Raw genomic sequence first — 62211 nt, 5'->3', positions numbered from 1 at the left:
GACGCCGGCGACGAGGTTGAAACGACGGCGACCTTCGGCTTGACGACGGCGGCGGTGTTCCGGCGGTTGACAGCGACGGCGAAGGGGCGGACGAGAACGGCGGCGGCTTGACGACCACGACGGTGACCTCCCCGAGCAGCGACTACGACCGGAGCGACGGCGGCGCACGGCTGGAGCGACGGCGACGACGGCGGCGCGAAGCGGCACAGCGCTAGAGCTCTACCGGCGACGAGAGACTAAGGCGAGGGTGGCGGCAGGTAGAGGGGAGCTCGGGGGTCAATTTATACGGGTTGGGGAGCGGCGGCGAAGGCCCACGGCGACCGGCGACGGGAAGTAAAGTTTAGGGTTCGGAGGAGAGAGATCGATCCGAATCGAACTCAAATCCAACGATTTCCAAAGCGATTTAGACGATGTTTCCAAAAGGGAAAAGGTAGAGTGGATCACGGGGATCCTTTCCCCTCAACCAATTTCACCGGAGAAGGAAAGGGGCGGCCGAATTGGGAAGCGGCGGCAGCTAGGGTTTCGGCCGGCGGTTGTCCGGAGGTAGATGACGACTCTGACAGGTGGGCCCCACCTGTCAGCGGGCGGACGCACGCGCGCGCGCGAGCGGCGGCTCGGCTGCGGGCCGGCTTGGGCCGAGGAGAGAGAGAGAGAAGGTTTTGGGCCGACTTTCGGCCCAAAGCCAAAAGAGGACTTTTAAAAACTTTTTCAATTTAAATTATTCATGAAATGCAATTCCATTTATTAAAAATATTTCCTTAGCTCAAATAAATCCCAGAAAAATCTAGGAATTATAGAATTAAGCAAAGTATTTAATGAAATTTTATCTGGCCCCATTTTATATTGGAATTTATTAATTAAAATTAGATCTTCTCTTCTAGGCTTTTACAATAAATTCTAATAATTTCAATTAAACAACAATTTATATTTTTGGGATTTTTAGGGTGTGACAGCTAGCTTGCGCCTTGGCCTTGCAAGCCATTTTGTCAGGGTGGCAGTAGCGTTTCGAGAAGGATTTCCACGGTGCTTTATTTTCCAGACTGTTTCTGAATTATCTTGAAGTTTGGTGTGCCACGTGGACCAATACTCTAGCTAGTATTCGGCCAGCTTGAGAAAGATATAGTAGATTGGCCTTTTCTACCATGAAATCAATGTCATTGTCTTAACTGAAAGTTTAGTAATACTTATTGTATCTAAGCTCAGTTATAGGAAGTTAAATTAGGTCATTTATGATATATTAGGCCAGCTAAACTGTAGCTTTTCTTTTGCAGCTGCTGTTTTAAACTCCCCTTTTACATTTAGGTGTAACTGATGATTTTCTTGCTTTCCAGTGCTTATTATTCATGGCAGGCAGCTAGAGTTCAAGCTTCATTTCTAGCTGACATTTCGGCAAGTTCCAAATCGTTCAGGTAATCATTTAATCTCACTAGACACTAGCCCAATACTGTGGTTTTAAACAAAAATTCCAGTTCTCTGGGTTGAAATTTTTTTTGTCTCTACTTGGTTCAAACACGATTCTTCTGTGACATCCTGAAAATGTGTTATTTTCTAATCTTGCATCATGCCACTTCTTATGTTCTTAATAACTTCCTAAACCTAGGACAATATAATTAGAGGGACCTCCTAGAACTAACTCACACAGAACCTCACTGGTATTTAATCTCTTTTGTGTTTTTCATTTAAAAATATATTTGGTTAAGTTGAGGTATTTCTTGATGGAATTCTATTTTCGAATATTAAACCTTCTTTCGACTAAAATTCTTTTATTCAAATTTAGTTTGAAAACCCTTTCTATTTTTATGAATTATGGTCCAAGAAAATCCTCCAAACCAAATCTCTGTCATTCTGATTTTAATTGAAATTAATTTGTTAACCCATCCTTTGATCTTAAACCTATTCTTAGTTCTTGATCCAAATATCTAAATTCCTCCTTTTGATCTAGCCGCCAATTCAATTCCTGTGGCTTGATTTCCTTCTCGGCACAAGAATAATATTATTGCAAATATTGTGAATAATTGCTGTTGTGCTAAGAAAATAGATTTTATCCTTCTCATCCAAATGTCCTATTAGCCACAAAATATTTCTCTAAACCCATACCACCCATTTGTGGAGGTAAAATCCTATTTATTCTCTCTCTTTGTTTTCCTACCACCTTCCCGGAAATATATCTAAATTAGGAGCCCTATTATCCATAGTATTATTTCTATTTGAGTGCTTCCCAAATAATTTTCCCCAAATTCCACTCTACCTATTGCACTCAAATAATTTAGAAGACCCTTATCTTCAAGTCCATCTTCCCATATAAATTTCTTTCAAACTTAGCCACCTAAATCCCTTCTAAAATTTAGAAAACCAATTCTATTCAAACTGGGCCGAAACCCTTTCCTCCTCCAGCCTGTTATCACCGTGCCGGACCACGAGCAGTACCGACACATCCAGGGAGGTGCGGCAGACTTATCAAGGGAGACAGACACAGCTAGGGATGAAGCTGGGCCGGCTCGCAGGTCAACTCGCGTCAAGACCGTGAACTCTCGTTACCTTGGGTCTGAATGGGCTAAGTGAAGTCCTTACTTGTAATAGGGAAAAGAAAGCTGTAGAGAGAGAGAGAGAGAGAGAGATAAGAATAACTCTGTAATAATTGTGATGCTTTATCGATAAACTAGGCAGCGGCTTGGCGGCGACAGCGCTCGATCCTGTCGGATCGAGTCGACTATCTTGTTCTTGTTCTGAGATCCAGTGAGAGAAGAGAGGAATCCATCGAGAGTGTGGCCGTTAACTTCATCTGTTAACAATTTGGTATCAGATCCTCTCATCCTATCCCGTTCTCGACCTGGCAGTAAAATTCCGTAGGGAGGATTGGATTCAGTTTTTGAGCTGAGATCCGCGAAAAGGCAACTTGCCTCCCTCGGTTTGCTGGATTTGGAACAAGGGGTGAGTCGAATTGGTCACGCTGGAAAAGCCACGGTACCAGACGAAGCAGGCCTTGAAGATCATGGAGAATGAATCGAAGTTGGACCTGATTTCGAAGAAACTCACGGAGACGGATAAGAAGCTGGTGGATATGGAGAAAAATTCGCGTGCGGACATGACTACGCTCAAGTTCGCGATGAATTCGTGGAAGCCCGCTGTAGAGAAGAAGGTGAATGACCTTGCCGAGGTGGTGGAGAATCTTCAACACCAACTGAATCAGCTCCAGAACTCGAGCAAGGAGGAACCTGTGGCTGATTCGTCTGGCCTTTTAGGCGACCGCGATGCTTCGTTGTCCCGGGAGCAGGTGTTTGGGACGACGTCCCCTTCACCCCTCCCGGTCAATGGTACCAAACCCTTCTCCTCTGCTTCCCCTACTCCTTACTTCCATGATTCTACCATGCGAAATGTTGTCTGGTTGCACTCTCACTGCCAATGGTAGTCTAACTCCCATGCCATGCCCACAATTCGATGGTGATAACCCTCAGATGTGGAAAGAGAATTGTGAAGCCTATTTTGATACTTATGGAGTCTATTCCTCACATTGGGTTAGGATAGCTACCTTGAACTTTTGTGGAAATGCATCATTCTGGTTACAATCTGTTCGTTCTCAGTTGATAGGAGTAACCTGGAATGACCTTTGTGATAGGGTGTGTGCCAAGTTCACTAGAGATAGACATCAACATCTAATTAGGCAATACATCCATGTTAGACAGACTGGTAGTGTTACTGATTACGTTGAGAAGTTTGACAGTCTTATGCATCAAATGCTAGCATATGATTGTGAACTTAAGCCTGTCTACTTTGTGACCAAATTCGTAGAGGGTCTTAAGGATGCTATTCGTACTGTTATTATGGTTCAAAGGCCAAAGGATTTGGATACTGCGTGTTCTTTGGCTCTTTTACAGGAAGAAGCAATGGCTGGTTCGGGTAGATCAGATGTATTTCGTTCTGAAGCCTCTAGCAGCACCAGACTCAGTTACAAGAATGTTGCACCATTGCCTCTGTCAGTACCACCTATCAAGTCAGCTCTGATGGAAGAGAAGAAGAGCCCTGAGTCATCTCGACCCATTTCTAGAGATGACAGAGTTTCAGCTCTTAGATCCTATAGGAGGTCCAAGGGGCTTTGCTTCACTTGTGGAGAAAGATGGAGCAGAGATCACAAGTGTGCTCAAACTATTGAGTTGCATGTAATGGAAGAGTTATTGGAGGCACTTGATCCTAATGATGACCCAGATGGGGAGGATATTATTGCTGAAGCTGAAGGAAATCTGATGGCTATTTCTAATCAAGTAGTTGCTGGTGTTGAATCACCGAAATCGATCAGGGTTAGGGGCTGGATTCAGGGAGTTGAACTCTTAATGTTGGTGGACAGTGGTAGCACCCATTCCTTTTTGGATGAACAAGTAGCAATCAAGTTGGATGGTTTGCAAAATTTGCGGAATCCAGTTCATATCAAGGTGGCTGATGGTGGACAGTTACTATGCTCTCAAGAATTGCCCAACTGTACTTGGTGGATGCAAGGTTGCCATTTCAAAACTAACTTTAAGGTCCTTCAGCTAGGTGGTTATGATGCCATCTTAGGTATGGATTGGCTAGAAGAGTTTAGCCCATGCAAGTTGACTGGTCACAAAAATGGTTAGAAATTGCTTTGAATGACAAGGTGGTCAGGTTACAGGGAATCCAATCCCAACTGAATCAGTGTTCATCAATCTCCCCTATCCAAGTTCAAGGTTTGCTCAAGAATGGGTCAGTAATGCACTTAGTACGGCTGTAGGCCACTGATTCCCACCATAAATCTGAGATCCCAGCAGCAATACAGCAGGTCCTGGACCAATATCAGGAAGTTTTTTCCGAGCCTACTGGACTGCCACCAAAAAGAAATTGTGACCACAAGATTCCTCTATTGGAAGGTGCCCAGCCTGTAAATCTTCGACCTTACGGGCATACACCAGCTCTCAGTCAGGAGTGATACAACCTAGTAATAGTGCTTTCTCTTCTCCTGCACTCTTGGTTAAAAAGAAAGATGGTACATGGCGATTGTGTATAGACTACCGGCATCTCAATGCTATTACCATTAAGGGGAAGTACCCTCTTCCAGTATAGATGAACTCCTTGATGAATTATCTGGAGCAGTCTACTTCTCTAAGCTGGACCTTCGAGCAGGATACGATCAAATTAGACTTCAGCCAGGAGAGGAGCATAAGACAGCCTTTCAGACTCACTCTGGGCATTATGAATACGGGGTGATGTCCTTTGGCTTGACAGGAGCACCAGCCACTTTTCAGAAGGCAACGAATGACACAATGGCCTCAGTTTTGCATAAATTTGCCTTAGTCTTTTTTGATGATATCCTTATCTATAGTCAGAACTTGGAGCAACATGTACAACATTTGAAGGAGGTTCTTCAGCTATTATCAGCCCATCAATGGAAGGTCAAGCTCAGTAAATGCTCTTTTGCACAGAACCAGTTAGCTTACTTGGTCCACATTATTGGTCAGCATGGGGTATCTACTGATCCTACTAGAATTGAGGATGTGGTGAATTGGAAAACTCCTAATACACTCAAGAAGCTTAGGGGCTTCCTTGGTCTGGCTGGTTATTACAGGAAGTTTGTTAGGAACTTTGGCATCATATGTAAACCCTTGACACATCTGCTCAGGAAGGGAGTTCCTTTTGCTTGGTCTCAGGAAACAGGGACTTCTTTCCAAGCTTTGAAAACTGCTTTGGTAACTGCTCCAGTATTGGTCTTACCTGACTTCACTAAATCTTTTACTGTGGAAACTGATGCTAGTGATGCAGGAATTGGGGCAATGTTATCTCAGGAAGGGCATCCTGTTGCCTTTGTCAGTAAAGCTTTGGGCCTTAAGACCAGGGGGTTGTCCACTTATGAGAAGGAGTACTTGGCCATTCTTTTAGCTGTTGATCAATGGAGACCTTATCTTCAACACAATGAATTTTTGATCTTAACTGACCACCACAGCCTTATGCATATAACAGATCAGCGTTTGCACACTCCGTGGCAGCACAAGGCTTTTACTAAATTGCTGGGCCTTCACTACAGGGTTGTTTACAGGAAGGGTTCATCCAATGCAGCTGCTGATGCGTTGTCTCGTAAGCATGAAGATTCCACTGATCAATGTCTAGCCCTCTCTGAATGTACACCTGTTTGGTTTGCAGATGTGGTTCATGGTTACTTTCAGGATGAACAATCTAAACAGCTCTGGACTGAATTGTCTTTGAACCCTCATGCCAAGGAACACTACACATTATCACAAGGAGTGCTGAGATTCAAGGGTAGGATTTGGGTTGGAAATAATTCCCAGATGCAGCATCAGCTAATTACTGCCTTGCATTCCAGTCCCGTTGGTGGGCACTCAGGGTTCCCTATAACCTACCAACGGATTAAGGCTCTCTTTGCTTGGCCTGGCATGAAAAAGATGATACATCAATGGGTTCAGGACTGCACTATCTGTCAACAAGCCAAACCTGACCGTGCAAAATACCCTGGATTACTTCAGCCTCTTCCCATTCCAGATGGTGCTTGGCAAGTAGTAACTTTGGATTTCATTGAGGGCCTTCCCAAGTCCAAATCCTACAACTGCATACTAGTTGTGGTGGATAAGTTCTCTCGCTATGCTCACTTTGTTCCTTTATCTCATCCATTCTCAGCTCTGGATATTGCTATTGCTTACATGCAGAATGTGTACAAGTTACATGGTATGCCAAGGGCTCTGGTTTCCGATAGAGAGAAGATATTCACCAGTCGATTATGGGAATTTCTTTTCCAAAAGTCTGGTACTGAACTCCACCTAAGTACCGCTTACCACCCACAATCAGATGGGCAAACCGAGCGTGTCAATCAATGCTTGGAAATGTTTTTGCACTGTTTTACTCATGCTACCCCTTCTAAGTGGTCTCAATGGTTGCACTTAGCTGAATATTGGTATAACACCTGTTATCACTCGGCCTTGGATAAGTCACCATTTGAGGTTCTATATGGTCACTCACCTTCCCAACTGGGCAGTACTTTGGAATCTTGCACCATCCCAGATTTGAACATTTGGTTTCAGGAAAGAAGGCTTATGACTGAATTGCTGCAACAATATTTGCACAGGGTGCAGCAGCGAATGAAACTGCAGGCTGACAAAAACAGAACTTTCAGATAGTTCTCAGTGGGGGATTGGGTTTTCTTGAAGCTTCAACCCTATGTTCAGAGATCTATTTCCCACTGTGCTTGCCATAAGTTGTCATTCAAATATTATGGGCCCTTCTAGATTTTATCTAAAGTTGGCACTGTGGCTTATAAGCTTGCTTTACTAGCTGAAAGCGCTATTCATCCAGTGATACACGTCTCCCAATTGAAGATTGCTCATGGGTTGCAGCATTCAGTTGAACCGCAACTGCCTTCTTCCTTGGCATCTCTTGCCTTTCCTCTGCAGATATTGGATCATCATTAACTCAAAAAGGGTAACCGTATTATTCCTCAAGTCCTTGTTGTTTGGTCTGATTCATTTGCAGATTCTGCTACCTAGAAGGATAGCGATGACCTCAGGCGCCGTTTCCCTTTTGCACTGGCTTGGGGGCAAGCCAGTTTTCAAGGGGAGGGGCTTGTTAGCGCCGTGCCGAACCAGGAGCAGTACCGACACATCCAGGGAGGTGCGGCAAACTTATCAAGGGAGACAGACACAGCTATGGATGAAGCTGGGCCGGCTCGCAGGTCAACTCGCATCAAGACCGTGAACTCTCGTTACCTTGGGTCTGAATGGGCTAAGTGAAGTCCTTACTTGTAATAGGGGAAAGAAAGCTGTAGAGAGAGATATAAGAACTCTGTAATAACTGTGATGCTTTAACGATGAACTAGGCGGCGGCGGCGCTCTATCTTGTTCTTATTTTGAGATCCAGTGAGAGAAGAGAGGAATCCATCGAGAGTGTGGCCGTTAGCTTCGTCTGTTAACACAGCCCAAGCCGGCCCAGCCACCACAGCCGAGCCGCCCTTCCTCCTTCTACAGACGCACGTGTTACGAATTTTTTTCGTTTTTAGATTTTTTTTAATATTTACAGAAATAATCTATCGGCGAGAAAAATTGCAAAAATAGACCCTGCCGCCCCAATGGTGGGCGGCAAGCTGACGTGGCAAACGGGGGAGGAACGGGCGGTGACGGAGGGTGGGTTTTTTGCATGAAAGCCCTTGCCGCCCTCTGGTGGGGCGGCAAGGGTTCCGAATGCAAAAGAGCCGCAGGGGACCGGCCATTTTGCAGGCGGCCCCTTGCCGCCCTCTGGCCGGGCGGCAGGCCTCGCTGCCTATAAAAGGCCTGCCGCCCAGCCCCCAGCCCTCATTCCTCACCCCTCTCAATCCAGTGAAAAAAAAAGAAGAGAGGGGAGGAGAAGAGAAGAAGGGGCGAAGCCCTGCCGGATTCAGACGCCGATTTCAGGTAATATTCATAGTTCCTATATGTGACTATTGAGTTAAATAGTGTGTATTTTTTAAAAATTTGTTTGAATAAATGCATTATATTTTTAGGGTTTTAGTTGTACTAATCTAGAAGTGCGTATTGTAGATATCGGTAACTACCGTTGCATTGGCTTACACAAGAAGATATTACGTTGTAGATGTTTATTGCATGAAAGAGTAATATGATCTAGTTAATTCGTTGACAGATATGTCGAACAAACCAATATTCCAAGTTTACCATGGACCAGGAAACGTCCGTTACGGGCCAACTGGGGTAGATCTGTCAGATTTTATTGTATCAGAAAGGGGAATTGAGAGACCGGCTGAGAGGAGTGTACCTTCTATAAAAGGATGGTTAATGAGGGGCTTGAGAGTTGATCCACAGACAAGTGACATAACAATCAATGTTATAGTAAGTCGGGCAACTGAGGGTTTTTATTGGGAACTAATGCCAGTTCAAAACTCTCAAGTGTGGAGATGGTATGTGAAAAATGCAATGCAACGTGGGTGGCCTCTAGCTTTGGTTCCGTTTGTGCACCCGAAGGATCCAGGTGTGCAGATGAACATGGATGATGGCGAGGGACCAAGTGCTGAAGTAAATGAGACTTCTGTGGAGGAGGTCAACGCAGGAGTGGATGGGGGCATAGTAGCTCCAGTGGGCATTCAACCAGGTGGAGTGGCCGACGAGGGGGAGACTGTCGCAGCCATTGTGGATGAAATGGAGAGGGAGGATTCTGACAACGAGTGTGTAGAGGAAGGTGATTCGTCAGATGAGGAGACGGATATTAATCCAGCAGAATGGGCTAGTCAGGATTTTTCTGGGCTGATCGTCTCTGAAGAGGATAGTGTGAGATGGGAGTACAAAGAAAATGAGGTTATTCAGGGAGCGATTTATAGTAGAACAGAAGATATTAAAGAGGCGGTAAAACATTTTGCAGTGTCACTTCATAGAGTGTTTTGGGTTGCCAAGTCCAACCGGTCGCAATATGAAGTTCGGTGTGTTAAGGAAAAAGATGGTTGTCCCTGGAGAGTGCACGCGTATAAGGGGAAATGGAAGGATTATTGGACAGTGTCAGTCGTTACCAAGCATACATGTTTTCTACCTGGTGTTCAGAAATACCACAGGAACATTACATGTGCATTTGTTGCATCTGAGATGTATGCGCATGTCATCGATAATCTCACATATGAACCAAGGTCAATAATCCGACACATCGAGGAGACATACAAGTATACTATTAGCTATGCCAAGGCCTGGAGGGCCAAACAGAAAATAATAGAGATGAGATTTGGAACATACGAAGCCTCGTATGACAATTTGCCACGCCTGCTTGGTGTTATCGAGGAAAGAAACCCAGGGAGCTCTTACGAAGTGAAGAAATTCCCATCAATTGAACATCCTGGCAAGAGTGTGCTGCAAAGGGCATTCTTAGCTCTACATGCATGCAAGATGGCATTCGTGAACTGTCGTCCAGTTCTCTGCATTGATGGGACATTCTTGACAGGAAAGTATCGGGGCCAGATACTGATAGCAATAGGGGTAGATGGGAACAATCAGGTATTGCCCTTGTCATTTGCTTTTGTTGAGAGTGAGAATACCGATAGCTGGTACTGGTTCCTGAAATTGGTTAAAACAGAAGTTGTTGGTATGAGGCCAAATGTGTGCCTGATACATGATAGGCACGCTGGCATTCTGCGAGCGATAGAAGAGTTGCAGTTTGGGAGCATGGAACGAGGATACCCTGGTGTTTGGGACGATGTACAGAGTAGGTGGTGCATGCGTCATATGGGAGCTAATTTCTTCAAGCAATTCAAGAACAAGGAGCTCATGAACATGTTCAAGAGGCTGTGCAATCAGAACCAGGAGAAAAAATTCAATGAGCTTTGGAAGAGATTAGATGAGTTGACAGCCAAATGCAGTAATCAGCGTGCAGCGGCTCCATCGACTGCCGTTGATGACCCTCCTCAAGCTCTTGGACCTCTCCCAACGGATAGTCCAACTTTGGTTAGAAGAACTGGATTGGAGATTCGGAAATTTTCTCAGTGGATTCTGTATGAACCAAAAGAGAAATGGGCCAAGGCGTATGACACCGGTGGTGCTAGATATGGAATAATGACAACAAATTTGGCAGAAGTTTACAACTGGGTGATGCGCGGTGTCCGTGGACTGCCACTAGTTGGCATAGTGGAGTTCATTTTACATGGGACATGTAGGTATTTTAGGGATCGGTTCCAGGCAGTTCTTCCCTCTATGCCGAACAACAGCATTTTGTTTGGAACTTTCATGCAGAAAAAGCTAGAGGAGTTGCGTAAAAAGGCCATGAAACATCGAGCTCTAGTGCAAGGTACCCAACAACACAGGTTTGAGATACTATGTCAAGATAAGGCAGGCAGGGGTATCTACCGCAAGAGTGAAGCAGGAGTGTGTTCTCAAAGCCGACGGCACATGTCATTGCTCTTGTTCAAAGCCGAAGCTGCTCCACAGGCCATGCACCCATGTCATTGCTGCTGCAGCGGAGTGTGGCATACCAGATGCAGTATATGTGTCACAGTACTTTAGTAAGCAGGCAATATATCATACATGGAGCGGCGAGATTTACGGGTTCGGCATAGCTGTGGAGTTCATAGAGACTAACGATGAAGTACTCAATATTCCTGACCCATCGAAGCTCCGAGGCAAGGCTGGAAGGAGGAGGACTCGTCGCATCCGCAACGATATGGACGAGTCGGAGGCTGGCAGGGTGAAGCGTTGCAGCAAATGCGATGAACGTGGGCACACCTACAAGCATTGTCCTAAAGACAAGGAGAAACCAAGTGCGGCGGAGGCAGGACTATCAGGATCAGCAGCAGATGGAGCTCGCCCTACGGGTGAAGGCACTACCTTCACTCGACCACGTCCTAGGCGTCGTCGTGCCACGTCTGGCTACGTGGTGTAGTTCTTATGTTCTATGTTGGCCTGTGGGTTTGCTTGTAATTTGTTTCGAACTTATCGATGTGTTTATGTTTCGTCGTGTAATGTCAGACTTCGGCATGTCATGTCTTTAGGTCTCATGATGTAACGTCAGACTAAGGCACCTAGTGTCTTTAGGTATGCTGATGTATGTCGGACTTCGACACGTAATGTTATGTTATGTTATGTTATATTATCGAACTCTACATATATGTTAAATTGCACGTCATCGTTATGTACCATTAGTAACGTTTGCTTTATTTAAATAGCCTGTACTCTTGTTGTACGTAATTATTCTCATGTTTTACTATTTCATTAATTTGCGAGTCATCTTTTGTTTTACATTACTACTTTTTGAATTGTTCTAACACGAAACACTATATTTTTCAGAGATGGCACGTCAGGATACACCTCAGCTGTTGGACCCGGCGATAGATCACCGCCACCGGTCTCACCTTACTGCGGTGCAGGGGGCTTAGCTTGGGACGTTCCGGGCACGGACGTGCGGTGAGCTACTCACGGTTCACGACTCCTTTGTCGAGAGGTACGAACAGTATATTACTATAAATTAGTTGCGCTGTAATATTTTTTGTAATGACATATTAATTTCTTATTGCAGGCTGCGTGAGGCCGGCCTCCTACCGATGTGTCGGCTGGTGGCTGCCGCCGGCCACGCGGACCCGGCCAGACGATGGACCGTGGACAGGTCCCTCCTAGCAGCTTTGGTCGACCGATGGAGGCCAGAGACGCACACTTTTCACTTGCCGTGCGGTGAGGTAGCCCCTACCCTACAGGACGTATCGTACTTGTTGGGGCTACCGCTCGCGGGAGACGCTGTTAGGCCAGTGACCACGGCTGTGGACTGGCAGGACGATCTAACGGCACGTTTCGCACTAGTACAGCGTGCACCGCACCTCCCGCTCGAGCCGTTGGCACACCACCGCAACACTGGACCTACGAAGAGGTGGCTGCTTCAGTTCACCGTGAGTGTTTTTGTACCGAAATGACAAGCGTACTACATATTTATTCCACATGTTAAGGTTCCTAACATTTTAACTAACGCTTGCAGGTCAATCAGCTACAGGCGGAGGCCGACGAGTACTCCTACAGCCGCTGTTTGGAGGCGTACTTGCTCTGGCTTTTTGGCTGGGTGATGTTCTGTGGCGGTCACGGGCACACGGTCGACAAGGGACTCGTGCACTACACCAGGAGCATCGCCGACGCCGCGGTAGGCGAGGTGCCTCAGTGGAGCTGGGGTTCCGCGTTGTTGGCGGCTCTGTACCGTGGACTTTGTGAGGCTTACACGAAGACGGATCCCAGCGCAACCTTTGGTGGGTGCCCTCTCTTTCTTTCCATCTGGGCAGCTGAGAGGATTGCGATCGGCCGCCCGGAGGTGGACCAGCACGCGTACGAGGAGTCACTGTATGAGGAGCGACCAGAGGTCGACTACCCTACGATGGGTACTCTGTGGTGCCGTCGTCAGGTACGTTGCATCGATCTTCTCGCTTTGTTAAGTTAATTGCTCAGTTCATTATACATCAAATCGATCGTCTCGTATTGCAGCGCCGATGGGCTCACGTCCAGGTTAGGCGGTCGTATCCTGAGTTTGTTATGGAGTTCGACCGCCTTCTGCCGACTGACGTCGTGTGGGAGCCCTACAGTGCCGCGGCTACCCAGGCTCGTGCGCCGTTGGGTCGTGCACACTCTGCACCAGGGACCAGGCGTGCTGGATGACTACGGTTCCGATGGTCTTCGACATCTGCGTTGAGCCTCACGCCCCTTTCCGCGTGATGCGGCAGTTCGACTTCCGTCAGCCCTTTCCAGTACCGTTTCCGACGACCGTCCCAGCAGCTATTCACCGGTAAGATCGGTCACTACGCTTTCCGTTATTGCATTAAAATGTACCTGTTCACAATAACTTGTAACATCTCTCGATTCACACTAATATTACACATTAATTCGCAGGTACTCGCGGAAGGGTCAGCAGTCAGCTGGCGACTGGCCCGCCAAGTTGGCGACTTTTGTTGAGGACTGGTTGCTCGCAACCGAGGAGGTCGTGGAGCACGAGGGAGAGCCACACACTGAGGAGGCGTACCAGGCCTACCTACGCTGGTACAGCCACGCACCCATACTAGGGTCACCTTCGCTCCCTTGGAGCAGCAGCCCCACATTGCGAGCACTAGAGACCTCTACGCCAGGCACCGCGACCAGGACTTCGCTCGTTGTGTGAGTACCCTGCATCGCACCATTCCTTTATGTTTTCATGTCTTTCTCATCGTCAAATGTTACGAATATGTATGAACAAATTAACCATGCAAGTCGACGACATCAACCGGGTCGTCGTTGACGGTTCAACGACGATCCAACGTTTAGGCGCGGGGATTCCGGTACCCGTAGAGGAGCACCTGACGACGTACACGCGGATGGTGGAGTCGATGCGCTCGATTCTCCGAGTGCTCACCTGTCGTGCAGACGACGTTGCTCGGGCAGACGCAGCTGTACAGCGGCCACCCGTACCGACTGGTCCCCGTCCAGCTGCGCACGTCCCTAGGCCGACTCCCCCTCCGCACGGAGGTAAGTATTTTTAAGGATTTTTCTGTACATGCCTCGCACATATATGTGAGCCGTTTCACTTGCCGATTGATTCAGGGTTTCGTGCACCGTTCAGCACCCCACCTTCCTCGGCTAGGCCTTCTGGTGTGCCCCCCACAGGTACTTAAAAAACAACATTACTTCGACAATCAATTTACATGCATTTTATGTCTTAGCTTACAAGGTCCCGTTGTCGATGTGTAGGTTTCGCCCAGTTCGCTATGACGCAGGCCGCCTACTTCTCCCAGGCTGCAGGGTCAGCGTCTCAGCCAGCTGCGTCGACCTCGCACTCAGCGCAGTTCCAGCAGTACACCGGGACTTCGTCACAGGCAGCCGGCACATCGAGTCAGGGTCCACCACTGGACCATGCTGGGACCTCGTCGGACCGCTTGCTGTCTTCCACCGTGCTCTTCGACATCACTGACTTCGACTTCGCTTCAGGCTCGGCAGAGGACGTCATCGGCCCCTCACAGCTGGGAGGCGCACCGCCGGTGCAGACGCAGGACCAGGCGCAGGCCACTCCTCCGCCAAACACTCGTGCTACCCGTGCTGTGCCACCGGATCGTTTCACCTACTCCCAGGACCACGTGCGAGCACAGGCCCGGAGGACCAAGCGTGGTCGCGGCGCGGGGCAGGGCCAGTAGAGCAGTCTTCTCTTTGTTTATTCGCTTCACTTTCCAGTACTGTATGCTTGTGTAATGACTACGTTGTTGTTATATGTGCACGATATCTTTCGGCGCATGCACGATACCTTTCGGCGCATGCACGACTACTTTCTGCCGCACCGATGCAGCCTCCTTTATTCGCGTGCGATACGAGTATTTGCCCGCCATTTGCCGCATACGACCAATGTAACTTTCGGCGCCGATCAAGCATGCAACTTTCGGCGCCAATCAGGCGTACCCACCATGCCCCACCACGTTCACATGTCAAGGATATCACTCGATTTTTTGCGCATATATAAGTCGCCTTAACGAGTGAGGCCTCACAATCTTTCAGAACTCAGTCACATTCAGTACTCTCTTCCCCACTTCTTCATTACAAATCCTACCGGCTTTCGTCAATGGCTAGACGCCGGGGTGTTGAGGATCTAAACTGGCGCAGCGATCCTTGTGTATACCTACTACCACCTTGGTGCCAGCGTCCTCTCTGCCTATGCGGTGATCGATGCCAACTAATGGCTTCGAGGAATCCTGATATTCGAGGAAGGCGCTTTTTTAGGTGCCCTAACTATGACCGTGAGGTATTTTATTATCTGCAAATGCTTATTCATTCCGTATGGGCAATCGCTTTATTCTTCGTAACACTACTCTATTCGGCAGACCCGCACTACGGCTTGCGCATACATCGAGTGGGTCGATATAGAAAATCCCGTTCTCGACCTAACCACTTGTTTACAAGAAGGTCGCTGGTATTTCGCATCCGAAAGTACTGAGCAATACTTAAAGAGAAAAGCGGCTTTTGAACGACAATGTCGTGAACAACAGAGCGACTGGCGGGTGCTAACTACGGCACTCCCTCCATGGGAAGCCCGTCCAAGATGCAGGTGTGGTGATAGTTGTTAGGTTCTTCGTTCCATAAATCCTACAACATTGGGTCGAAGGTTCTTTGTTTGTCCAAATATTCTTGACGGCGATTTCATGGTAAGAATATTTTTATTACATGAATCCTTATTTTCTCACAACATTTACTAACTTTGCTCGCTTTACATCTATTCTTTCCTCCCAGGAATCACCAAGGAGATGTCAATACAGAGAATGGATAGACACCAGAAGGGTTCTAACTCCATCTAGCCGTGTTGTGCAGCTTGAACTACCAGAGCAATACAGGGTTACTAAAGCATGGTTTGAGAGAGGAGAGGGATCCTCACGTAGGGGTTAGCTATTATTGGACAACTTGGCATATTGAAATTTCTACTGTCATGCTTCCTTGTCCCATTACTACATCGTCGTTGTGTTCAACTATTGCACTACCTCCCTCCTAGTTCGAATATAATATCATCTATGTAACCGCAATGGAAATAGTTGTATCATGTTCAAATTGTACTACTATTTCTTCATGTTACATAATTCTCCTTGTTTAAGTCCATATAATGTTTCTACAACCGAGACTGCGATAGGCCTATATTAATTATCCGAGTACTAATACGTCGAATAAGGTACAAAATAATACCTCACTTAACATATGAAATTGCGCAACAACCAACTTCAATACATTTTTATAACAATATTAACAAGTTTTACCAACAAATACTTCTTTATTTATTATTAACATTACATAGAAAAATCTTTTGGCCGTACTTTTTACATCTGGGTCTATTGGGGCGGCAAGGGACCCAGATGCAAAAAGTACGGCCGCAAGCTCCTTATGGGCAGCCAAAATTGCAATTAGCCCCTTGCCGGGCCTAATCGCAATTTTGGCCGACGGCGCAATCGACCCACCGTCTGCCACGTCAGCTTGCCGCCCCAGTGGTGGGCGGCAGGGTCTATTTTTGCAATTTTTCTCGCCGATAGATTATTTCTGTAAATATTAAAAAAAAATCTAAAAACGAAAAAAATTCCACGTGTTACACACGCACACGCCGCCGCCGCCCACATTTTTGTGCGCCGTCGCCGCTTCCTTGCCGTCGCCGCCAAGTCGCGCCGCCACCGTCGCCGTGCCGTGTTCGTCAACTGCCGCCGCCCAACCATACAGCGGCCGCCACGAGTGAGCGCCGCCGTCGCCGACCAATCACGAGCGGAAGCCGGCGCCGTCCCCTTTTCCTGCACGAAGTCATCGCCGTGCCTTCCTCGTCCTCCTCCGGCGAACCGACCTTCGCGAACCGACATCCGCCGCCTATCAATAGCCGGTGCAGCCCTCGCTTTTCCCACACAACTGAGCTTCGAGCTCTTCTTCTCTCTCTCCTCCCTATGCCGGCCGTTGGCCGATCTCCCTCATCGGAGCATTGCCGGCCAAGTCCTCGCACCAATACCTTCGCCTCGACGAGGCAAACCCATTCCCATAGTTTCCCCTTCCTTTCCCCCTTCGAATCAAGCCATCACCGTCACCCCCATAACCGGCCGGAGCAAAGTTACTCCATCACCCGTTCCGGCCATCTCTCTTCCTTTCTCCACCGGAAACCACCCTCCCCGGACGCGCGACGCTCGGGAACACACTTTGCCGTCGACGTCGCCGCCTCCAAGCCACCAGAGCCCTGGCGCCCCTCCTCCCCCTCCTCGTTTGCTCAGCTGGAAGAGAAGAGGAAGACGACGGGAGGAAGAAGGAGAGAAAAGAAAAAGTAAAATAAAAGAAAAGCCTGACAGGTGGGCCCCTAATAAGTACCTTTTCATATTTTCTAGATTTAATTTAAATCCTATTCTTTAGAAGCCCGTATCTCCTAAACCGTAGATCCGATTCCAGTGAAACTTGGACCTATATTCATCTAAATTCAAAATCTACTTTTTGAAACCAAATTTGCTATTTTATAATTTTATTTGAATTTATTCAAATATTGTTTGAATTTATATTTGCCTTCTCACATATTTTCTTTTAACCCAAAATACCCTTTAGCCACTAAAAAGCCGCCGGTTGGAATTTTACGCCTTCCATGGGGATGTTCGTGCGGTCTACCGACCCTGATGTCGAACCGTTGACTGTAAAGCCCGGCAAAACCAAACCTAAGGTCGAAGTGCTGCTCCTGGCACCCCACGCCTCGATGCGTACAGCGGTCGGAGCTTCACTATACCCTCGACCTCCACAGCACACCGCACAGTTAGCTCTCGGGCTTTGTGTGATCCTAGCCGCTCCGCCGCCACTCACGGTTGTCGGAGTAACACTTCCGCCCCACTAAACCCTCACAAACCTCCTATCCCTCTAGCCGTTATTCTATCTCTTGACACCGGCTAGAGAAGATACCAAATCTAGTCGTTATACTGCCTAACTCTAGCAACGACAAGCAAACAACCAAACCCTAGCCGATGCCTTCTAATTAAATTCCAATCACCCTCCAAATTCCATACCCACCTATCTACCATACTATTAGCCATCTACTCTTTTAGAACCTATACATAAAATATAGAACCTAGCCGATATGTTGCCCTACTCCACAATCGGCTTAAATATAACCAAACCCTAGGTATTATACTACCCAAACCTACCACCAACCAATACTAGCCACATACTCACTTAATCAGTTATATTCCTTACTCCCCAAGCAACTAAAACCCACACATGAAATATAAACGACACTAGTAGCGTGATCCCCTCTCCACCTTAACCTCCAACCCTCTAGAACCTCCACATAGAATATTAGCCCAATAATCCCTATACCCTATAAAGGAGATAGATTATACCTTAAACCCTAGTCATCTTATACGTTTATCGTTTTCTTGTTATTTTATGGCTTTTATTGAATTTGGCTCTTCCTCTTCTTCAGTAGAGTTTATTTTATTTTGGATGGCAACCTGTGGTATTTCAAGGATCTGATAATCAGGTTGCCTACCTTGGATTTATTCGCGTTGGAGCAAGGCAAATTATTATTCCTCCCCTTCGAACATAATGATCCTATATTTTTATATTTCTATCTATGCATTAGTCATTCATGATTTTAAATACATAACCTGAACATAGCAAACCAGATATGCTAGTTTTGCTTAGCCCTGCCTAGTTAGACTGCATAAAAATATAATGAACTTAGATTGGGACAGTACGTAGGAATTGGTTGATTTCCGGGTGGCTAGTACTGTCGCAGTCGACATAAGATCACCAAGTACTTATGTCAAATGAACGAGTACGACCGCAATTCTAGAATGGGGACAGACCTTGCAAAGTAAGTTATCTAGCAAAGGTGGTACCTCTGTACAGTGATTCTTATTTAAGTCCTCGCGCAGGAGGCAAGCTTATGTCGAGAAGGGCAATATTGTAATATTTACCGAGGCGCAGGTAAATATTTATTTGAGATGAATCATGCATGAATTGTTTGTGAACCCTGATTGCGATGACATGGTGTCATACAATCAGATCTCTCTAAAGACCCCGGGAACGCCAGAACTCCTCTCGCTGCTGATAACGTGTCACACCCTAAAAATCCCAAATATATAAATTGTTGTTTAATTGGAATTATTAGAAATGAATTTTAAAAGCCTAGAAGAGAAGATCTAATTTTAAATAATAAATTCCAATATAAAAGTGGGCTAGATAAAATTTCATTAAATACTTTGCTTGATTCTATAGTTCCTAGATTTTTCTGGGATTTATTTGAGCCAAGGAAGTATTTTTAATAAATGGAATTGCATTTCATGAATAATTTAAATTGAAAAAGTTTTAAAACTCTTCCTTTTGGCTTTGGGCCGAAAGTCGGCCCAAAAGCTCTCTCTCTCTCCCCGGCCCAGTCAGCTCGCGCGAGCGCGCCCTCGGCCGCTGACAGGTGGGTCCCACTTGTCGGACCCGTCGTCCTCCTCGCGCCCGAACCCTAGCCGAGCCGCGCCGCCGCCGCCCTTCCAATTCGGCCGCGTCTTTCCTTCTCTGGTGAAATCCATATAGGGGAAATGATCCCCGAGATCTCCTCTACCTTTTCCCTTTTGGAATCTATCGCTAATTCGGTTTGGAAATCGTGGGATTTGAGCTCGATTCGGATTCTTCTTTTCTCCCGAACCCTAAAACTTTCCTTCTCGCCGCCGGCCGCCATGGGCCTTCGCCGTCGCCCCCTAGCCCCTATAAAAGGATCCCCGATGTCTCCTCTACCCGTTGCCACCTTCGCCTTCGCTCACCGACGTCTGTAGCGCTGCCTCTGCGTTCACCCGTGCGCCGCCGTCGCCGCAGTTCGTCCAGCCGTGCGCCGCCGTCGCTCCGGTCGTCGTCGTCGCTCGGGGAGGCCACCGTCGTGATCGTCAGGTCGTCGCCGTCCTCGTCCACCCCTCCGTCAACACCGAGGACCGCCGGAACATCGCCGTCGTTGTCGACCCGATCGTCGTCGCCGCTCATCCTCGTCACCGTCATCGTCCGGTCACCGTCCGCCGCCGTTTGTGCCTCGGTAAGGATCGCCGCGTCGCCCGCATCGTGTTGGTGCCCTCCGTTCGGGCTGCCGCGCCGTCGTTCGCCGGCGAGCATGCGCCGCCCGAGCCGTCGTCGGTGATGACGTCACCGCTGACGTCATCGTCGTCGTTTTCCCGTGAACCGCCGTAGATCGATTAGATCTCGGCCGTTCGTTTGGATAGGATTAGATCTCGGCCGCCCGATCCGTAGACCGCCGCCGTGCACCCGGTCCACCGTGAGCCGAGCCCGCTGACGCAATAATCTCTTTTTCCTTTTCAAAAATAATTCATTATTGCGTCATAATTCAATTAAAATCTATATAAATGATTTAATCTTTGAAAATTCATAACTAATTCATCTTAGCTCGGATTTAGTTGGTTCAAGTCTCTAAATTTTTATAAAATTGAGATTTGCATGTTAAAAATATCAACATTATAGTTCATGCTTGTTTATGTGCTGTTTTGGTGATTTTGCTCTTTTCTCTTTAGATTTCGACGTTCCCAGAGAGTCCGATTTTGCAGGAGAAGACTTTGAAGAGTTCCAAGGCCAGCAAGGCAAGTCACACAGATCCCAAACAACCCTTTCAGCATGTTGATCCTGTTTAAAGCTATTGTTTCTATTCAACTATTGCATTTATTTTCAAATGTCATTGGGTGGAAATAACCTATTGCTTTGTTATAGCCCTTTTGTTCTTGATTACCCTATTCCTTGATACCTTGGGTTTTTATAATTTAGCTAGTTGAGCTTTATATATTGGTTCAGCTAGATATTAGACATAATTGCTTAGCCATGCTTAGAAACATTAGGACACTATTGGGATAACTTATGATTCACTACTATTTAATGATGATTCACGATGGTTAATCATGATTGGTTAATTAATTAATTTGCCAACTAAAACCTGATAATGGTGGGTTGTGAGCATATGGTTTTGATGGTTGTGCTCATGACAATTAAGGACCGGTTCACGATTTTCGGTTGTGAAACATTTACCGTGCCAACCACAAGCCAGCGTGGGCAACAGCTTTACTTTATATATAGTATGGTTCATTGTAGAGCACCAGACTGTGAATGGCGGAGATAAGCCCACGGGGGTCGCTGGGGAGTCCATACCTTTGTTTATAAGGGGGTGATTATGATCCGGGAACGGTGCACTGCTTTGAATTGTATTATATAGAGGGTATTGTCACAATCTCTATTCGGGTACTTGTTAAGTATCGCGACGCAAGGTTGACATGATGTTGAGGTTGTGTCTTGTGAGTACAGTGGTACACCTCTAGCTAGAGTTAAACTATTCGAATAGCCGTGCCCGCGGTTATGGGCGGGTCTAACAATGTCTTTCGTGATTAGTTTCACATTTCTCACTATGTTAATTTATGCTGTAAATAACTTGTTTAGCTCCTGGTTTAGAATGGTATATTCCTGGTTTGGAGAAAGAACTGTGCAGCTGGGATTGGTTGTTCAGAATGGTTGGGCCTATGCAACAGGGTATGTTGTATAGTGTTGGATTAATATTGTTTAATTAATACTTTACTGTTTTAATAAATTCTGAAATATTTATTAAATGCTATTTATGTAAATGAGACTATACTATGCCATCCTTTGTTATCCTGTGCACTTGCATATTTGCTGCGTGGCTTGCTGAGGATGTCATATACTCACCTTACAATCATTCATCAGAGGAGGAATTCTACAGTGATGCTGATGGTGTGGAGGATTAGGCGTAGCCCTGGTCAAGCTGCCTGTGGAGTGGAGTTGTCTGCGCTGTTTCTTTTATTTTCCGTTGCTTAGAACTTTATTGATTGAGAGGAACTATCTACAAGAACTTTATTGATTGAGAGGAACTATCTACCTCTGTAATGACATTTTATTCGCTTATTAATTAGAGTAATAGATAGATAGATAAGTTGCTTGACTTTTTTTTAAGTTTGACCAGTTCATTGAAAAATATAGTATCATTTTCACCCCAAAACATACATATCATTAACATATATTAAGTGATAGTTTTAATAAAATGAAACTAATTTAATATTGTAGATGTTACTGTACTTTTCTATAGCTAAACATAAGCATAAATAATTTTGAATAGGATGAAAAGTAAAAATCGCTTATATACAAACCTGCCGAGATTTGCGGCTCCTGGAGATTTTTGAGCTGGCGTGGCCACCTGCGCGAGCCGACGCGTCATCGGCGCTGGGTCTGGTGGGATTTAACGAGCGCAGGGTAGGCTGCTGGCCATTTTGCAAAGACACCCTTGATTTATCTGATAATTTGCTATACGTCCCTGGGCCTTAGTTCTAATGCTTTGCGTTCTTACTAGGAGGACCTCTAAAGAAAAGAATATTCTATATGAAGAAGCGAAAAATCGAAAAATCGAACTGCAGTCTAAAAACTAGAAGAGTAGGGGCTTTTTTGCAAAACAAAAACAACCCTAACTCCCTTCCCCAAACCCTAGCCGCCACCGTTCCTCCGCCTCCTCTCCTCCTCTCGCTCCGCTCTCTCCCTGCCCAAGCGACGGCCGTCGCCGCGTGCCGCTCCCCTCATCCTCTTCTTCCCACAGGTGACGACCTCCCCCGCGCGCTCTCTGCTGCCGTGCCCGCCACCGCCCGACACGCGGGCCGCTGCCGTCGCCATCCTCTCGCTCCCGCCGCCGCATCCGCCAACAAGGAGGCCGGGACCGCCGGATCCGGTGACTCCGGCCTCCTCGCCGGCAGATCCGGCCGTTGTGAGGGGAGGGGAAGCCGGCAGCTGCCCTCTACGCCCGGCACCGCCCCTCTCTTCCTCTCCATCCTCTTCGTTTCTGGATCGGCGGACGCCTGCGATTAGGCGGCCTAGGGCTCATGGTCAACAGGGACACACCGCTGTATAGAAGTCCAGCTGCTCCGAAAGATTATCTTCACCCGCAGCCCCCTGTTGTTGCCTTGAGCTACTTGGTCAGTTGAGTGCCTTCTTCTTTAATGTTTGTTTCTCTAATTTTTGAAGAATGGTGATGGATAGAAATAGGAAATGAAAGAATGCACTTTTGACAGGTTATTGGTTATTCAAGTACACCAGAAATGACCCTATTTAGCACAAAGTTGATTGAATGATTGAGATGTATTTCTTGCTTTGTCACAGCTGTTTCACTCTCTTCGGTCATAACAAGGGAGGTGGACTTCATCATTAATTTTTTGCTTAATAATGTATTAGTAGACTTCTCCCCCTATTTTGTAAGTAATAGCTGTTGCTTAAGGCTATTGTGTAATGCTATATACAGATAGCAAGTTTGTACTTTACAAAATCCTTCCTGTAGATGGTGATTAATATCTGCTCTAGAATTTAAATAGCAGCTTTCGTTTTTCCTGCCTTGCATTCATGGTAGAGATCGCATGGACAAAGAGTTGTAACCTTTTAAGTAAACCTTTCTATTTCTGATTTACTCACCCTTTTTTTTTCCCTTAGGTATATAGCTGGCCCCAAAACATATATGCTTTTCTCCAATAACAACAAATTAAGATGCATTTCATCCGTTCTTGCGCAGTTCCAGTAGAGCTAAATGAACACTGGGTTTAATTATTTTGTGCGGAACTCAACTGCAACTTAATATTTACATAAATTCAGTAACCGTTGCTTCTCCGCACACACACAACAATAAGCGTTCTTTTTGGCACAAATCTGATGATGCTTTTACAGCTTACTGCCTCTGCAGCGAAGTCTAGCCAATCTGGAAGATTGACAAAATTGATTGCTTGCAGAACAAATGAGTAAGCAGTGCAATACACCCATTCTCACTTTATCTTTACACATGGGTCTTAGTGGTGTTGTATCGGATGTTTCAGTGTATGTAATTCTAGCTGATGCCATTTTCTCTCTATTTTCTCTCTTTGTTGCAATTAGCAATGACCTGATTGGGAGAAGTAGGTAAATCTGAGCTGGCTTTGACATGTAGTAGTGTGGCTTTTGCTTCATCAAACAAGTGCATCATCATAATATGGATGTCCTGAGAGGACTGCTGGACAGGCAATGCTGCTGTGGTGGTGAAAGTATTATGCATAACATTCCTTATTTTTGCTTTCAAAATGTTAATCAGGTACATCACGATGTTTTTTCCTGTACATTTCCGATATGTGCTCTGATTACTGCCGGTAAATGCTTTTTTCCTCAATGTACAAATCATGTTGCCTCACTGTGATGCTCTGCTCATCCATTACATTGGTTATATGCCAATTGCTTTACTTCTTTATAACTCCATTGATGCGGTAGCTAATGTCATATGCTCGCAATATCTTACTTTTTACCTTCTTTGATCTAATAAATAAAGTATAACCTTGGTCTTTTTATAAAACAATCCTTTTCCAATGAGCACTTATGATAACTATGTACCTCCATGCTTGAAATAGAAGATCATGCCTTTATTAACAGTATATGCTTATGAGAACTGACATTAATTTTCCCTTAGGAATAGCTGGCTTCAAAACCCATGCCTTTTTTCCCCATAACGACAAGTTTAGATGCATTTTTCATCCTTTCTTGCACAGTTCTACTGGATCTGAACGTACCACTGGGTATTTTGTACATAATTCAAATGCGACTTAATGTTTGCATAAAATCAGTCTCCATTGAAGTGAGGTTTAATATTTATGAAATATATTATAGATGCTTGGGCATGACGTGCTGTAAATTTAGAGGGGTTAGTTTGTGCTATCTGGACGAAATGTTATATATTAGCAACAGAAAACAGCAGCCGAAATATTTTTCGTTTCAAATACTCGAGCTATATGTACTTTTTATAATATGAACATGCTGATGAGTGTTTTTGACATTGTGGCCATCTCTCCTGTGATTTTGCTCCAAATTCTAGAAATGGAGAACTTTTCCTTTACTTGAATTTCTCTGTTCCAAACTTGAATACTTAATTTAATTGTTTTTTTTTCTTTTCTAACATATATCTTGTATTTTCTTTTTGGTCAGATCTATATCATAGATTACACCATTTACGATATAATTCATGTGCCTCATTCTTGGTTTCAGATTGCTCAAACTAACAGTACTACATTTGAGAGCCTCAATTTTTATTGCCATCACCTGGGTGGATGTGTGCGGTAGTTTGTGGTAAGTCCAATGAATTTGCAGTGGGAATGGACTGCTCCTGGTACATAACTTCTTCCCGAGATTGGTTTTATACCTTATATCCCTTCTTAATAAAGTGATAGTGAATACAGTTATGATTGGCCACTCCTTTGTTTTAATTTGTAAGGTCCCTGGTGGTTGCTTTTTATTTCATTTCAATAAATGATTACAGAAAAAAAATATATTGATAAAGTATATGCCATTTGTTGATTCCATTTTATTGTATAGCTTTAGAACGAGGTGGCTGAACTGACCTTCTGATTGCTTCCTACAAATGAAGACGGTTTTACAGTGTTGCTCCTCTCCCAGCCTCCCACCTTCATCACTGTCAGGTTCATACCAATCCTTTCCCTGATATGCAATCTCATTTGTTTGCCATTGCCCCTGTGTTTCATAAATATATTTAATCCCTGTGATTCAGGGCTTCCTGATTTGAATTTTCAAGGAAAGCATTGACATTAGGTGGTTAATACTATCCAGCTTAACTCTCTAATCAGTCACGCGCAGTCTGGATTTAGAGTGTGTTTGGTTACTGCCCTGAGAATCACGCCTGACTCAGGCATCGATCTCAGCGTTCGACATCGTTCGCCTTCGGCTGGATCGACCTGCTTGAGAGCACTCAGGTGAGGGCAACAACCAAACAGCCTCTTAGAAATTTATGCTTCGTATGTTCTTAGTTCAATCTATGTTTTTACTTTGTCTTGCGATTTTACAAAATGTTGTGTATAAGTTTTTAGTTCAGAATAATTAAACGAACATGGCTACTTCTATTGTTACTGACAAAATTCAGTGGCGCCCTATGTTGATTGTTTATTCTTTTGACAAGGTCGGGAGAAGTGATGGACGGAGAATATCCAGTGTCAATGTTTTTCAATTGCACTTACAAAACTTATAAAAAATGTTTGCTCACAGGCCGGCAATAGCACACGCAAATTCAACAATGTCTGCTTTTGCTGAAGGATACAAAAGTGACACCTGACATCAAGAACTACACCGACATTATTGGACAGTTCCTCCTTCAAACAAGTTCTACATTGTGACTATGAACAATACATTCATGAAGCAAGATAGAATAGTAAGCTCACTTACACTAGACAACCATTGCTCTCTTCGTGCCTTTGACAAAGAAATAACATGAAATTCAAATTACAGTACTTTGCTAAGGAATATCAAAGACCTACATTCAGCCACTCATGGGAGGTCGAAAAACCATGGACATTCAAGTTGAAGCAGCAGACAGAATTTCAGTCACCCTGACTCTACATGTTTCAACACATGGTCGTTGCAACTTAAAAAAAAGGATGGGCAACTTTTGCAGCGAACAATGGCATACATCTTCGGTCCGTTTACATCTTTCACTTCCACAAGGCACCTCAACTCCAAACGACAATAGATGTCTGCTAAATGCCATGTATATCGCCTATGCTATAGTGAAATCGTCCTTTTGTTAGCACTAAATTATCCCATTCATTTTAGTGCAGCAAAACTGCAAGCCTCCTCTACCACCGTTATGCTATGCTAATTAGCTTTGCACCTTAAGCACTAATGATCAGCACTCAACTCTATTGTAAATATGCAATGCCACCTACTACTACCCGCTAATATACTTGTATATGATCTATTTATCAATGCCTGCTTCCTTTCCCTTAATTTATTTCTCATATGCTTCTTTCAATATGCTCTCCTTTATCTTCAATCTTTAATATACAAACCTGCTGGGATTACTATACATATGTCCACTCTGTTTCTAACCTACTTGATTGCAGGCCGCGCGCCATCGGCGCGCTCCCCCTCTAGTGACTTATATGTCATATGAAACTGAAGTGTAGATTGTCCTAATGTAACAAATTACGCCTGATGTTTTTGAATGGATGAAATATTTTATCGATACTTGGGTAGTTTTGTTTCTTTATGAAAGTAGCCCCAGAAGACAAATTGCAGTAGGGCTAACAAGCATATATGTTGACGTTCATCATGATGGAAGCATCGTTGGCATATATAGGACATATTCTTTTTGTCTTAAAAAACAAACCTATATATTATCGGATATGATAGATCTATTACTATGAATCCACGTAAATTCACCATACAAAATTGTATCACGCATCTAACAGGTTCGTTTTTAGTACACCATTCCCTCGTTTCCCTGTTCGATTAAATTCCATCCAGACAGAGCCACAAACCTGGAGTACAAATTAAGTAGATCGATCATATAGATGTACTGGTCTACTACCTGCCTACCAGCGGAAGTTAGCGACACACAACAACGACTAGCGCTACGTACGGACATAGGGATCGACCTGGCATGCATCCCTGGGCTACTCAATGCGAAACAATCAAACCAAGAGAAGCAACAAATAATGCAGTGTGTTCAAATACTTGTAGCACCAGCATCGAGCTTCAAGTGCTTGTAGCTCCAACATCGAGCTTCAGAGACGGCGAGCACACATGCATGCAAAGACTAGTTGTACTAGGAGGACGACTGGTTCTGACTAAAACACACATGGTCTGCTTGAACACAATGACGTACGATAAGGTAAGCAAGATCGAGCTCGAGCTCAGGCATGTCGAGCGGCCGCCACGCTGGTCCAGTACTCAAGAGCGCCCGCCTCCATCACTGGTCGAGCTCCCACGGTTCCTTATCTTTCCTAGTATCCCCTTCTTCTTCTTACCAGATGACTCACTGTAAGCATCGATGTCGGTCATCAATTGACCTGCAGCTCTCGAAGAAGTCACCATGTCAATCTTCCGTGCATCCTCGTTGGGTCGATAGTGAACGAGATATCGGTCAGCGGCAGAGCTGTTTCAAAAAAAAAAAATGACTGAATGGTCAGTTTCTCACCTATTTATATTTTTGTTCATGTGTATAGTTGAGCGATTGTACCTACCGCAGTGCATATACCCTCTTCTCAACGTTTTCGTTGAAGGTTGACGTCATCTTCAAGTACGCGGTATCCTTTACCTGCAATACAAAAGGGCGCGGTAAATCATTTTTCATACACCTCACCAGTTAAATAGAAATTCAGTTTTAAATAATATGAAATTAAATCCATAATCAATTCTTTATACAAGTTATTTGTTTTAAATTAAAATATTAAACATATTCAGAAAGAATATTGTAAATAAATTACTACAATTCATTCCTAATTAACAAAATATATTATGGCCGTACAAATTACTGGAGTAGTGGGCACGTACGCATATCATTTAATACATAAAGTAAGCCTAAACAACTTGCACAAGTTATAAAGTAGTGGGCACGTACGCATATCATTTAATACATAAATTTAATTATAGCCTTACGTAAAAAAATTAGCACTAAATAGAAATTTTGAGACTCATATATTTCCATAACGTGCAACTATATACATAGGCTAGCTAGTTCGCTCGGCCATAACACACGGATTTTCTAGTAAATCTCAATTTCGGACGATACATTTCCACATAATTATGCTTGGAGAGTAAGTTTAACAGTGGGCTATAAACTAACCATAAGCCTATATGCAGAGAAGAGAAAACATGAAAAATAATGAGTGTTAGTTCTTAGTATGCAATAGCTAGCTCCGGCATGCTACAAGGCAAATGTATTAATTACATAAGTGCGAGAGAATGAGAGAGGCCGGAGAAGAAACTTAGAGACAAACTTGTAACTGATGTATACATGCATGTTATCTCTAATATGGACTTGTAGTAATAATTACCTTTACTATTAAACTTGCTCTTAAACACCACTACTAGCAAACAATTTTCACAGGTCGATCTCTCACCGTTATTTTCATAGGTGGATAAAAATATAAAACACATGTTTTATGATTATCAGGGTAGGAGTTAATTAAAAGAATAAAGTTTTTCATAGTACTACTAGTGCACAACAAGCTGCATCTGCGCATATCTCTACTATTATAAAAATTGAAGATGTTTTTATCGGTATTTTAGTACATCATCCGTGTATGAGCCAGCTTTTAAGTTCGTTTGCTTTTGAAAATACAAATCCTTATTTTAGTCGGTTTTTAAGATCGTTCAATTTTGTTAATACAGAAGGAATCATATAAGAAATCTGTTTAAAAAAACTTATATGCTAACTTGAGATGATCGGACTCCTAGCTGCAGCTCATGTTTTTCTAAAAATATATATATCCAAGCGATCACCCACAGTGAATTTTATCTTAGCTAAACCTTATAACAATAATAAGATTAAAATAGACTTTACCCGTTGCAACATACTGGTATTTTTTTTCTAGTATAAATAAAGAAAGAGATGGGGAAACATATCGATCTAACGTACCTTCATAGCGCTTTCAGTCTCGGTCACTTTAAATTCGATAAGACCATCATTGGTGTCCGTATCCATGTTGAAAAGGTACAGGACAGCTAAAGAATTCCTTTCTGTCAGTAATATGGACAAGCAAACAGAAAGTTGATAGTAAAACCGTATATATTTTGATCGATTAATTTGTACCTTGCTCTGGAGACATGATCCTCCTCTCGGTCATTTGAATAGGCATTAAAGTGAGCAAGTCTAGGTAATGGTCCGTATTCAGCAAGATAGCAAGGTATTCTTCATCCGTTAGCCATCTTCTCTTTGCTTCAGTTCTAGCCTTCAAAGCAGTGAAATCTTCCGGCTTCTTAATCTTGTGAATCTTATATCCAATCATTTCTGCAGCTATATAAGAGGTTAACGCGCGAGGCATCACAAAACTTTTAGAGAAGCCACAAATGCAACCACACCCTTCAAATAGAAAGAAAATTATATAGAGATCGCATATAGTTATGAAACATGCGGCTAGCTAGCTATAGCATGAAATGTCATAACACATAAATTTGCCATACCAACTTTAAGTTCGCTACCTGTGTGTAGACTAGAGCAACAAATTGCATTCTAATTAACTACAATCTTGGGATCAAAGATATACCGCGATAGGAAAACTAAGGTTCGTCTAAAGTTACAAGTTGGGAAGAAATCAAGGTCGTCGATCTCTTGCAATGCAGAACTAGCTATAGTACCGCTGGGAATAACAAATATGCAAAGGGAAGGGAGAAGAACAAAGCGTAACACATTTGCGATCGAGGAGAAAGCACCTACCCATTATATTACTTCCCAAGTCCAGATTCTAGCGGTTTGTTGTGTTGTATACTGCGGCTTGCAGCTTGGAAACGGGCATGTGCATATATAGGCGGAGGCTGGTGCTGGAGGCAACAAGACAAGGTGACAGTAAAAATAATGAAAAAAAAACTAAGTCCTAACCTATTGGACGATAAAAGGTCGTCACAATAAAAGTGAAGAAAAACAATTATTCTATCAGTACTACAAAATCAAATTTTCATCGCGTCAACCTATTCAATATATATATACTATTCTACACCCCCCTCCCATGGGTCAAACCCACCTCCCCCACCCTCCCTAGGGCCTAAAACCCCTCTCCCACCTCGGTCAAAGCGTCCTCCCGCCGGTCAAACCCGCCCACCACTTTGCTGCTCTCGCCTTGCAGGGATTGTGCAGTAACAAGACAATATTATCGTAGTAACAACGTCAAAAAGTAGCCATGATGGATCTAGTTTCGTTAAACGTTTTTTTATGAACTTCATGGTGCAAACGGATTGGAAATACAATATATGATGTGAGAGATATTGCTCTCTAATGATTGAGATTTACCTCTTTTTTAGTCCTCGTCTCACTGGAACAGCGTAGTAACACGATGGCCAATATGCAGTAACACGTCTGCTTTTCGTAGTAATAACGTTAAAAAATAGTTATGATGGTTTTAGTTTCGTTAAGCACTTTTTTTTTACGAACGTCATGATGCAAATGGGTTAGAAAAATAAGACATGACGTGTACGTTAGTACTCTCTAAAGATTGAGATTTAAAATACTCTAGATCTAAAAATCATTACTACTGTAGGGCCATTGTTACTGTGCATGTTCTCTGTTACTGCAAATTTCGTCATATTGTTACTGCCAAAAGTGCGGTAACAACCTATAAAGTTTACAGTAACAACCTAGACATTTTTGCAGTAACATATGATGTTACTACCCTTCTGGGATACTGTTACTGCCGAATTATAGTAAGAAGGTATGATTGTTACAGGTACATAACTGATTTGTTCACAAATCATCATATGGTGATTTGGTTAGAAGTGCCCGCCATGAACCATGAGATCATGCGTTCAAGTCTTGAATTCACCAATTTATTTTTAATTTTTCTTAAAAAAGAGAGAAGAAGGAGGGGGAGAAAAAAAGAAGAAGAAAAGGAGATATTGGGGGAGGATAAAAGGAGAGATTGTGGGGGGGGGGGGAGGATGAGAGATCGGGAGGAGGGGGAATCGGAGGGAGGAGCGACGGGAGAGGGGGCGCGGAGCGATGGGAGGAGGGGGAATCAGAGGGAGGAGCGATAGGAGAGGGGGCGCGGAGCGATGGGAGGGGAGGAGCGACGGGACGGAGGGAGGTGCGGGAGGGAGGGAGGTGGGGACGGATGGGAGGTGGGAGGGGGGTGTAGAATAGTTATTCTAAGGGAGGGGTGTATAATAGAGCTAATATATATATATATATATATATATATATATATATATATATATATATTATATATATATAGATAGATATATATATATATATATCTCTATATATCTATCTATCATATCTATATATCTATCTATATATATATATCTATATATATATATCTATTGATCCTCTATTCTACACCCCCCCTCCCATGGGCCAAACCCACCTCCCCCACCCTCCCTAGGGCCCAAACCCCCCTCCCACCTGGGTCAAAGCGTCCTCCCGCCGGTCAAACCCGCCCACCACTTTGCTGCTCTCGTCTTGCAGGAATCGTGCAGTAACAGGACGGTCATCGTGCAGTAACAAGACCACATTATCGCAGTAACAACGTCAAAAAGTAACCATGATGGATCTTGTTTCGTTAAGCGTTTTTTTATGAACTTCATGGTGCAAACGGATTGGAAATACAAGATATGATGTGAGAGATATTGCTCTCTAAAGATTGAGATTTACCTCTTTTTTAGTCCTCGTCTCACTGGAACAGCGTAGTAACACGATGGCCAATATGCAGTAATACCTCTGCTTTTCGCAGTAACAACGTTAAAAAATAGTTATGATGGTTCTAGTTTCGTTAAGCACTTTTTTTTTACGAACGTCATTATTGTTACTGCCAAAAGTGCAGTAACAACCTATACATTTTTGCAGTAACATATGATGTTACTACCCTTCTGGGATAATGTTACTTCCGAATCATAGTAACAAGGTATGATTGTTATAGGTACATAACTGATTTGTTCACAAATCATCATATGGTGATTTGGTTAGAAGTGCTTGGCATGAACCATGAGATCATGGGTTCAAGTCTTGAATTCACCAATTTATTTTTAATTTTTCTAAAAAAGAGAGAAGGAGGGAGAGAAAAAAAAAGGAGGGGGTCGCGGGAGAGGGAGTGCTGGGGGAGAGAGGGGAGGGGGCGCGGGAGAGAGGAGCGATGGGTGGGAGAGTGGGGGAGAGAGGGGAGGGGGCGCGGGAGAGAGGAGCGATGGGTGGGAGAGGGGGAGAGGGAGCGATGGGAGAAAGGGAGGGGGCGCGGGAGAGGGGAGAGGGGGGAGGGGGCGCGGGAGAGAGGAGCGATGGGTGGGAGAGGGGGAGAGGGAGCGATGGGAGAGAGGGAGGGGGCGCATTTTTACTGGCGGTCTTTAGCCCCTCACCCCTCGCTATATTTTTACTGCATGGAAAGAAAATTCACCCAATTAAATAGTCGTGGGCCCATGTGGCCGTGTCTCCTCTCCAGCTTCCTCCATCCTCTCCGCGAGCTCTTCCCTTCTCCTCTCCCCATACAGCGATGGTGATGGCGATGGAGATGGCCGCAGCGGCGGCTTCGGCAGGTGGTGCTCAGGCGGGCGGGGGATCTCCCACCGCATCTCACCCACCTCTCCCAAATCCCTCTCCTCTCCCTTCGTCTCCCTCAATTGTGGGTGGCGGTGGCAGCCAAGCTCGAGGCACAGCTGCGGATTCGGCAGCGAATCTCGGCGTGAGCGGCGACTTGGTCGTGGGCGACAGGTAGGGCCGGGATGGACAGATCTGGTGATGGGTGACGAAGGAGGGGGCCGGTCACGGTGGAGGTTGATCCAGTGGCGGGGAGGGGCATGGTGGGCGGATCCATGACGGGTGGCGAAGGAGAAGGGCCGTTGTGGTGGGAGGCAGTTGTGGTGGGAGGCGGTGGATTCGTGGCCCAGGGGGTGCGCGGGTGGCGGGCAGCGGTGGTGGATCCGGCGGAACGACGACGACAGCCACAACGACGACTATCGTGATGACGACGATGGCCGGGCGGAGGCTTCCACAACGATGACAATGGTCGGGCTCTTCCTACCCCCTCCCCACTCCTAGATCAGGCAGGCAGCATATCAGGGCCACTTGGCGACTGCGGCTCGGCGGGCGGCAACGACGGCAACCGCAGCAGCCATGACGATGTCCGCTTCGACCTCCCTCCTTCACAGTGAAGACGCAGCTCGACGATGGCAACCGACAAGATGGGATTAGGGATTCGGGATTGGGGATTTGTGATTGGACCTAGATTTTCATTATTTTTTCTCCAAAAAATGTTTTCTTCATTTGGTTGGTATCTTAAATTCCGTCAGCAAAATCCTATTTTCACTGGCGGCCATATTTTCCCTGGCGGCTGTTTTAGTGTGATCGCCAGCGAAAATCTGGCGGCCGACAGCCCGTCAACACAAATGAATTATTTTCACTAGCCTTTAATAGTTGGCAGTATAGTCGACCGTCAGCGAAAACCTATTTTGGCCGCCAACAAAAAAAATTATTTTAGTAGTGTATATAACTATATATCGAAACACACCTGGAAACGAGTAAGACTATTAATTACCTACATTCGGAACAATTACTATTTCCTCTATTTTAAAATATAGCGGGTATTAAGAAAATGTAAAATTAAATGGGTGATGTTTGCAATTGGTTGAGATGAGGAGTTGGATGAAGATACTTACTCCGATCCGTTCAAAGATATAGTTGATACTACCACGGTTCTAAGTTTAAACTTTAATCACTCAACTTAAAAAAGTTATAAAAAATCAAATTTTTTTATAGTCGAATTAACATAAATACAACCTATACAATTTACATTTATCATGATGTTATCATTTACAATAAAGTAATTTGTGGTCAAAGTGACACGTTCGTAGTCAGGGCTGATAGTTATTCGAGAAGAGAAGAACAATCGTTGTGATATCATTTATAAATAATTTGTTATCAAAGTGAGACATTAATTGTGAACCCTAACAATAATTCGAGGCATTAGCTATATTTGGAATTGAGTTTAAACTCCATGTATACCTATGGTATTTCTTTTTACCACGGGAAGTAATTAGGGCAAGTAATATCATGCTTCACACAAACTCGAAAATAAGAGGAGAGGATTGAACAAACAAATAAAATAAAATTATTGTGATTAGAATACATGCTAGAGATAGTGTAGATATGATGTACTCCCTCCGTCCTTAAAAAAAGGCAAATTGTGGTTTCCCGTGTCAACGTTTGACTGTCCGTCTTATATGAAATTTTTTTATAATTAGTATTTTCATTGTTGTTAGATGATAAAACATGATTAATACTTTATGCGTGACTTATCTTTTTAATTTTTTTCATAATTTTTTCAAATAAGACGGACGGTCAAACGTTGGACACGGAAACAACTAACGTTTGTCTTTTTTTTAGGACGGAGAGAGTATTATACATGTCTCTTGTATGTATGAAATTACATGTGACATCTACCCCTCCTATATACTTCCTCCATCCCAGAATATAACAACCTAGAACTGGATGTGACATATTCTAATACTACGAATCTAGATTTACCCCTGTCCAGATTCGTAGTACTAGGATACATCTAATCCGATCCTAGATTGCTATATTCTGGGACGGATGGAGTAATGTATTTTATTGTACAGCAGCAGGCAACGTAAAAAGTGCAAAAGTGCAGGTGTTGAACACATGGGCCATGAACTGCAATGAGTCATGGTCATATACTGTAGTACAATGTACTACTATCAGCACCTAGCTAGTAGACGAGATGCATGTATATATCGCTAGACGGTGCTAAGAGCAAGTATAATAGTAGGCTATAAGCCAGCTAAATACTGAGAGAGGAGAGAGAGGAGAAGCAAGCTGTAAACTTATAGCTGGCTTGGACACAAGAACCAAAAAAAATTCTATGTGAGAGATAAGTAGATCATATATTAATTATAAAGAGTTAACTATTATATAGGTAGGCTGAAAGAAAGCTATAAACAACCTTATAGCCAAGCCAACTGATCCGCTGTATTATTAGCCTTGCTCTAAGCATGTGCTGATGAGTACTCCCTCCGTCCCAGTATAGTGGACGTTTTTGACTTTGTACTTTCAACGTTTGACCATTCGTTTTATTTGAAAAATTAGTGTAAATATAAAAAAAGATAAGTCATATGTAAAGTACTTTTGATAATAAAGCAATTGACAAACAAAATAAATAATAATTCCAAATTTTTTTGAATAAGACGAATGATCAAAAATTATAAACAAAAACTCAAAAAGACAAGTAATATGGGACGGAGGTAGTACCTAGGTAGTACTGGTACCACAGGGGTACCATTAATGCATGATTAATTGAGTGTTACTTAAATTATTTTAATAATAAATTAATATGATTTTTAAAGCTACTTTTGTATAGTAACCTTTAGAAAACATGTTGTATAGCAAACTTTAAAAAACACATGTTTAGTAGTTTAAAAAAAAATATGTGCATGAAAAATTAGGAAGATGAGTTGGAAAAATTAGAGAAAAGTGTTGCTCGTGGCTAGTACGGCGTACTGTAGAAAACAAGTCAGCACCTAGCACCTACTACTCAACCAAGGTACTAGTAGACGACATGCATGCATATCAGCTAGACGATGCTAGCGAGCAGCTAAGCATGTGCTGATGAGCACCTAGGTAGTACTAGTAGGACAGATGATGTGATACCACAGGAGTACTACTCATGTAGCAACGCCATTTTTATGCGTTTTTAATTAGAAGCCCGACTAGGCTGTTTTTTCCTTCAATGTTGAGAACTAGCCTTAATACATGATTAATTGAGTATTAGCTAAATTATTTTAAAAAATAAATTAATATAATTTTTTAAAGCTACTCCCTCCGTTTTGAAATGTTTGACGCCATTGATTTTTTAGCACATGTTTGACCGTTCGTATTATTCAAAAAATTTAAGTAATTATTAATTCTTTTTCTATCATTTGATTCATTGTTAAATATATTTTTATGTAGGCATATAATTTTATATATTTCACAAAATTTTTTGAATAAGACGAACGGTCAAACATGTGCTAAAAAGTCAACGGCGTCAAAACATTTCGAAACGGAGGGAGTACTTCTGTATAAGAAACTTTAATAAATATGTAATTGCATTAAAAATAAAGGAGATGAGTTGGAAAAGTTAGGGAAAAGCGTTGCTTGTGGCTAGTACTGCGTACTACTGTAGAAAACAAGTCAGCACCTCGCACCTACTCAACCAACGTACGGAGTAAACGACATGCATGTATATCAGCTAACGATGCTAGCGAGCAGCTAAGCATGTGCTGGTGAGCACCTAGGTAGTACTAGTAGGCATAGCTATTGAGACCGGACCGGTAATTGAACCGGCGAAGCCGTCGGTTTATTGGTTTATTGGTCAGACCGATCGAACCACCGGTCCAAAGCGGTTAAGTAACTAATAAAGAAATAACTCATTTGTTCCAAACACAAGGAAGCACATAGCTTGGTGGTAGGCATAGTTGCTTGTATCCATGGGAACCAAGGTTCGAAACCCCACTTTGGCATTTTTTCTCTTATTTCCCAGCTCCTCTTCGGTCACCCGCGCACACCCACGCATGTGAGCAGCAGGCGTAGCCGGTTCAACCGATTTTCTGAGCCGCTTTTAAGCCGGTTTTCTGCAAAACCGGGCGGTCAGCCGGTTTATACCGGTTTGATTGCACAGGCGGTCTTTTAGTTGAACCAGACCGACGGAGGCGCTGGTTCTGGTTTTTTCCGGTCCGACCGCCGGTCCGGTCCGGTCTAAATAACTATGCTAGTAGGGCATACTACCTCCGTCCCAAAATAAGTGCAGTTTTGCACTATTTACGTTCAACGTTTGACCGTCCGACTTATTTGAAAAATTTGTGAAAAAATTAAAAACATTTAGTCACACATAAAGTACTATTCATGTTTTATCATCTAATAGCAATAAAAATACTAATCATAAAAAATTTTCAAATAAGACGGACGGTCAAACGTTGAACATGAATAGTGCAAAACTGCACTTATTTTGGGACGGAGGGAGTATTTATGAGACACTACAGAATTACTTTTTTTTTTCCAACGCACTTGTATGCGTCGGTAATGACGACTTGTTAACGGTGAAATTTGCATCAACACGAGTAGAAGCCCATCTAAGGCCGTGTTTGAGGGAGAGGGGATTGGGAAGATACGCAAAACGAGGTGAGCCATTAGCGCATGATTAATTGAGTATTAACTATTTTAAATTTTAAAAATGGACTAATATGATTTTTTTAAAGCAACTTTCATATAGATTTTTTTTTTTTGCAAAAAACACACCGTTGAGTAGTTTGGGAAGCGTGCGCGCGGAAAACGAGTCACAATCTCCCCAATCTCCTTTGAAAGAACACAGCCTAAGTGTGGCTAGAATCTACAGTAACACCTCTAGTATGTGTTGCACGCTGTCGTTGCATCTACCCTATAATTCACCAACTACATCTGTCTACCCTATAAGTTACCAACTACAGTCCTACAAACCTCATTCGTCAAATCCGATGGTCACTATCATCTTAATCCACCGGCTCAGATCATCCCCCTCTTTCGTATGCGATCCGCTGATCCCTAGCCCCGCCCGCCCATCACGGCCCATATTCATCGGCGTTAATCAAAGGAATAAGTTCACTTTGGGTCCCTTTATTTGTTGCCCAGTCCGATTTTCGTCCCTTAATCACAAAACCGGGTACGACGGATCCCCTAACTTATGAAGGGTTAGTTGGAACCATGCCACCCTAATTTTACAAAATTTGAGATATACCACCCGTATCTCAATGACATGTAGGACCCACATGAGTCAATGACATGTGGGTCAGGGTGGCATATCACAAATTTTGCAAAATTTGTGTGGCATGGTTTAAACTTTCCCACTTACGAAACCGTTTAAATAAGGTCCCTCGGCAGTATTTGACTCCGGTTTTGGCTGAGGTGGCGCCGACGTGGCTTCTTTTTACTAGATTTTTGTCCAACGTGTTCTTGACGTGGCGCTGATGTGGCAATTAGATCCGAAAAAAATAATTAAACTTGTGGGGCCCACATGTCAGTTGCACACACAAAATAATAAAAAAAGGTGGGCCCATGTGGACCCAGACGTCATCCTCACAACCTCTTCTCTCTGTCCCCTCTCTCTCCCTCTTGTCTCTCTCCCGCTCATGGGCGGCGGAGCGACGAGGAGGCCGGCTGGAACGGCGCACTGCGGCCGAGCGACGAGGAGGCCGGCTGGAGCGGGCGACGGCGTGGCGGCGCTGGGGGGCGGGGGTGGACGGAACTGGTGCCCCGGCGCATGGCGTAGAACACCTCCTGCTCGAACGCCGGGTCGCCGTCGGCGAGGAGGCGGTGGACGAGCACCAGCATCTTGAGCGTGACGCCCAGGCAGCGCGACAGCGACGCGACGCAGGCGCGGGAGTGGAGCGTGAGCACAATCACCTCCCGGACGTGGTGCTCATCGGCGGGGAAGCCATGGACGGTGTGGGAGAGGTCACGCTTGACCTCTTGACACATGGATACTCTCGTTTAATTATATCGTTATTACAAACATGGTTAATTACAACTTCCAAATAAAGATCAAAGCAGACATATTATGTTAAACTTGTGCCTGCAAAAGCTGTTTTATTCAGTTAGGATAGTACTTTCCTTTATTTTTGTCCAACGTGTTCTTGACGTGGCGCTGATGTGGCAATTAGATCCGAAAAAAATAATTAAACTTGTGGGGCCCACATGTCAGTTGCACACACAAAATAATAAAAAAAGGTGGGCCCATGTGGACCCAGACGTCATCCTCACAACCTCTTCTCTCTGTCCCCTCTCTCTCCCTCTTGTCTCTCTCCCGCTCATGGGCGGCGGAGCGACGAGGAGGCCGGCTGGAACGGCGCACTGCGGCCGAGCGACGAGGAGGCCGGCTGGAGCGGGCGACGGCGTGGCGGCGCTGGGGGGCGGGGGTGGACGGAACTGGTGCCCCGGCGCATGGCGTAGAACACCTCCTGCTCGAACGCCGGGTCGCCGTCGGCGAGGAGGCGGTGGACGAGCACCAGCATCTTGAGCGTGACGCCCAGGCAGCGCGACAGCGACGCGACGCAGGCGCGGGAGTGGAGCGTGAGCACAATCACCTCCCGGACGTGGTGCTCATCGGCGGGGAAGCCATGGACGGTGTGGGAGAGGTCACGCTTGACCTCTTGACACATGGATACTCTCGTTTAATTATATCGTTATTACAAACATGGTTAATTACAACTTCCAAATAAAGATCAAAGCAGACATATTATGTTAAACTTGTGCCTGCAAAAGCTGTTTTATTCAGTTAGGATAGTACTTTCCTTTCATGCACGTTATGTGTTTTAGCCTTTTAGGCTAGCTAATATTATTACTTGTAGTACTAGAACACATGCAGGAAATCTTAGCCGATTGCATGCTACTGAGCTACTCGATCGCTCATGGATCGATTGAGACGCCAGAGCTACACCTTGGTGTCCGCCTTGCCGCTGGTCGTCGAGTCATCGGCGCTACCGCCGTCGGCGACCTTGTTGTTCCTCCCCTCGGCCATCTCCACGTCGTCGTCGCCGGCCTGCTTGCCGCGGTTGCTACGGCGGCGGCGGCGGCGAGGAGGAAGACGAAGATGTAGGCGGTGACGGCGGTGGAGAAAGACGAAGATGCTGGCGGCAGCGGCGGCGGCGAGGAGGAAGACGAAGATGCCGGCGGTGGCGGCGCGCTGGGGGTGGTGTCGGTGTGGAGGATGGTCCCGTCGCCTCGCCTCGCCTCCTTCCCCCTGCGCACATGAAGAAGAGAGGACGATGAATATGAGAGAGAAGGGAGGGGGAAGAAGGGAGGAGTAGCTGACATGTGGGGCCACCATTTTAAAATTATTATTTTTAGCTGACATGTGGGTCCCATGTTTTTTATTATTTTTTCGAGATATAATTGCCACCTAAGCGTCACGTCAATGCCACGTGGGACGAATATCTAGTCAAACAAGCCACGTAGGCGCCACATCAGTCAAAACCACCTTCAAAACCGCTGAGGGACCTCGTCTGCACGGTTTTCGTAAGTTGGGGGACGGGTCATACCCTGTTTTGCGATCAAGGGACGAAAATCGGACTGGGTGGCAAATAGAGGGACTCAAAGTGAACTTATTCCTTAATCAAACGTCCTGAATCGTCTCCCCGGAACCTCCGGCCTCATCTCCTCTCGCATGCGATCGATCCTCTGCCCTCCCGTACGTGGTACGGCCGAGTCCCGGCGCCTCCGCTTCCGCCAATCAACGCTGTCATCCTCTCCCCCCTCGCTGCCGTCATCCTTGCCGATAGGATTCTGACCGGGCGTCGGCGCCTGCCTTGCTGCCGTATAACGGCCGAGAAGGAGCGGATCATGACCAGCCAGCCTGATGTCAAGCTCAGCAACTTCAGGGCCAAGGAGCAGCTGCAGAACCTCCCGTCCTGGATTTCTTTAGGCAGTTTAATTCTAGCAGGGGCTCTAGCAATTTTCAACTTGATCTCGTAGTAGTATATGATTGTTTTGTTTATTTCACAATTTAACGAAACCTGATGGATTTTCTTCTGTATTTCTATGGGAGATGAGAATTTTAACCTAGCTGATTGAATATATATCTTTTCACTGCTTATGAGTAAAAAAAAAATAGCGTTACAGTTCAACCATTTGGAATGGAAAAAATTAGATGATAACATAAATATAGCTGCTCAGGATTAGAATGTCATATTGTGATAACAATGCTGAAATTTTTTACATCAACGGAGTAAGTAGTGTGCATATTGGTTGTCTGCTTTCGCCTGACTTTCATGAAAAATACCGATACGAACTTCTGGATAATTCTGATATTGATACCATGATATGTCTGCACTACCAAAGTACCAATTGTACTTTAATTCCTGATGAGAGTCACAGGTGGAGAAACCCTTTGTAGTCCCGGTTCGTAATCCCCCTTTAGTCCCGGTTTCCAAACCGGGACTACCAATCCGGGACTAAAGATCGCTATCTTTAGTCCCGGGTGAAATAACCGGGACTAAAAATCGATCTTTAGTCCCGGTTACCAACCGGAACTAAAGATCGAGCTGACCTTTTTTTTTTTGCATGGCCCTGTTGCTGCATGGTTTATATATATATGTCACGACCGGAAATAACCCAACGGGCGTTCCTTACGTGCGTGTATTATTCCTTGTCCCAGGAGGCAAGGTACACCAAAAGTTGATACAATTCAGAGTTTAACAAGCGGAAGCGTAAATAGTTAATTATTACATGGGCAGCGACGGCCTAGCACACTCAAAGACAACGAAAAACAGCGGAAGACTAAGACGACGACCACAGGCGCTTGATGGCAGGCACGAGCTAGACACCAAAGCCTTATATATAAACCATGCATATATATGTTTCAATACATATATATATGCATATATATATATATATATTATATTATATGTATATATGTTTCAGTACATATGTACATGCATAATATATATGTATTTATACATATATATGTTATGCAAAATATATTTACATTATAGAAAATGTGTACACATGCATATAGAAACATATGTAGTCATGTATTAATTACAATCCATTATATGTCCTAGCTAGCTAGGATTTCGACGTAGCAGTAGTCGCTAGCTCAGAAGCTAAGGACCGATGAATTGTGTTTCCGTCGTAGTAGAATTCACCCTTGGGATCAAGGATTTGTTCGTTGATGAATCCCATGAGTTGTTCTTGAACCGCCGCGATAAATTCCTTGTGTGTGGTCAGGTTATCCCTCATGCGAATAAACTATATGAATGTATGAAATTGATTAGTAATTAAATAAGAAATCGTTACGTAATGAAATTTTGAATTTATTTGTACGTACATCGAGCTCTCTTGTGGTGATGATTTGGTCTGCAAGGCAGTGGCAATACTCGCACACGTAGTAGCCGCACAAGTTAGTTCCCTGCTTTTGCTTTGCGCACTACAAATAAATGACAAACGACGTGAGATCTAATTAATATACACTTGTATGTATTAATTTGAATCGGAGAAATATAAATGTAGAGCATGTGTACTCACAGGAAATTTGAACTTCCGCCTAAGTCTTTCTCTCCAGTTGCCGCGGACCAAATGACGGAACCGATACCAAGCCCTACATGGAGTTTAAAGCTATGATTCATAGTAGCAATTAACATAACTAGAATTTCTTAATTAATAGAGGAACTTATGACAGTACCTATCTATAAGTTCGAAAACCTTGTCAAACGTAGACTCTTTTTTATCCATTGAGTCATATACGTTGACGGTGCAGGCCGACAGGTCGAAGAGTAAAAGCACCTAATGGAATCTGCAATGTGCGTGGGATGTATTACATATGAAACACTTAGCAAGTTCGTACGGGAATGAAATTTGGTATAGGAAGACAGTAAAATTAAACTAACTCTGTGTTGTACAGCAACAGTATGAACGTCTTGTAATGCTGCGCCTTCAGGAGATGGACGAGATTGTCCTCTGTGGCTTGCGGATATTGGTCGAGCATTGCGACGTTTACTTTCCGAGGGTCGATGAATCCAGTATCGAATACCCCCTGCCGTCAGGCCCTTTGAATCTCCATTCTACAACGCTAAAAGGGAGTATTTTATTTTATATAGTCTACTTATATACAAGGACCTAATTAATTAAAGGAGACGTAGTAATTAAGAAATCTAACTGAACGATATACTTACAAAATCCAGCAACTCATAATAGAGAAGTCGAGGGCGTCTAGCTGGTATAGTTCGTAGATTCCCTTGAAATTGATCCAGAGAATGTCATCTCCTTGCAAGAAGTCCATGTCCCTGATCCTCGCTCCGATCATCTCTCTACCGGTGGCGCTCATCTCCATATACAGCTGATGGAACTTGTACATTTGTGTGGGTAGGGACTGCACCAGCTCTGGCTTGACAAGCGGTTTACCGAGTTCGTACATGTATTTCACTTCAGCCTTTTCTATTGGTGCAACTCCTAGCAATTGATCCGTAGTTAGACCGGTGTCAGTAATAAATTCTTCTATCGTCATGTCTTCACCGGTCACCAACGGCTCGATCTCCTGGTTTGATTGCTCTCCAAGCTGAGGGACTGGTTTGGACTTTCCAAAAGATGCTTTCTTCAGCGTTCGCTCATAGTCCGATAGCTTGATGGCCTCCTTGACAGGTGCAGACATACCCCTGAAGAAGTTCCTGACACTCGGGTCTATAGGAATCTTCTTTTCTGGACTTCGAGGCTTGAATTGTCTCTTGACTTCTGATGCCACGTAAGCGTCAAGCTCCTCTTGCGTGCAATCGTACTCCGGGTCCTTGTTCTTGGCGGCGTCAACTTTCGCCTTCTTCGTTGCCCTTGTGTGGGCAGGCGGTGGAGCTGGGGGGCCCCTTGACTTTGAAGGTGCCGAAAGAGGAGCTTGCGGAGGAGTAGGTGTAGGAGCCCGAGGAGGAGTCGGTGCAGGAGCCTGAGGAGGAGTCGGTGCTGGAGCCTGAGGTGGAGACGGTGCTGGTGGAGCATGAGGAGGAGACGGTGCAGGATCCTGAGGAGGAGATGGCGGAGCTAGAGGAGATGGTGCACGAGACGCCGCTTGTCGCCCAGGGAGGATGATGTACCGCCTGCGCCATAGAATAATGGCATGGCTTGTGTCTCGTAGATGCGTCTCACCGTCTCCTCCAGGGTAATCCAGCTCGAGGTCCTCGTACGCGCCTTCGACCAACTCAACTTCGACCTTGGAGTATCCTGCTGGAATCGGCCTGCAGTGGTAAGTACCTGAAGGGTCCGTTGGGATGGCCATGCCCGACGCCACCTTCATGTGGTGAGAGATTATTTATTAGTAATCAACATATATAAGCAGCAACTAGCGGAATGGCCAAATCTAAAATATATAAACTACGAGCTTACTTTTATTGATAAGTTCTTGAAAGGAATATGCAGCTCACATGGTGTCCGCTGAGTGATGTCATCAACGGGACAGGTCGATTCGTCCTGGGTTTGCATGGCGTCCATGCTCTGTGATCCTATCTGCCCCGTTGAGGCGCAGCTGCTACGGTTTCCTGACGGGCTCACCATTGCAGGAGGAATGGTCGGCTGGGGATCATGGGACCGATGTGCGGCCATACGTTCATCAACCTTCCTTGCCACCTCCTCTTGCATGCTGAGCTCGTAGCTCGATACCCGGAACTCTAGATCTGCAATCTTCGCCTCGGTATCTCTCTTGCTCCTCATCTGACTCCTGTACGTGTGGATGTCCTTCGTGAAACCAATCTTCCAAGGAATCACCCCTTTCCCTCGTGTTCGTCCTGGATGCTCTGGAGTCTGAAGGGCGAGTGTCAGCTCGTCCCTATCTCTGTCCGGTCGGAACGTGCCCTGAGAGGAGGCTTCCACTGCATCTGTTAGTCGTCGCGCAGCCTCTCGTATCTGATCACCGAAGACCAGTGAGCCATCAGCTGGGTTGAGCGTTCCACCGTGTGAATAGTACCAGAACTTCGATCGTTCCGGCCAATTAGCGGTTGCCGGTTCGATACCCCTCTCAAGCAAGCTAGCCTCCATCTCCTCCCACTTCGGCATCGCGACGCTATAGCCTCCTGACCCCAAGTGGTGATGGTACTTCTTCTTGGCGGCATTTTCTTTGTTTCTTTCCATCATCGTCTGCCCTTGTTCACCTGTCTTATATGCAACGAACTCGTCCCAGTGATCCCTTAGCTTTGGGAATGTGTCGAAGTTCGGTGTCTGCCCCTTCAGGATTTACTTCTGGTACAGATCTCCCTTGAAGCTCTGAAACTGTTCTGCCATTTTCTTCAGAGTCCACCTTTTCACTTTGTCCTCTGTACCCGCAGGATGGGTGAATGTCTCGAGCATTGTGGTCCACAGCATCTCTTTCTCCGAATCTGGGACAAAGCTCTCATGATCTCCGCGTGTCCTTGTTCTTCGCCAGTACACCGTACTGACAGGCACGTTATCCCGCACAACCCAACCGCTGTGACGTACATAGTTCTTGGCGGCTTCGGCCGGGGCACTAGGTCGTCCATCTTCTTCCACTTCCGTTATGATGTGCCGACCCTCAAGCTTCTTCGCTGCACCTCGTTGCCCGCGTGCCCTCTTCTGTCAAACGGAGGGTTGACTTCCACAAGCCTCCTCCTCCAGGTTCCCCTCCACATCCCTTTCCACGTGCCCCTGCTGGTTCCCCTCCGCATCCCTCTCCACGTTCCCTTCCTCGTTCAAGTACTGGTTTGGATCCTCGTTCCCCTCTTCTTCATTCCAGTACTGGCTGCTTCCCTCCGCGATTGTATCGTACAATATATGTTCCTCATCGCGATCAGCCATCTGTTGATACAAGAAACATTTGCTAAGTCATGAGACATTTATGTTTTAACAATCTAAGTCATGTATGCTAAGTGTAACTGTCGTACATTAGAATCCTACACAACCTTACATGCTAAGTCTAATTACAAATCTAATAATCTCATACTAAAACTCAAATCGTGATATATGCTAAGTCTAGGTGATGTATATTATACGACCCTAGCTAGTCAATAATTATATACTAAATCTAATTACAAATATAATAATCTTATATTAAAACTCAAATAATCTTACATGCTAAGACTAAAATAGTCATGTATGCTAAGTGTAACTGTCGTACATTAGAACCCTACACAACCTTACATGCTAAGTTTAATTACAAATCTAAAAATCTCATACTAAAACTCAAATCATGATATATGCTAAGTCTAGGTGACGTATATTATACGACACTAGCTAGTCAATAATTATATACTAAGTCTAATTACAAATATAATAATCTTATATTAAAACTCAAATAATCTTACAAGCTAAGACTAAAATAGTCATGTATACTAAGTGTAACTGTCGTATATGCTAAGTCTAATTAAGACTATTATTACTAATACCGGTCTAACTACGGATCAATTGCTAGGAGTCGCACCAATTCCGTAGTTAGACCGGAGTCGCACCAATAGTAATAAATGACTAAAATAGTCATGTATGCTAAGTGTAACTGTCGTATATGCAATTAAGACTATTATTAGAACACTACACAATCTTATATGCTAAGTCTAATTACAAATCTAATAATCTTAATTGCATTACAAATATAACAATCATATATATTATTACGTCACTTGCCTGCGCGAATTCCTTCTAGGGCTAGCTCTTCCACTCCGGCTTGAGCGACGACTCCGACAACACGTCTTTTCTACAAGATACAAAAAAATGTATTAGGATAAACGCGAAGTAACATACATATATATATATTAAATTTCACGTTCACGTTCGTTCACATTCGTTCGCTCGTTCACGTTCCCTCGTTCACGTTCGTTCGCTCGTTCTCATTCACGTTCGTTCGCTTGTTCTCATTCACCTCGTTCGCTCGTTCACGTTCGTTCGCTCGTTCACGTTCCCTCATTCACGTTCGTTCCCTCGTTCTCGTTTGTCTTCATTCGATCGTTCTCATTCACGTTCGTTCCCTCGTTCTGGTTCACGTTCACGTTCATTCCCTTGTTCTCGTTCGCTCGTTCGCGTTCACGTTCGTTCACTCGTTCACGTTCTCGTTCACGTTCGTTCGCTCGTTCTCATTCATGTTCATTCGCTCGTTCTCGTTCTCGTTCACGTTCGTTCGCTCGTTCTCGTTCTCGTTCACGTTCGTTCCCTCGTTCACGTTCTCGGTCACGTTCGTTCGCTCGTTCACGTTCTCGGAAACGTTGACGTGTTCGTTCTCGTTCACGGCGGTGTGGCGGCATCGGGCCGGCGCGTGGCGCGGCGGCGAAGGCGGCGGTGTTGCCCAGCGGCGGAGTGGCGGCGCGCTGCCGGTGGCGCGGGGCGCCGCAGCGGCGTGGCGGCGCCGCGACGGTGCCATGCCGCGGCGGCGTCGTGGCTTCTCGTGGCGCGGCGTCGTCGTGGTGCGACGTCGTGGCGGGCGGCGAGATACGGAGAGAGAGAGATCGAGGGAGGCGGCGGCGGCTCTCACCCCAGAGATGTGGCGGCGGCGGAGGAGGCGGAGGCGGCGGCGACGACGACGAGCTCGAGACGATGGCGAGATACTGCGGCGTCGGCGCGGGGATGCCCTAGGCAGTGGCGAAGGAGAGGCCGAGAGAGATCGATCAGCCGAAAACGTTTAAGTGTTGGTGGAGAAGACGAGGGCGCACCGGGAATATATATACCCCCGGATCTTTAGTCCCGGTTGATGAGAACAACCGGGACTAAAGATCATGAGAACAACCGGGAGTAAAGAAAAGATCTTTAGTCCCGGTTGTTCTCAACAACTGGGACTAAAGATATCTTTACTCCCGGTTGTTCTCATCAACCGGGACTAAAGATCTTTTCCCGCTATTTCCAAATTCTTTTTAAACCCGGTTAGGGTTAAGAACCGGGACTACTGATTATAGCACTGAATATTATTTTCCCTTACATATGTGTTTCTAAAATAGAAGATAATGCATTACAATTATTTAAAGTACAAAGATTAATGACAATTACTTCGAAAAATTATTGTCGTCTGTAATAAATTAAGTGGATAAATCGTAATAAGCAAATATATGATTTAAAATTAATAAAAATACCAATAATCATATATACTTAGCATATGAATGATATTATTAAATTGGTAAAAACTCTAATTAACATATGTATGTACATACGACATGATTTAAAATTAATAAAAATTGTAATCATCTTATATACTTAGCATAGGAATTATATTAAATTAAATGTTAAAAACTCTAATTAACATATGTAAATGCCACATGCATGATTTAAAACTTTTAAAAATTCGAATAGTCATATATAATTAGCATATGAATGATAGTAAATTAAATTGTGAAAAACTCTAATTAACATATGTAAATGCCACATGCATGATTTAAAACTTTTAAAAATTCTCTAGTCAATTATAATTAGCATATGAATGATAGTAAATTAAATGTTAAAAACTCTAATTAACATATGAAATTGCCACCTGCGTGATTTAAAACTTTTAAAAATTGTAAGTATCACATATAACTAGCATATACATGATTTAAACTTGTTAAAACCTCTAATAATCGTGCGTAATTAACATATGCCATACATCAATTGATTTATATGGATAATCAATACATCCAAAATAGTTTACATCGTGTACACAAGAATTACGGCAATACATCGGCGGTGACGGTTGACCGCACGTACTTTCTCCTCACTATTGTTCCCTCCTTGTGATCGCTACGTGAGTAAGGGGTGTCTTCATTTGATACGAGGATGCTAGGGTCAATCGTCACTGTGAAAGGGGGTTGCCCATCCAACTGATCGTAATCCTCGTCAGTCTTGTCCTCAACTCCGACGATTTTTCTTTTGCTTGGGAGAACCACGTGACGCTTAGGCTCGTCAGGCACTCTGCCCTTCTTTCCTTTGCTAGACATGTCCTTCATGAAAAAGACTTGCGTTACATCATTGGCAAGGACAAAAGATTCGTCCAAGTATCCAACCTTGTTAAGGTCAACCGTTGTCATCCCACTGTTATCAATCATTACGCCTCCACCAGTCAACCTAACCCATTGGCACCGGAACAGAGGAACCTTGAGAGGACCATAGTCAAGTTCCCATATGTCCTCGATGGCACCGTAATACGTGGCAGTTGTTCCATCGTGTCCTATGGCATCGACACGAACAACGCTGTTTTGGTTCGTGCTCTTCATGTCTTGGGCTCTCGTGTAGAATGTGTACCCATTGATCTCATATCCCTGGAATGTCGCGATCGACCCAGACGGTCCCCTCGCCAGGAAGGCAAGTTGTTGGTTGATCGACTCGTTACCCATGAGATGTTGTCGTAGCCACGCGGGGAAAGTATCAATATGATACCGTGTAATCCATGCATCGGACTTACCGATGTTCCTGGCGCGAACTAGAGCCAAGTGCTCCTCGATGTAAGGAGCTACCAATGAAGAGTGTTGCAGAACAGTGAAATGGGCTTTACGGAATAAATTGTTGTCTACCGTCATTATTGCTTTCCTTCCGAGAGTTCCCTTTCCCCACAGTCTCCCTTAATGGCGTGATTCAGGTACCCCGATTGGGTGAAGGTCTTCGATAAATTCTATGCAAAATTCGATGACCTCCTCTGTTCCATAACCCTTGGCGATGCTTGCCTCTGAACGAGCACGGTTACGAACATACTTCTTCAGAACGCCCATGTACCTCTCGAAAGGAAACATGTTGTGTAGGTACACAGGCCCGAGAATACTGATATCTTTCACAAGGTGACAAAGCAGATGCGTCATTATGTTGAAAAATGAAGGTGGAAATATCAACTCAAAACTGACGAGACATTGCACCACTTCATTCTAAAGGGCTTCTAATCTATCCGGATCGATGACCTTCTGCGAAATTGCGTTCATGAATGCACATAGCTTTGTTATTGTTGCCCGGACATTGTCTGGAAGGATACCCCTTATTATAACTGGTAGCAGTTGTGTCATCAACACGTGACAGTCATGAGACTTTAGGTTTGTGAACTTCTTCTCCTTCGTGCTTATTATTCATTTGATATTTGTGGAGTATCCAGACGGTACCTTTATGCTCTCCAAGCATTCAAACATACTTTCCTTCTCTGCCTTGCTAAGAGTGTAGCTGGCTGTACTCAAGTAATGGCTTCCTTTCTCCTTTGGTTCCGGGTGAAGGTCGCCGCGTTGTTCCATATGCTTCAGATCATTACGTGCTTCCAGTGTATCTTTCGACTTTCCGTATACACCTAGGAAGCCAAGAAGGTTTACGCAAAGGTTCTTAGTGAGGTGCATCACGTCGATTGCGTGGCGTACGTCCAAGAATTCCCAATATGGTAACTCCCAAAATATAGAGTTCTTTTTCCACATCGCCGCGTGACCATCTTCGCTCTCTATAGGTTGGCTTCTAGGCCCCTTTCCGAACACTACTTTAAGATCTTTAACCATAGCAAACACTGTTTTCCCGCTGCGATGTTTAGGCTTCGTACGGTGGTCGGCCTTATGTTCGAAGTGCTTGCCTTTCTTCCGTATCGGGTGGTTTGCTGCAAGGAATCGACGATGACCCATGTATACAACCTTCCTACAGTGCTTAAGATACGTACTTTCTGTTTCATCCATACAATGAGTGCAAGCCTTGTACCCCTTGTTGGACTGTCCGGATAGGTTGCTAAGTGCAAGCCAATCGTTGATGGTTACGAACAGCAGCGCTCGTAGGTTAAACTCCTCCTGTTTGTCCTCGTCCCACACGGGGACACCTTCCTTCTTCCACAACAGTTTAAGATCTTCGACCAGTGGTCTTAGGTACACATCGATGTCGTTACCAGGTTGCTTGGAGCCTTGAATAATAATCGACATCATTATGTACTTCCTCTTCATGCATAACCAGGGGGGAGGTTATAGATACACATCGTAACGGGCCAAATGCTATGGCCGCTGCTCATCTCTCCAAAAGGATTCATGCCATCCGTACTCAAACCAAACCGTATGTTTCGTGCGTCCTTTTCAAATTCTTTAAATTTTCTGTCTATGTTTCGCCACTGCGAACCATCGGCGGGGTGTCTCAGCATCCCGTCCTGTTAACGCTCTTCAGCGTGCCATCACATCATTCTAGCATTCCCCTTGTTCCTGAACAAACGCCTTAGCCGTGGTATCATAGGGAAATACCACATCACCTTAGCAGGAATTCTCTTCTTTGTTAGCTGCCCGTCAACTTCTCCTGGATCGTCTCGTCTAATCTTGTATCGTAGTGCTTTACAAACAGGGCATGCTTCTAGGTTCTCATACTCCTCACCGCGATATAGGATACAATCATTCGGACATGCGTGAATCTTCTGAACTTCTAGTCCTAGCGGGCAGACTATCTTCTTAGCCTCGTACGTTGTCTCGGGCAATTTGTTTCCCTCCGGAAAAATGTTCTTGACGAGTTTCAATAAATCGCCAAATGCCTTGTCACTAACCCTATTTTTTGCCTTCCATTGCAAGAACTCCAGAGTGGTATCCAACTTTTTGTGCCCCTGCTCGCAACCTGGGTACAATGAAGTTCTGTGGTCCTCTAACATCTTGTCCAATTTATGGGCCTCCTTTTCACTTTCGCAGTCCTCCTTGGCGTCCTGCAACATCTGACCAAGATCATCCGCAACATCGTTACCATCAGCAGCTATTTCCTCCTCGCCCGTTTGATTTCCTTCAAATCCAACATACTGAGCAAAGTCCGGAATATTGTCGTCGTCCACTTCATCTTCTTCCATTTCAACACCTTGCTTTCCGTGGGATGTCCAACAATTATAGCTTGGCATGAACCCCGACTCAAACAAGTGGAAATGAATAGTCCTGGATGCAGAATACTCCTTCTGATTCTTACACTTATTGCATGGACAACAAATAAAACCCCTTTGCCTGTTAGCTTCAGCCACTCTCAAAAAATAGTGCACGCCGTCAATAAACTCTTTGGACCACCGGTCAGCGTACATCCATTGCCGATCCATCTACATGAGTCGAAAAAAACCGTACACAAATAATTATTCTTACAATAATGACAGTCATACAATAATTATAAGATAATTACAAACTGTTTCAACAGTCATACAATAATGACATATCTTTATTCATACAAAAATCATAAAATATTACACCAAATAATTCTTATTTACTATTTCTAAAGTTTTAAACTAATTTTAATGTGTTTTACTTCTTTTAATTTTCATTTTAGTTTGTTTTCTATTATTTAAGATTAACTTTCACTAGAGTTTTCCTTCTCAACTATTTTATAAAACCTTCTTTTGCAAATCAACTAAATTTCTATATATTCTTTCTTCCCCACACAAATTTTCTCTCTCATCAACTTACAACTAAATTTTGGAGACAAAAAAGTGTGCAAAACATAGCTGCAAATGTAATATGACAAAAAAAACATTGGAGGATGAAGTTGCAAACCTTTTAGGCACCTCCGATTTGTATGTAATCACCAAAATAAATTCACTAGAAATTTTGGCATGACCTTTCCTCTTTTTTGAAGAAATTTTGAAGCTTGCTCGGGCAGCTGGAGGAGGAAGAAGACATATATATAGGGGTGGGCTAAAGATCCCCGGGATCTTTAGTCCCGGTTGGTGTTACCAACCGGGACTAAAGTTATGATCTTTAGTCCCGGTTGGTAACACCAACCGCGACTAAAGATCCCGGGGGGGCCTGACAGGGCCTGACAGCATTTGAACCGGGACTAAAGATCATCTTTAGTCCCGGTTGGTAAAGATCAAATATGCCCGTTACCCTTTTGAACCGGGACTAAAGATCATCTTGATCTTTAGCCCCGGTTTGTATTGCATCCGGGACTATTGTGGAATTCGGCCGACCGACGAAAGATGGTTTCTCCACCAGTGAGTGCACACTAATTTTGAGGAAAATACTTTAACTCCTGATGAGAGTGCATACTAATTTTGAGGAAAACGATCGCTGGTCCAACTATAATTAGCTGATTATTTGTTGAGTGCATTATCATAACTGGTTAGTCTTTTGAATATCTTTTGACAGTTCAATTCAGAAGATGGAGAAGTTGTAATATCATTATTTTTCTAAAGAACTAAACCTATCTCATTTTATGCTTGATAGCTAAAACATATATTCTCTTGATTGTTTAATTTGCATTACTAAATATTACCGTAGCGTTAGCACGGGTAAATTACTAGTTCGTACAAGTTGAAACAATAAGATAGTACTCCCTCCGTCCGAAAATAAGTGTAGTTTTGCACTATTCACGTTCAATGTTTGACCGTTCGTCTTACTTGAAAATTTTTTATGATTAGTATTTTTATTGTTATTAGATGATAAAACATGAATAATACTTTATGTATGACTAAATATTTTTAAATTTTTCATACTTTCTTAAAATAAGACGGACGGTCAAATGTTAGGCACGATATCCACGGCTGCAATTATTTTGGGACGGAGGCAGTAACAACTTTGTAGGGTAGCATTTTTCTCCTATTTTATAATTTTTGTCCTCCTCTCAAAACGTGCCACGTACTAGTTCTTTTTCCGCTGCGGCTCCTCGGTGGAGAATCCCTAGGCAGTTCCCCCGGTGACTATTGTTTTTTTTCCAAAACAAGTCCTCAAATTTATACGAAATAGCGCATAAGTACTCCCACCGACTAACACCTCATTGTATCTTATTCTAAAAAACTCTCATCTTTTAGAAAAATACATCATGAAAAAGAGAAAATTCGGCTTCTAGGTTAGCGTCCAAAACCATTAAAAGTACAGGGTCTTTTCAGAAAAAAGACATATGACCCCCCACCCAAGCCTTATCGAGAATGCTTCTCATCGGGCGTCCGGGCCGACGCAAAAAATCGGACAGCAGTAACGGTGTCTCTTCACCCGAGACAAGAAGTCCTCACGTGCATGCAGGGAGATAGTACACATAAGCACACGTCAAGTGCATGCGTCCATGCGTATTCAAATATTCAAAATTTAAATACATTTTTCTCTACAATCATTTATCCGACCTACGATTTAATTATACCATTAGATTCGTTATAATTAAATATTTATATAAAGATCTTACATGGTTATATCAGACAGCGGCGGGCGCGGCGGGCGGCGAGTGGGGGAAAACGGGAGCGCGCGGGGGTGGACAATGGGCGGCGGCAGCGGGGGTGGACGGGCGGCAGCCTGTGGCTCGTGGAGAGCAGCTCGTTCGCCGTCGGCATGAACGCGCGGCTTGTCTCCGGTTTCATGGCGCAGCTCGTGGAAGATGGCGACGATGACGAGGTCGTTGGCCATGACCACCAGGGTGGTCGGTGCAGACGGCGGCACACCGAGTGGCACGCACGGCAGAAGGCAGGCCTCCAGCCGCCGCCTCCACCACCGGCCACCCCCCCATCCCGAGCCCCACATCCAGCCGCATCCGCCACCGGCCGCCGCCCCCATCCTGAGCCCTGCCTTCAGCCTCCTCCGCCACCAGCCACCGCCCCCATCCCAAGCGCCATCCCGACGGCGAAGAAGAAGACCGGATCACGGCGCCGAACGCCTACCTGCCGCCGTCCGCGCCGTGCGTGCTATCCTGCCTGACGCCACCCCCATCCTGACGGCGAAGAAGAAGACCGGACCATCCCCTCTGTGTCCCGCGCTGCCATTGCTCCCTCCCGGAGGAGTTCGCCGTCGCTGCCTCTGCATCCCGCGCGGTCGCCCGCCTCGGTATCCCGCGCCATCACTACTTCCTCCTGGACTGCGGCGCCGAACGCCTGCCTCCCCGACCGCCCACGCCCACTGCCTGTCCCTACACCGCCATGCGCGCTGCGAGAGAGGAAGAGCGATAGATAGAAGAGAGAGGGGAAGAGGGGTATGACATGTGGGCCCCACATTTTTTAATAAATAAAATACTGACTGGATTGCCACACGTACACCACGTAGGACAAAACCGCTCTGGATTGGGTCGAGAGGGGTAATTTGTCCGGTATTAAAAGTTCAGGGTGAATGATGACTGGTTTTCGGGTTTAGGGGGTAATTAGGTCGACCGTAATAGTTCAGGGGGGTAATTCGTACTTTTTCCTAATATTTTTAGTGCTGCACATAGTGTTACTTAGATGTTTTAGAAAATATTTGCTAATGTTGGACGTGGTATTTTTTCGGATGTTTCAAAAAATATATTTTTATATTCAATTATTACAGCTCAATGTTTCATGCGTGATATAAAAACATTACAACTCAACGAAAATATACTGTATGTTTCATTCGTTGGGACTTAATGTTTCATGTAACAGTTGTTATTGTTGCGATCAATATTTTTTATATGTTGCATCTCTATGAAATATTTCATTAAGTAAGTTGAAACATTTGCACAAATAGTGAAACATTTTTTTTCATTAAATAGTGCAACAATGATTGATTTTTTAGGAAAAACATATATATTTTTCATCAAAATACGGGGCCACCTACGAATCGGGCGCCCGATTTTTTTTCGGGCGCTGTTCCACGAAGTAGATCGGAATTGTTTCACTAAGTAGATCGAAAATGTTTCAATTGTTTAAAAAGCTGAAACACAACCAAATCACCTCATTAAACATTTTGCTACAGCGTATGAAACAAACGGTTTCCTAAAAAATCGGCACCTTATATAAAAACAATGTTTCAGCAAATAGCGAAAGAATGTTTTAATTCACTGCAACATTTGATCCATACATAGTAAAACATTATGAGTACACTAGGTAAAACATTTTTGGTGGAACAAAAAATGAAACGGCTTCCCTTAATAGAGAGTTTCCGTAATATTGGGTGATTTCTTGCAAAAGAATATTTAATTTCACTGCAACATTTGATCTATACATAGTAAAACATCATAAGTATACTAGCTGAAAGATTTTTTGTGGAATAAAAAATGAAACAGATCCCCTAATAGGGCGTTTCCGTAATATGCGGGTGATTTGTTGCAACGGTGGGGCGTGTGGTGGGGACACGTGGTGGAGGCGTGGGAGGCGCGGAAAGGTAGGGGCCGATCTTTTCTTCCCCCGTCGGGTGCCCATGGGGAGGATTTCCATCAAAATACAACTGTGTGTGAGATCTTGTTTTAAAGATTTAATTGCAACAAATGTAATAATGTAATCAAATCGTAGATCAAATAACTAATTTATAAGAAAACATATTTAATTTCTTAAAAACAAGTTGCTAGTAGCACTACTATATGTATTAGATGAGTGGGAGAGCACTGAGATACTACATGCCAATACCATGCAGTATCAGTGCCAGCGTATCGCACAGATACACTAGCAGCATGAATCTTGCGTTTGCTAGTTGTTGATTTGCTATTAGTTAATGGATGGATATCGTAAGGCTAATTATGCGTCCGATGTTAGCGCTCGGATCGGACGTCTGAGCGCTAGTCGCCTCCAAACCCTATCCCTTCGTATTTCCCATCTCCTCCCCACGTGCCTCACCGGCACCGTCGTCCCCCGTGCTTCCGTCCGCCCGCCTGGCCGTCAGATCCACCGCCGGTGCCTCCTCTCCCTTTCTTCTCGCTCCACCTTGTCAGCAACGTAACGTGCCATGCGGCGGTGGCGGAGTTCGTCGTGCGACCGGTTGCGGCCGAGCTAGCCGCGCGCACAAAGAGCGATGCATGCGCTCCGCCCGTCAGAGCTCGGCGCCTCCTCTCCCCTTTTAATCTCTCTTGTTGTGGCGGCGTCGGGGCGTACGGCGGTGTCGGAGTCGGCGCCGGCTCACTCCTCTTCTCACTCATCTCGCTGCGGCGTTGGACCCGGCGCCAGCCTTCCTCTCCCTCTCTAGATCGTGAGGGCGGCTAAAAAGGTGTCACGGGCGGGGACACGGTGAGGTTGGCGGCGGCGAGTAGAACAGGCGGTGGGGAGCTGGACCGGAGATGGGGAGAAGGACATGGCGGCGCCCGTCGGAGCCGCCGACGGTGGCCCGGTGCCCCTTCCCTCCTTCATATCCCCCGACGGCTGAGCCGGTGTCGGTTCCCCCTTCCCCATTCTTCTCCCGCATCCTGGCCGCCTGCTCGTCTTCCCGATCTCACCACTCCTCCAACTCCTGCCGCTCCACCTCTCCCACGCACGGCCCCTCTCTCTCTCTGCTCCTCCCCTCTCCATTATTGTCTGTTAGATTAATGGGCTAGGCCCAATTAAATACTAATAAATTCCATTGGCCCACATTAAGTGCTATGGGTAATAATATCACCTTGGAAATCTAAGTGAAGAGGTCTCAACTTAAATATGGAGCTAGTGGAGAGTCTTTGTTGACCGGTTGAGATGGTGCGCGGACAACCAGGCGGTAATAAACACGAAGAATTGATTTCGTATCAATGAACGTGTCGGTTACGGAATTAAACGTCGTGAATTGATTCCGTCGGTTACGGAATTAAACGTCGTGAATTGATTCCGTCGGTTACGGAATTAAACGTCGTGAATTGATTCCATCGGTTACGGAATTAAACGCTGTAAATTGATTCCGTATTAATGAGCACGTCGGTTACGAAATTAAACACCGCGGTTGATGACTCCGAACGTTACTCTCGCGCTCGCATATATATACTCCGTAGCGACCAGAAGGACCAAAGAAGTTCTTCACGACTCTTGCACTTTGAGTTCCTCCTCCTTTGTTCCTGAGCTGCAGAATCCTTCCCCGGTTCTGTTCACTTGCGCGCACAGGTGTACAGGACGAGCAGGTGCCTCCGGAACTCCGTCCGCTTGAGAACTTGCACGGGTAGGCGGGCGATCAAGTTTTTGGGTAGCGCTTCAAGCGCGACTGCTCTTGTTCTTCGCGGCTACTGGTGCTGCATCGGCACCTTCAACAAGAAGTCGACGGAGATTGGAGACAAGAAGATGAACGACATCAACGGAGGCAATACTGCCTCAAAATCCAGCGGTGGGTTGTTCTCGGGGTATACTTTCATTCTCCCGATTCTATTAGATGTTTCTTTGTTAATACTCTTCGCAATGGCAGCATTGCGTTACTTTGTAAATGTTGATGCTTATTTCATATTAAGCATACTCAAGTTGTATACATCTAGCACTGTCACTAGATCTACTCATATTGCAAATGTCATGTTTATTGTCTTAATATTTTGGATTAAAATATGCCAAATTATGACCAAATTTCCAACAATCCAAAAACTTGATATGTCTTTTTCGGTAGTTGGATTTGCTGCATCACTAAAACCACATGCTTTCGATGGTTCAAATTATAAAAGATGGAAAGCACGTGCACTTTTGTGGTTAACGGTGATGCATTGTTTCTTTGTCTCACGGGGCAAACCGAGTGAACCGCCTCTCTCTCCTGAGGAGGAGGCTATGTTCGAGGCTACGGATTACTTGTTCCGTGGAGCATTGATCAGTGTGCTCGCCGATAATATTGTGGATGTGTATATGCACATACCTTCAGGGAAGGACATGTGGGATGCTCTTGAGGCCAAGTTCGGGGTTTTCGACGCCAGCAGCGAGCTGTATGTCATGGAGCAATTCTATGACTACAAGATGGTCGATGACTGTTTTGTAGTGGAACAGGCTCATGAGATTCAGATGCTGGTAAAGGAACTTGAGAACAACAACTGCGAGTTGCCGGACAAGTTTGTGGCTGGAGGCATTATTGCCAAATTGCCACCTTCTTGGTCGGACTTTGCTACTTCGCTAAAACACAAGAGGAAAGAGTTCAGTGTTACTGATCTCATTGGCTCTTTGGGTATTGAGGAGAAGGCGAGGACAAAGGACAATCGGGGCAAAAAGATCGAGGGAGGTTCCAGCATCAATTTGGTGCAGAAGAAGAACCCTCACGCATCCCACAACAACAAGAAAATCAAACCTAACGTCAAACCCAAGGTTACAACCAATTTTAAGAAGAAAGGCAAGGGAAAGGCAAAAGGAGATTGCTTTGTGTGTGGCAAGCCTGGGCATTGGGCCAAGGATTGTCCTGAGCACAAGGACAATAAGTCTGCAAACATGGTTATTAGTTGTAACGCCCCGATTTTCGGTCGGGATTAAAAAATCATTAAATAATGTATTTTCTAGAAATTTAATAAAAGTTAAATCAATTAATCCAGTGAATTATTGGGGAAATTAAAATTTTCCCTTAAAAATCATTGGCCGAGAATATTTTGTAATATTCTCTGTGCCCTAATATACTCTCCGAAAATTTCCCGTGAATTTTCGGAGCTCAATAAATAATTTTAATAATACAAAGTTCATTAAACCAATTAAGTAAAAAAAGAAAACGAATTAAATCTCCCTTTCTTTGTCGTTGGGCCGCCCCGGCCTAACTCTCTCCCTTCCCCTTCTCTCCTCCGGCCCGGCCGCCTTCCCCCACTCCTCTTGGGCCGTCGGCCCGATTCCCATCTCCCTCGCGAAAGTCTATTTTGCCTCCCTAGCCCGTTTTTACCCTCCCTCTCTCCCCGACAGGTGGGACCCATGGGCCCACATGTCATCCCCAACATCAGGCCGGCTCCAACCGTCGACCACGCTGCCCACTCCCTCCGCTGATCCCGCGCCTCCCCTCGTCCCAACCGGCGTGGACACGAGTCCCCTTCCACCTCGCGCCCACATGCCGCCCTACTCCCCCTCTCTCCCAGCGGGAATCGATGCCACGCCGAGCCGCCACACCCGCCACGATGCCGCTCCACGTTGCCGGCCACTACCGCCCACCTCGGCCACGATCTCCCCCTCTGGGGCCTATAAAAATGCACCCCGGCCTCCCCTCATCTGTTTCCCCAACTCGCCGCCCCCTCCCGCGCGCTCTCTCGAGCTCCCCACGCCGCTCCCGTTCGCCGCCGCACGCCGGCGACTCTCCAGCCGCGCGCCGTCGCCGCTTCCGTCGCCCCCGCACTGCGCCGCTGCCACCTATAGCATCGCCAAGCCCCACCGCAGCCCGGCCGCCACTCCTTTTTCCCCCTTCCACCCCGAAACATCGTTCCCACCGCGCACCCAAAGCCGCCGCCTCCAGCCGAGCGCCACCACCGCCCTAGCCGTCGCCGCGCCGCGCCACTGCCACCGCTGGCTTCGCCACGGGGTGCCGCACACCGGCCTCTGCTTAGTTTCCCCAAATTGCCACCGCAACCGCCCCTTCACCGTCGACCCCAGCCACCACCATCATTGGCCGACTCCAGCCGTGTCGTCCCGCTGCTCCAGTCATCGCCAACCCGCGTCGTCACCTCCCTCGGCTCTGCAAGGACGAAGGGAACCTCGGCCACCTCTTCCCATCGCCGGAGACTCACGGGACGTCCGCTATCCCATGATCCGGTGAGCCCTTCCTCCCTTCTTTTCCTCTCCGGCCAGCCATGTCACCGCCCCGTCCTCCCTAATAGTTCCCCTTCCATCCTATGGCGCAACTGCCGCTCGTCCGCCTCTTCCCGAGCTCAGCTCGTCACCAGAGCGTCGTCGCCTCCCTCCGCCCCGAGCTCCGTCGCCGCCGCCTCCCGTTGCCATCTCGTCGCCGGCCGCATCCTTCCGCCGTGTTCCGCTCGGTGAGCTCCCCTCCCCTTTCCCGCTACCCTCCGCCGCTCACCCGCGCGTGCCGCCGCGCCGGTGGTCGTCGCCAGCGACCATCGGGCCGCACGTCGCCGCTCCCGGCCAGCCGGTCGGCGAGCCGGCTCCAGCCCGCCCATGGCCGCCCGATTCACCCCGGGTGAATCTGGGCCGTCCACGTGGCCGCTCGGCGCCACCCCGCGTCGGTGCCCTCGTGTCGCCACGCCGGCGCCACCGTGTTGATAGAAAACACGAGGCCTGGGAGATCTGCTTAACTCCAGTGCAGGTCCAAAACTCGCCTTCGGATGTGTGAGCGTGCCAGTTGATTTGATCCTGCAATCAACAAGAAATAAAGACAAGAAAACCGTGGTTAAATCTATAAATGATAGCCGATCGGCTAGGTGCCGATGACATATCATTTAGATCTGAGCCGATGTCATCTATGTATCGATCGGCAATCATGAATAAGTAAAGAGGAACTAAATCTACTCAATCGGCTGTAGGTATTAGCAATATATAATCCTTATATCGATGTATACTTAAATCAGGTGATTGGGATAGATCGGTCATCATGCCGAGACAGCATAAATCACTTAAATCGAAATATACATCTGTAACAGGACTATATATGTTTATAACGTAGCCGATAAGATAGATCTAGCGTGTATCGGCTAATACTCCGATACTACTCTATATTAAGTTATTAAAGCAAGAATAATATATCAAACAAGAGTTTAACACATTTAAGTATAGCAGTATCTTGATATAAATGGCAGATTTAGCATATCAATTAGGCAAATAGGATAGATGTAATTAAATCAGATACAATCGGCTGAAACTCCGATATTATTCTAATCAGCAACTAGATGACAGGCTAGAGATCATTATTCTGAGCACGACTTAATAGATCAAACTCAATTGATGCAGCATCAAGTATGAAAAGAAGAATGATATCTAGACAATCAAGCCACTAGAAGATTCATAGAATGGTAAATATCTTATATAATCTAGATCAACGTCGGGATCTAACCTAATCGGCTGTCTTTTACATAAAGATGTAGACCGAAAGTAGATTAGATAGTGATATTGCTCAAGATTATGTAAGATATATGATAACTCGACGAATTGTGTAAATGAGATTAGAGTATCATGAAGATGGAAGCACTAATCCCAAGAACATAATCCGTCATAACGAGTTTTACCTCTTGTTGAAGATCGAAACCGATGCAGCTCAACCTGAAAGCAAGAACTCGTCGAAACAAAACTAAAGCAAAAGGTGGCGATGCGCCGGAATTGTATTGAATATGTGTTAAAAATTACATAGGGCTCGGGGTCTATATATACCCGAGGATTACAAGATATGCCCATACCGGACACGACCATTATCTCTAACAAACTCTAAAATATCACAAGTCTTTGCGGCAGACTTTTGCCCACACTTATCTATAAGGAATTCACATAAAATATCCTAATTAATAGATACAATTGCCTTCCCAGTACTCGATCCATGCGTGGCAATCATCCTGAAGTACACCAACTTGAGCCTGACGTCGTGCACAAGTCGTATTGTCGGAATCGGCTATATCAGCTTATTTAGCTTAACTCAACCTCAGCCGATCCTAGCCGTAGCCGATCCGGACTCTAGCCGATTCCTGCTCTGTTCCAGAACTCGATCTCCGCCTCCAACTCTGCTTTGATCAAATCCCCTTTCCTGATGCAAATGCTACCAGATTTGGTTGTTAACACATGCCCCCCAAGTCCGGGATATTCGATAATGTTCCGGATTTGCTGCAAGCCGACTCCGAGCAAGTTTCGCACTTTACCGTTTTCCGACCGTTACCGCC

At 45.2% G+C, this 62211-nt stretch overlaps 1 protein-coding gene, 1 long non-coding RNA gene and 1 pseudogene across 15 annotated transcripts; 1 reads left to right on the top strand and 2 right to left on the bottom strand.

Annotated features, from left to right (window-relative positions):
• Positions 1 to 22420: 22420 nt before the first annotated feature.
• Positions 22421 to 26746, top strand: LOC127776490 (uncharacterized). 13 transcript variants are annotated; one of them, XR_008018180.1, is made up of 7 exons: positions 22422 to 22909; positions 23094 to 23185; positions 23649 to 23719; positions 23853 to 25417; positions 25507 to 25708; positions 25998 to 26160; positions 26238 to 26746. It is a non-coding gene; the product is annotated as an uncharacterized LOC127776490 (long non-coding RNA). The 13 variants fall into 13 exon arrangements; XR_008018184.1 differs by having other exon boundaries at positions 22427 to 23719; positions 23853 to 24045; positions 24987 to 25067; positions 25314 to 25417; XR_008018176.1 differs by having other exon boundaries at positions 22421 to 22909; positions 23094 to 23719.
• A 458-nt stretch (positions 26747 to 27204) lies between these two features.
• LOC127776489 (uncharacterized) lies at positions 27205 to 30311 on the bottom strand. 2 transcript variants are annotated; one of them, XM_052302879.1, is made up of 5 exons: positions 30169 to 30311; positions 29545 to 29748; positions 29371 to 29456; positions 27974 to 28047; positions 27205 to 27885 (listed from the first exon to the last, which is right to left on the bottom strand). In XM_052302879.1, exons 1-5 carry the CDS (start codon positions 30170 to 30172, stop codon positions 27681 to 27683), a joined length of 573 nt encoding a protein of 190 aa, XP_052158839.1. In that variant the 5' UTR covers positions 30173 to 30311; the 3' UTR covers positions 27205 to 27680. The 2 variants fall into 2 exon arrangements, with proteins under 2 accessions (XP_052158839.1, XP_052158840.1); XM_052302880.1 differs by having other exon boundaries at positions 29545 to 29742; positions 30169 to 30220.
• An 18276-nt stretch (positions 30312 to 48587) lies between these two features.
• On the bottom strand, positions 48588 to 51883 carry LOC127775723 (uncharacterized; annotated as a pseudogene).
• Positions 51884 to 62211: the final 10328 nt, after the last annotated feature.

Source organism: Oryza glaberrima, chromosome 6 (genome assembly GCF_000147395.1).
Source record: "Oryza glaberrima chromosome 6, OglaRS2, whole genome shotgun sequence".
NCBI classification, from domain to species: Eukaryota; Viridiplantae; Streptophyta; class Magnoliopsida; order Poales; family Poaceae; genus Oryza; species Oryza glaberrima.
The sequence above is the reverse complement of the archived record's forward strand: the minus strand, read 5'-3'. Positions and strand labels throughout refer to the sequence as shown.

Excerpts from the sequence above, each read along its gene's own strand:
- LOC127776489 (XM_052302879.1), bottom strand. Across the intron at positions 29,457-29,544 it reads GATCATGTCTCCAGAGCAAG|CTGTCCTGTACCTTTTCAAC; the intron begins GTACAAATTAAT and ends GGAATTCTTTAG. Across the intron at positions 27,886-27,973 it reads AAGAGGGTATATGCACTGCG|CTCTGCCGCTGACCGATATC; the intron begins GTAGGTACAATC and ends TTTTTGAAACAG.